Below are 72,089 nucleotides of genomic sequence, written 5' to 3' on the forward strand. Positions count from 1 at the left end.
GTTCTGCCGACATTTCTCCCACTTGAAGATTTGATTGAGAATCAAACACATCCCCACACATCCTTTCAATCTTGCCATTTCCTGCTGCTTACGTTTCCGCTAGACCACTTGAGGATCTACACCACTCAAACTTATCAATGTTCACTGGCTTTGTCATAACATCAGCTATGTTGTCCTTCGTATGGATCTTCTGCATATCCACGCTTCCTTCTTCTACTACTTCTCGTACAAAGTGAAATTGGACTCCAATGTGTTTCGTCCTGGAATGAAAGGCTGGATTCCTAGCGATGTGCAAGGCACTCTGACTGTCACAAACAAAGGAACATTCTCTTGTATGTGTCTGATTTCTTCAATAACCTTTTAATACAAATTGCCTCCTTGCAAGCTTGAGTAGCTGCCATGTATTATGTCTCTGTTGTAGATAACGCCACAACTGTCTGCAGTTTTGAAACACAGCTTATTGCTCCCCCTGCAAGTGTAAACACATAACCAGTAGTAGATTTCCTCTTATCAGGATCACCTGAATAATCTGAATCGATATAACCCCTGAGTGTAAAATATGATCCTCCATAACATAATGCAGCATTCGAGGTACGCTTAATGTATCTAAGGATCCTCTTGACAGTGCTCCAATGCTCTCGTCCAGGATTCATCATATACCGATTAACTGCTTCCACTGCTTGAGCAATGTCCGGTCTTGTACAGATCATGGCGAACATCAAACTTCCCACTGCTGATGCATATGGTACTCGAGACATCTCCATCCTCTCTGCTTCACTGCTAGGACACATCTCAGAGGATAACTTGAAATTAACAAGAAGAGGGGTAGATATTGGCTTACTATCTTGCATGTTGAAGCAGTTGCAAGACTTTCTTCAAATAATTTTTCTGCGAAAGCCAAATCTTTCTGTTACTTCTGTCTCGGTGAACTTGCATCCTAGAATCTTGTTTGCTGGTCTCAAATCCTTCATATCAAATTTCCTAGCCAACTGTGCCTTCAATCCTTGTACATGGTCTTTATTGGGACCTGCTACCAACATGTCGTCCACATACAACAGCAAAATGATATAATCATCACCAGACCTCTTGAAATAGGTACAAGGGTCTGCACTCAATCTGTTGTATCCAAGGCTCATAATATAGGAATCAAACTGTTGAGATCGTACATAGATTTGTTCAACCTGTAGACCAAGTTCTCTTTGCCTATTTTCGCAAAACCTTCTGGCCGGAGCATATAGATTTCTTCTTCAAGATCTCCATGAAGAAATGCCGTTTTTATATCTAATTGTTCTAGATGTAGGCCAAACACCGCACACAATTCCAGCACCACTCTGACTGTTGTAAGCCGAACCACAGGTGAAAATATTTCATTGAAGTCAATGCTTTCTTTCTAAGCATACCCTTTTACCACCAATCTAGCACGATACCGCTCCACTTGGTTATTGCCATCACGCTTGATCTTATAGACCCATCTGTTTCCAAGGCTTTCCCCCCTCGTGGTAGTGTAACAAGATCCCAAGTTTTATTCTTATCCAATGCCTCCAATTCTTTTTGCATTGCTATCATCCACAAGGATACATCCGAGCTTTGAGTAGCCTTCATGGAAACTCGATGGCTTATCATCCTCTGATAATAGACAATATGCAATATTGCTTTCAGTGACATAATCTGAAAGCCATCCCGGTGGTCTTCTGTCTCGAGTTGACTGCCTCACATTGGAAACCTCATACTCAACATGTTCTTGTTCTTCGTGCTCTGGTACTGCTTCACAAGAAACTTGACCTTCGTCCGTCTTATTTTCCATCTGAAAAATAGTAGTTTCTGAATTCGGTGTGCCTTTGTCTCCCTTTACTTTATCTTCTTCGAAGATAACATCCCTGCTGATGACAAGCTTGTGAACAGTAGGATCCCACAAGCGAAACCCCTTAACTTCATCAGCATAGCCCAAGAAGATACATTTTCTGGATTTCGAATCCATTTTCGATCTTTCTTGCTCATTGTACAGAACGTACACAGGACTTCTAAATGTATGCAAATGAGAATAATCTGTCGGCTTCTCGGTCCACATCTCCATTGGAGTCTTCAGATCAATCACCACTGAAGGAGAACGATTGATAATATAACAAGCGATTTTGACTGCTTCCGCCCAAAATGAATTGTTCAGACCCGCAGTCCTCAACATAGCTCTTGTTCTGTCCAACAGGTCATGTTCATCCGCTCCGCCACTCCATTTTGTTTAGGTGTATAAGCCGTCGTGAATTGTCTTTTGATGCCTTCATGTTGACAATATGCATCAAACTCATCACTGGTATATTCTCCTCCATTTTCAGTCCTCAGACACTTGATTTTATTTTCAGAGTCACGTTCAACCCGCGCTTTGAAATCTTTAAAGATTTGGAAAACATCTGATTTCTTCTTGATTGGATACACCCAACATCTAGAGAAATCATCAATAAACGAGACAAAGTATCTCCCTCCTCCTAAGGATACAACAAGTGCTTGCCAAACATCCGAATGAATGAGCTCCAATATGCTTTTACTCCTGGCAGTAGAAGTGCCAAATTTTAATATGTGTTGTTTACTGGTGACACAGTGCTCACAAAAGGGTAATGACACTTTTGTAAGTCCCGGCAGTAGCTTCCGTTATGAGAGAATTTTCAACCCTCGTTCTGACATATGCCCGAGCTTTCTATGCCATAACACCGTTAATTCTTCTCCTGAACCAATTGATGCAACAGATAGTTCTGCCTCTTTGTGTGTTTCTCCCAAAAGTATATACAGATTTGCAGCAACTTTTTCCTCTTTCATAACCACAAGCGCGCCTTTCACAATTTTCATGATTCCGTTCTCCATACGAGTTTTGCACCCGATGTCATCCAATTGCCCCAAGGACAAAAGATTTTTCAGTCAGTCCTTTCACATGTCGTACCTCTTGTATGGTGCGAACGGTGCCTATCAAACATCTTTATTTTGATAGTACTGACCCCAGCGATTTCCAAGACATGATCATTTCCCATTAATACAGATCTTCCTGAGACTGGTTCATAATGATCAAACCATTCTCTCCGAGACGTCATGTGCCACGTCGCTCCTGAATCCATAATCCATGTGTAACAAAATTTGTGCCTATCTTCTGCAACTGCTTGCCGCTTCGCTGAATAATATTTCACCACTGCCTGAAGTACTTGCCACATTTCCCTGAGAACTTTTATCGATACTCGTACACTCTTTCTTGAAGTGCCCTTTACCGCTACATTTCAAGCAGTAAATATTTTTCTTCCTACTTCTTGACTTTGATCTACATCGCCTTTGGCTCCCACCGGAGACACGGTCCATGAATCTTCCTCTTATCATCGGAAAAGCCTATGCCTGCTTCGAAGTAACCAACATGTCTTCCTTATTCTTGCGCCGGCTTTCTTCTCCAAGAACCGCAGTTAAGACATCGTCAAATTTTAGAAAGCCAATAAGAATATTGTTGGTTATGTTGATGATAAGTTGATCATATGAATCTGGTAGGCTTTGAAGTAGAAGCTCCGCACGTTCATTTTCCCCTATTTTATGTCCCATGGAAGTGAGTTGGGCAAATAGAGTATTTAATGTATTGATATGGTCGGTCATCGATGAGGATTCCGCCATCCGAAGATTATAAAGCCTTCTCTTTAGGAAAATCATGTTGTGTAGCGACTTGACATCGTACATCTTTGTCAGAGTATCCCAGATAACTTTGGCTGTTTTTATCTCAGAGATACTTGACAATACTTCGTCTGCTATAGCCAAGTGTAAATTGGCAACAGTATTATCATTTATCTCGTTCCACTTTCCATCGTCCGTTATTTCCATCGGTCTATCTCCAATAGCCGCCAAGCAATTTTTCTTTCTTAAAACAGCTTGTATCTTTATTTTCCACAACATAAAATTGCTTCCGTTGAACTTTGCTATTTCGTACCTTCCAGCCATTATGTCTACAACAATTTTTGTAGACTGGACAAAATAATCCCGCCTTAAATAAAAAATCGCAAAAAATCTTTTGTGATGTGGAAGATCAGTCTAGGCTGCAACCACAGAGCATACTCAGAATTTTAAGAAATTTTAAACCAAGGCACTGATATCACTTGTTGGTCCCACGTGCGGAATTTGAGATAATAAAACCCGAAAATAAGAATAAATTGGACACCGAGATTTACGTGGAAAACCCCTAAAAAATATTAGGGTAAAAACCACGGGTAAGATGAAAAGAATTCCACTATAATATTTTGTGGTGCACAACTCACTCACTGTGTTTCAAAAGAGAACACACACTCTCTTAATACAGGAGAAGAAACACCTCACAAATATTATAAAACTAATAGGATGTGAGAAAACTTCGAAGAAATGATAATTTGAAATGAAGGAATGAAACACCTATTTATAGTAAAATTTCGAGTGTGAAGCCGCGTATAAAACGCGTTTCGTCTGAACTTTCCTTCCATCTGCAAATTTCTTTTCGGCCATTTGGAAAAATTTAAAATGTGTTTATAAATTTGTCCCCACCTGATTTAATGTATTTGCCAACTTGTTGTTCTGTCGACATAATTCATGCCCTGCTTCTACAATTTCTTATCGATCAGCGATGTATTGCTTGAATTATCAACTAAATATTACATAAATTCTTGGAAGAAATCGAACTTGTAATTGCATGCAATTAACTACTAGTTGGCATCTCGAACTAACGACAATAATCTTCGTGATTTCGACGCCAATTTTGTAGGACCGAGTCTTTACCGCTTTACCAAAAGATATAGCTAGTGGTAATGGTACAACTCAAATCATTTAAACCGCACAGCGGCTCAAGCACCACTGTCACGCCCCGAGGCCGGGGTTAGTCGACACTGGCGTTGTCTCACAATCACATAATTGCAAAACAACAAGCCTCGTAGTAAATTGCAATAACCAGTCTTTTTCATAAAAAGTAATCGTCTTTACAAAGCGATAGAAATAAAATGCGGAAGCGAAATACATGATAATAAAATTAAAAGGCAGAATAAATTCGACTGGTCTCGAATTGGGTTTGCTCCATCACCATCCCCAAAAGTAGTCTTGCTCTTCATCCTCGATTTGTTCCTCGTTCTTATCTGAGTGGGAATGTAAGGGGTGAGTATTTTGGGAAATACTCCGTAAATGGGGGCCGATCGTGCATAACAAATATCGAGGATATACATACGAATAAATTATCGTAATTTAAATATTAAGCATGTTGAATCAAATACTAACAAAATACGAATATAGCACTGAAAATCATCTCATTTTCTATGGTTTTACTGATCAGTCCCCTATATGTTACTCCTCTAAGGGGCGAGGCCAAATGAACGGTTATTATAACTCACCGCATCAGGGTCTAAACAAAGCATATCAAAGTTCAGAGTTTCCTTTACCATTTCTAAATCAAATCATTACAGTGCATTTCAAATAATTCAACATGCTTTCAAATATTATAACTGATATCGAACAACGAATAATTCAAGGGATTTTATACCAAATGAAAACGAATAAATTATGCCGATCGAATTTTCAAAGTCATATTTAATTTATTTCGAAATATATTATGCTCACTTAAAGAGAAGTAAGTGAGCCAAATCCTTTATATAATAATTTATATATTCAAGAGTCCACTTTAAAAATAATCAAATAAGTGAACCATATTTATTAAAAGAGTATAAATACCAAGGGCCACTTAAATAAATATAAGTGTGCAATTTTATTTAGTAATATCAAAAACAAAAGAAAACAAAGGAGAAAACCCACTTACTCTCCAAAGAAGATTATCGAGAATTGATGAGTTTGTGGGAAGGTTTCGGGGCTTCGAATGGCTATTGGTTGCTGCTGTACCGAGGAAGCTTCGTAAATCTGCTACAAGAGGACTCCTACGGAAGCTTAAAAGAAAGGACAGAGATTGGCTTACTGGAAGGCTTCGGAAGTGGTGGAATCTAGACTTCAAACCGCTGTGGCAAGGCTTCGAACTTGGGGCTGAATTCCGGCTTTGATCTTGACCGAAATAGGCTGTTATCACCTTCGAAAATGGGCCGAATCTTGGTCTGGAAAATGGACAGCAATTTGTTTCGAACCGTTGCGGAATTCTCAGGATTTTGGATAGCTTGTTTGATCAAGCTTCTCGGTTATTTCTGGATCAACTTCGGGCAGCAAATGAGCTCGAAAGAATGAGCAAGAACTCGGTTGGTGCAGGGAAATTAACAATGGCAGCAACTGGACTTCGAAACGCTACTACAATGCTTCGAATTTGGCCAGGAAATTGGATCAAGAATTCTGTTTTCCGGCAGCTAAACTTTCGAATTCTTGCAGCTATGGGGAGGGAGTTTGCAAAATGATGAGGTGGGTTTACTACCTTCGGTTCTTCTTATATAGAGGCTTGAATGATCAGCTACAAAGGTAAGTTCTCATCAGTCCAAGAAAGTCGCCGATTGCTTAATCAAAGAGGTGATTGCACTTATCTCTACCGAATGAATGTGGCCTCTTCTTGATTCAAGATGCACACCCGAGAGTTAAGCTGTAATGGGGAGTGATTTTGGTTGCATGAATTTCCTCCAAGATTGGAGCCTTCCATATTGCACGGTCTTCACATTCTCCCCTCCTTATTGTAAGTTTCGTCCTTCAAAAAGGTAGGGATATTGGCCTCTTATTTTCTCTTCGAGTTCCCATGTGCCTTCTCTTTCGGTATGATTAGACCATTGTATTTTGACGTATGTAATCGTTCGTCGCCTTAGTACTTGGTCCTTGGTATCCACGATTCTAATCGGGACTTCTTTATAAGTAAGTCCTTCATTCAAGTCTCCCTCGACTAAGAGTGGTTCAGCTTCAAGGATGTGGCTTGGATCCGAAACATATCTTCTTAGTTGAGAAATATGGAAGACATTATGAATTCTAGACATATTTGGTGGGAGTGCCAATCTGTATGCAAGTGTACCAACTTTCTCCAGAATTTCAAAAGGTCCAACATATCTGAGGTTCAGTTTCCCCGGTTTGTTGAATCGAACCACACCCTTCATTGGTGCTACTTTCACGTACACTTTATCTCCCACTATAAATTCCACCTGGTCTTCTTTTCAAATCAGCCCAACTTTTCTGTCGATCTTGGGCAACTTTGAGTCTTTCTCTGATCATAGCAACTTTATCCACTGTTTCTTGGATCAGTTCAGGTCCAGTGATGGCTCTTTCCCCTACTTCGTCCCAATATAGTGGTAATCGACATTTTCTCCCATACAAAGCTTCGTACGGTGCCATTCCAATGCTGCTGTGATAACTGTTATTGTAAGCAAACTCAATTAAAGGCAAATGTTCACTCCAATTACCACTAAAGTCTAGAGCACATGCTCTCAGCATATCTTCTAAAGTTTGGATTGTCCTCTCTGTTTGACCATTGGTCTGAGGATGATAGACCGTACTGAGGGTGACCTTAGTTCCCATGGCTTGTTGAAAACTCTTCCAAAAACGAGATACAAACCTCGGGTCTCTGTCTGACAATATGCTGGCCGGAACTCCATGTAATCATATGATATTATTCATGTACAATGTGGCTAGCTTGTCCAAATTGTAGTTCATGCGGACATGTAAGAAATGCGCAGATTTTGTGAGTCTATCTACGATTACCCAGATGCCGTCATGGCTTTGTCTAGACTTTAGACTTTGGTAACCCGACCACAAAGTCCATGGAGATATCTTCCCATTTCCATTCTGGAATCTCTAGAGGTTGAAGAAGTCCTCAAGGTCTTTGGTGTTCTGCTTTGACTTGTTGGCACATAAGACATTTGGAAACAAATATCGCAACATCCTTTTTCATTTCACTCCACCAGAAATTCTTCTTCAGGTCTCTGTACATCTTGGTACTGCCAGGATGGACTGAAAATTTCGACTTATGTGCTTTAGACATTACTTCTTGCCGAAGGTTCTTGATGTTTGGTACGCACAATCGTCCTTTCATCCACAAGATCCCTTTGTTATCCGTCTCGAAATCTGGTGATTTCCCTTCTTTAGCTTGATCTTTCAGTTTCACCAAAGTGGAATCTCTATCTTGACTTATCTTGATTGTCTCTCGAAGGCATGGTTGTACTGAAAGTGATGCCAGGATCGCCTTACTCGTATTCTTTCGACTCAAAGTATCTGCTACCTTGTTGGCTTTGCCTGGGTGGTAGCTTATCGTCAAGTCATAGTCTTTCAAGAGTTTAATCCACCGTCTCTGCCTCATGTTTAACTCTTTTTGTGTGAACAAGTACTTGAGGCTTTGATGATAGGTGAATGTTTCACACCTAGCACCATATAAATAATGTCTCCAAATCTTTAGTGCAAATACCATTGCTGCTAGTTCGAGGTCATGTGTTGGGTAATTCTGTTCATACGGCTTCAATTGTCTTGACGCGTATGCAATCACAATTCCCTCTTGCATGAGCACGCATCCTAAACCGCCTTTAGATGCATCACTGTAGATGGTGAAGTCTTTGCCTTCCACAGGTAACACTAATACTGGCGTAGAGGTAAGCTTCTTCTTCAGAGTATCAAAGCTTTTCTCACAAGCTTCACTCCATTGAAATTTAGAGTTCTTCTGTGTGAGCTTGGTGAGAGGAATGTCAATTGAAGAGAATCCTTCAACAAATTTTCTGTAATAGCCCGCTAATCCTAAGAAACTTCGAATTTCTGTCACAGTCTTTGGTCTAAGCCAATCTGAGATTGTTTCTATTTTCTGAGGATCCACAGCTACCCCTGCTGCTGATATTATGTGTCCCAAGAAGGTGACACTACTTAGCCAGAATTCACATTTCTTGAATTTGGCGTAAAGTTCTTTTTCTCTCAGTATCTGAAGAGTCAGACGGAGATGTTCTTTGTGGTCTTCTTTACTTGGTGAATATATGAGAATATCGTCAATAAACACCACCACAAATTTATCAAGAAATGGTTTGAATACTCTGTTCATGAGATCCATAAATGATGCTGGAGCATTTGTTAATCCAAACGGCATTACCATGAACTCGTAATGTCCATATCTTGTTCTGAAAGCCGTCTTCGAAATATCGTCTGCCTTGACCTTCAATTGGTGATAACCTGTCCTTAGGTCGAGCTTGGAAAAGACCGTAGCTCCTTTGAGTTGATCAAACAAATCGTCTATTCTTGGAAGTGGGTACTTATTCTTGATTGTGATTTTATTCAGCTCCCTGTAGTCAATACATAATCTCATACTTCCATCTTTTTTCTTCACAAATAGGACAGGAGCTCTCCAAGGAGATACACTTGGTCGGATTTGTTTCTTATCCAACAGCTCTTGGAGTTGATCTTTCAATTCCTTCAATTCTGCTGGAGCCATTCGGTAGGGTGCTTTTGATATTGGTGCAGCATCGGGTATCAAATTGATTTCAAATTCTACTTCTCGGTCCGGAATTTCTCCAGAGAGTTCTTCAGGAAAGACATCTGGAAAGTCTTGAACTATTGGAATCTCTTCTAATGCAAGCGTAGTTTCTTCATTTACCTCATTTATCATTGCTAGGTAAACTTCTTCTCCACTTTTCATGGCTCTCCAAGTCTGAGAAGCTGATAGGAGGGACTTCTGTTTCTTGACTTTGCCATGGTAAATGACATCTCCTTGGTTTGGAGCTTGAAGTTTGACATTCTTCATTCGGCAATCTACTAATGCATGATTTTTGGATAACCAATCCATTCCTAGAATGACGTCGAACTCCACCATGTTCAGTTGTATCAATTCCGCTTGGAATAGGTGCTCATTGATACAGATTTTACACTTTCGGTGCACTCTATGTGTTTCGATGGTCTTACTAGTAGGAGTCGCTACTCTAAAGGGTTCAACTAGTATTTCAGGTGTAAGCCCTAGTTTCTTAGTGAACCTTTTAGATATAAATGAATGAGTAGCACCACTGTCAAACAACACATAAGCTGGCATTTCATTGATAAAAATGGTACCTGCCACGACATCATTTGCATCATCTGCTTCTTCTTGAGTTATTGCAAACACACGAGCGTTGGGCTTATTCTCCTTTGGCTTGTTGGGGTTAGCATCAACATTTGGCTTGGTCCCTTTCTTTAATGGCTCGGGACAATTAGCGATTCGATGCCCTAATTTCCCACAATTGAAACATGCCCCAGTCTGTCTGTGGCATTCCCCAAAATGACGACTATTACATTTGGAACACATCTTTAGTTCTTGGTAGGTTGGGTGGGACGAAGCACCTTGGAATGACCCATTGGACTGATTGGGTCTCTTGAATGGTTGTTTCCCGTGAGATGACTGTCCAGTAAGAAGGTCGCTTATTCTTGTTTTCGTCCTCCCGACGCTTGATGTCTGTCTCCGCTCTTATTGCTGCTCCCATTAAATCAGCAAAGCTTGTAGGTTGGTAAACAGCTAAGAATGACTGAACGGCTGCTCAATCCTTTCTTGTATCTGTGCATCTTCAGAACTTCATCTGCCATGATTGTCGGGGCATAGGTTCCAAGGTCATTGAATCGGGAGGTGTAATCTACCACTGACATGTTTAGAGTTTGCGAGAAGTTTTCAAACTCACTCAACTTCTGCAATCTGACCTCGGCGGGAAAGTACTGCTTGAGGAATGCGTCTCGAAAGCGCTGCCATGTGATTGGTCCGGCAGCTGTCATGGCTGGAGAGACTGTTTCCCACCACTTACTTGCTTTGCCTTCAAGGAAAGGTACTATCACATCCACTCTGAGTGCATTGGGTAACTCGAGCAGTCGCATCTGTGTTTCCACGCTTTTCAGCCAGTTTTGTCCTAGCTCGGGATCTGCGTCCCCTTGAAATGTTGGGCACCTATTTTTGCGGAGGGACTCGTAATGGAACTTGATCCCGCCCTGTGGTGGAGGTGGGGGTTGCTGATTAGCATTGGGGTTTCCCAAGCCCTGAATAGTTGTTGCCATCTATGATGGCTATAGCCATCAAATCTGCTTGGCTCAGGCCCACTCTGGGAGGTGGTGGCGGTGGGTTTCCGTCAGGATTTGGATTTCCATTATTGTCGTTGCGGTTGTTGGCGTACCACGGGTTGCGATTGGCTCGTGGAGGTCTTTCGGCCATTTCCTACAAGCATACAAGTTTCTAAGATATTTGTTGCACGAAATGATAGAATTCATTGCATAATTTGTGCGAAAATAAATTGACGTCAACAAGTAATCAAAATAACAGCCTTTATTGATTTCTCAAATAAACGTAAACAACTGAATGGAAATTTACTGGAATGGAAAATAGCAATAACGGAAAAGAAATAGTTCTAACAGTAGCAATAGGCTAACACACTCTAGCCTAAAACCTCTCCGTCTCCTATTGCCTCCACTGGCACTGGCACTAGTTCTTCAGGTTCTGGTTCTTCCTCCTCATCCACCAGTAATTGCGCCACTTGTTGCTGGAGCTCGTTCTTTTCCTCTATGAGATGGGTCATCTCGCTCTTTAGTCCCATTATCTCCGCTTCTGCTTGGTTCAGAAGCTGGCGACCGTGCTGCACCTGATTCCTGAGGGGATCTACCTGCTTGATCAGGCGGGCGCTAACGTCTGAGAGATTGATCATGGCTGCACAAGACTCTCTCAATCTCTGCTCGTTCATAGCACCCTTTTGCTTCTCCTCCTGCAACTCAGTGGTATAGCGCTCTATGTCTTTGCGAAGCCTTCCCTCCCGGTAATGGCTCGTCTCGATGTCCTCTCTTAGTGCAATGTTGTCGCCCCTCAATTGCTCGCATTGATAGATAGCCTTGCCCAGTCGCTCACTATATTCGTCCTTGGCCGAAGCCAGCTCCTCACATTCTTGTACTTGTGCTGCTAGCTGGGCCCTAAGGCGCTTGATCACACGGCTCTGGTAGTTGAGGGCAAGCTCTTTCATGCGGAGAGCAGCTTGAGCTCGAGTGCGGGGTCGAGGGTTAGGCCTAGGGGCTGATGGAGCCATTCCTGAATAACGAGAGGAAATGTTTAACAGATTCCAAGGTAGCAAGTATCGGAAAAGCGGTCAAGGAACATTTTGTTTATACGAAACAAGGAATAATTTCCAAGGATTCTAAAGAATGAATCATAAGGATATTGATGACAAAGTTGGTTAAACATGATTAAGCTTCTGCCAAAATTTGACTTAGTCAAATTTCCTATGGCAATCTCCCATCCGGATTATGAACCTGGTGTGCTCTGATACCACTTAAATGTCATGTCCCGAGGCCGGGGTTAGTCGACACTGGCGTTGTCTCACAATCACATAATTGCAAAACAACAAGCCTCGTAGTAAATTGCAATAACCAGTCTTTTTCATAAAAAGTAATCGTCTTTACAAAGCGATAGAAATAAAATGCGGAAGCGAAATACATGATAATAAAATTAAAAGGCAGAATAAATTCGACTGGTCTCGAATTGGGTTTGCTCCATCACCATCCCCAAAAGTAGTCTTGCTCCTCATCCTCGATTTGTTCCTCGTTCTTATCTGAGTGGGAATGTAAGGGGTGAGTATTTTGGGAAATACTCTGTAAATGGGGGCCGATCGTGCATAACAAATATCGAGGATATACATACGAATAAATTATCGTAATTTAAATATTAAGCATGTTGAATCAAATACTAACAAAATACGAATATAGCACTGAAAATCATCTCATTTTCTATGGTTTTACTGATCAGTCCCCTATATGTTACTCCTCTAAGAGGCGAGGCCAAAGGAACGGTTATTATAACCCACCGCATCAGGGTCTAAACAAAGCATATCAAAGTTCAGAATTTCCTTTACCATTTCTAAATCAAATCATTACAGTGCATTTCAAATAATTCAACATGCTTTCAAATATTATAACTGATATCGAACAACGAATAATTCAAGGGATTTTATACCAAATGAAAACGAATAAATTATGCCGATCGAATTTTCAAAGTCATATTTAATTTATTTCGAAATATATTATGCTCACTTAAAGAGAAAGTAAGTGAGCCAAATCCTTTATATAATAATTTATATATTCAAGAGTCCACTTTAAAAATAATCAAATAAGTGAACCATATTTATTAAAAGAGTATAAATACCAAGGGCCACTTAAATAAATATAAGTGTGCAATTTTATTTAGTAATATCAGAAACAAAAGAAAACAAAGGAGAAAACCCACTTACTCTCCAAAGAAGATTATCGAGAATTGATGAGTTTGTGGGAAGGTTTCGGGGCTTCGAATGGCTATTGGTTGCTGCTGTACCGAGGAAGCTTCGTAAATCTGCTACAAGAGGACTCCTACGGAAGCTTAAAAGAAAGGACAGAGATTGGCTTACTGGAAGGCTTCGGAAGTGGTGGAATCTAGACTTCAAACCGCTGTGGCAAGGCTTCGAACTTGGGGCTGAATTCCGGCTTTGATCTTGACCGAAATAGGCTGTTATCACCTTCGAAAATGGGCCGAATCTTGGTCTGGAAAATGGACAGCAATTTGTTTCGAACCGTTGCGGAATTCTCAGGATTTTGGATAGCTTGTTTGATCAAGCTTCTCGGTTATTTCTGGATCAACTTCGGGCAGCAAATGAGCTCGAAAGAATGAGCAAGAACTCGGTTGGTGCAGGGAAATTAACAATGGCAGCAACTGGACTTCGAAACGCTACTACAATGCTTCGAATTTGGCCAGGAAATTGGATCAAGAATTCTGTTTTCCGGCAGCTAAACTTACGAATTCTTGCAGCTATGGGGAGGGAGTTTGCAAAATGATGAGGTGGGTTTACTACCTTCGGTTCTTCTTATATAGAGGCTTGAATGATCAGCTACAAAGGTAAGTTCTCATCACTCCAAGAAAGTCGCCGATTGCTTAATCAAAGAGGTGATTGCACTTATCTCTCCCGAATGAATGTGGCCTCTTCTTGATTCAAGATGCACACCCGAGAGTTAAGCTGTAATGGGGAGTGATTTTGGTTGCATGAATTTCCTCCAAGATTGGAGCCTTCCATATTGCACGGTCTTCACAACCACGGTTCCATCGCTCTACCAAACATGGATAATTATTGCGCCCAACAATCTTCCTCCCAATAATTGCACTCCTTGCAATCAATAGGAATCGAACCCGTGACCTTGGCTCTGATACCAATTGTAGGACCGAGTGCTTACCGCTTTACTAAAAGCTATAGCTAGTGGTAATGGTACAACTCAAATCATTTAAACAGCACAGCAGCTCAAGCACCACGGTTCGAATCGCTCTATCAAGCAGGGACTATTATTGCACTCAACAAATTTGCTCAAGTTTTGATTGCGGCGGTCGCCCAAGGGCCATTCTCTTAGCTCTTCGTTGATGATTTGGCATGAATTCTTGAATTGCTTGATGTCCATATGGACTGATTTTGTCATGATATCAGGATGCAGGAATATTTCACAGCTATGTTCATGATGAAAGTTATCTCGGTTCGGTTTTATAATTATATTGATGTAAAAGAAGAAAAGAGAGTGTTTGTTTTTTAATCTTATTTTTCGAATACTACCATTTAATTCCTCTAAAAAAGAATTGATGTAGTCTTATTTCTTAGTAACTGAACTTGCTCTTAGTCGTGTTAAAATTCTGTGTGCAGTGATGCTGACGGGCTCATTAGTTTATGTGATTATGTATACATTTCCTGAGTATTTTTTCACTTTTCTTGTTGCTGGGGAGTCTCCATTTTGCACTTTTGAAGGTAATTATCCAGCACTCTTGTCACGCCCCGGGACCGGGGTTATGAAACCGACGTTGTTTAACAACCACACGATCGAAAAACAACCAGCCTCGTAGTACAGTATAAACCAAAACCAGTTTATTTTCATAAATTTTCTAAAATTTCACTGTCTTTACAACTCGATAAAATAGAAACATGCGAAATCGTTTACAATAAATAAACAACGAATTGACGAACTAATTAAAATTCTCGATTTCAACAGTCCCAAAATTGGTCTTGTTCCTCTTCCTCGACCTGTTCTTCTGATTTATCTGGGGAGTGTAGAGTAAGGGAAGTGAGGTCGTCACTCAGTAAGCAGGTGGCCGTTCGAGCACAACATGAAAATATTTTCCCAATTTTTGAAAATAACACATAAACATATCATACTTTTCATAACATATCATCATATTCATATTATAACGGCACTGCGATTTTTTCATCTTCTATGGTTTACTGATATCAGTCACTAATTTTTAATCCTCTAAGAGGACGAGGCCATAAAACGGTTCTATCTCAACGTGAAGGGCTATATGTTGGGATCCCACCCATTTTCAGTGAATCCTCACAGTGCCAACACGGAAACGTACCAAAATCGCACAAAAAACGTAGAAACAGAATGACGGTGCTCGATCAAATTTTTCGAAAACTAGAAAACACATAACCGAAATTAAGGATTTAAAAAAAGCTTACTTACCTTAGACTAGAAGAAAACATGAAGATTCGAAAATCATAGAAGAATCGTGCAACTGACACTTCGAAAACGCAGTAGCACATCGCCCGAAAAAATCAGTCGTCTTGAAAAAATTCTTTGCACCTTATTGCACTGTTGGATCGGGTTCAAAATTTTACAGTATGTTCATAAGTATCTCAAATAATTTATGAATGGTGGAGATCGGGTTTGGAAGTCGTTTTGACCTGCTTATGGACAAAAAATCGTAGGTATATTGTTCTCGCCTAGAATTTGAGCAGTTTTTTTTACAAAGACTATAAACAAAAAACTCCGTTGGATTTGTCTGAAATTTGTATATATTGTTCAGAACATATGAATGCATATTCTGAACAGTGAAGATCGGATACCGAGTACCCGAGCGAGAGAAACAAATTTCTGAACTTGGACAGAATTTTGGTGACTCGTGCAAACTTTTGGAGAGAAAATTTCGAGTATATGGAGAGAAAACTCAAAAATTGAGGTGTGAAATTTGAATGGGAGGGTCCTCCTATTTATATGGGTGAGGTGAAATCTTACCATAACCTAATTGATATTGTTTCCAAAATTTGGAGATGCTCATTCCATAAATTTCGAGATACTTCTTTCATAAATATTGATATGCTTCCTTGTTGAGAAAAACTGTCTTGTATGTAATATTTCCTTCCAAATTTAATTGATATCCAGCCTGATTTCGAAATTAATACATGATTTGTACTGAATTTTGAATTTCATGTATTTATTGGCTTGAAATTTCAGTACCATGTATTATTTAATATTTCGAATTTATTATAACTCGAAAATAAATTCTTATACATGTCTATATTTAATTAAATAATTTACCTGCCCAAAAATTTGGGTTCTCACAACTCTGTTCTCAGTCTTTGTTTGCTATACGTAGTACTAAATCTAAATGATGAAACGAGAGTATTTCTGTTTAATCTTTGTAACAAAACAGACATTTTAATCCAATAAGCAATCATGTATTCATGAAGGAACTCTATGTTTTTGAAATTATTCCTTCTCTTGTTCTTTCACTACAACAAAAATGGCTTTTCGCAACGCGCTAATTCTCTTTCCGCGGCGCACATTGCACGCTGCGAAGTTACAAGCTGTTGAAAGTTCAAGATTATGCGCAGTGTGCATGTGCACGCTGTTAATACTATTATCAATTAACAGCGTGCATATGTACTCCGTTAATACAACTATCCGCAGCGAGCAATGTGCGTCGTTAATTTTCAAAAATAATCTAAATATTAGCGACGGTTTTTGACCAAACCGTCGCTAATTAGCGACGGTTACAAACCGAAGATAACGTTGCTAAAGTAGCGACTGTTTATAATCCGTCGCTAAATTAACGACGGTGTGTAAATTTAGCGACGGTTTAAAACCCATCGCAACATTTCGCGGCAGTTTAAAAACCGTCGCTAAAGTTTGCGTAAAAATAAAAAAAAAATTACTTTTATAATTTAATAAATTTTAAAAAAAACTACAATACAACTATGATAAATTGACTGATGATCTTAATTAACACTTAAAAAATTAACCAAAAATTGAAAAAAAAAATCGAAATTAAAATCGTGTAAGAAAGAAAAATTTTAAGTGTTGTGAGATGGTGTGGAGGAAAGTGGAAATCGGATATTTATAGACAATTTGTGACTATTAGCGACGATTTTGCATTAAACCATCGCTACTAGCGACGGTTTATATATAACAGTCGCTGATTTACGACTATTAGCGACTGTTTAATAAAAACCGTCGCTAAAAGCGAGGGTGTTTGCTTAAACCGTCGCCGATTTATGTAGAAACCGTCGCATATTTAAATTAGCGACGGTATTACATAAACTGTCGCTAATTTAAAAATTCATACACATTTTCCGCAACGTGCTTTTAATGCACGCCGTGAATGAATAGGATATTAACAGCGGACATTAGTGCACGCTGCGGATAGTATATAATATTACTTTCCGCAGCATTCTTTTACTGCGCGCCGTTAATGTCGCTAATTTAAAAATTCGCACACATTTTCCGCAGCATGCTTTTAATGCACGCCGTGAATGGATAGGATATTAACAGTGCACATTATTGCACGCTGCGGATAGTAAATAATATTACATTTCGCAGCGTGCTTGTAATGCGCGCCGTTAATGTATTAACGGCGCGCATTACAAACACGCTGCAGAAAATAGATAATATTTACAATACACATAAATACACGCTGCAGATATTACTTTCCGCATCGTGATTTTAATGCACGCCGTTATTTCTGTCAAGTGCAACAATATTAACAGCGCACATATTGATGCACGTCGTTAAAAGTACTATTCGCAGCATGCCTTTAATGCACGCTGTTGATGATGTGCTGCGGAAAATCATTTTTCTTGTAGTGTTTTTAAATCAGCCTAGCTCAAAGACCGTAAGCAAACTAGCACACCCAATGCTCCCCTTATGGTAAGCTGCAACATCCATGCAACCATCATAATCAACACCATAGGAATCCTATGCTCCACAATCATCATCATCCAAGCCGTCAATTCCCAAAAGTTTGGCCACTATGCATGTGAAGATCAATTCATGTGACTCGAATTGGGGATAGGGATATGGATCCCGATCCTCTCTTTGATGGGATTGATAATTGCAAAATGGCAAAACATGATCATGAAGTTATTTATTTAGCATTGCTGTGCATGATGCTAGTTGCAATGCTATGCCTGACGGGGATTTTAACATTCGTGACAAAAAACGATGATGTCGTAGGAGGAGAATCGAAGAATAAATATTATTTGGAGAGCTACTTGACGTATGATTAGGTTCAAGAATTGTATGGTCGAAAAGAATGTTTGTAAAACACGTCTTTATAATGAGGATACATGGGAGCATCCCATCGAGGTAATTTTATTCCAACATTGAATCAAATGTTTCACTATTTAGGTATACGAAGGAAGTTTCTGCCTCATCGTACACGCAACATGATTTTTTTAATCACATTTCGTATTTAACTTCGTTCGTGTAGTAAGAATCCCCTTACAAATAATCAAAAACTTATTTTACTCACGAATGAGGACTCCCTTACAAATAATCAAGAACTTATTTTACTCACGAATGAGTCCTCATTCTTGTGTTCCTTTCATGCAATATCATTCAGGTCGGTTGTTGCAACCCACCAACCCTGAAGTTGTGGATACGTGAGGAAAATTAAGACGACGTGGGTAATACGTATACCACAAACAGGCAACGCTTCCTACGACATAGATTGTCTGAATCGGGTCGGCAACAGTTACGATTTTTGCTTGCATTGCGATTCGTGCAAGGCTGCTGTTCGCGTAATTTTTATTTCAGAGACCTTGTCTGCTTCCACTACATTATTGTTCTTCTCGGATGCATTTCTTTCTAACTATGCAACGAAAGACAAAGGGTCGAATTTTCTTGAAAATAATCCGGTGAGTCGAATCCATGACCATATCGACATGGCTATAGGACAGTCCCCTTTTTGTAGTTGTTTATGTAACAAGGGTGGAATATGGTTCTTCCAATTTTGTCCCATGAGTCGAACACACGAGAATCAAAGCGAGAACGGGATATCCTCAACGTTCAGCTGGGTTAATCAGACCTTGAGGTGTTTTAGTCTAATTTCATTCTTCGTTTAGCAGTGTCTTAATGTCGCTCTTTTTCCTTGTTTTGGAGAAAAAATAGAGTGTGCCACAAGTTATATATGTAGTTTTGTGGTTGAAGTCATAACTCGACTCAATATTTCAAAAAAGTTTTAATGTATCGACCTAATTAATTTCTTGGGTATATATGAATTGAAATATTCATGCGTAAGCTGCACATCTACTTGTTTATTTATGTTTGAGAAACAAATATGCTTTAAATTCACTTCATTTGAATGGACCCGACTTAGAGCTAAATATTTAGAATAAATTCATTTATAATAGATTTGAAATCCATCACTTTTGTTATTTTGTTTCGTTAATAAATCACGTGTTGAATCAATAGAAATCATTTTCGAAATTCATTCACCAAATTAAATCCTAATCTTTCACTCCAAATGTATTACATACTCATATCAAAATCAATAATATTCAATATACATTCGTTACTCGTGTGTAAAATAAAGTACCTAATTAACATTATTTCAAGAACATCGTCCAACTGAAAAATCTTAGTATTAATAAATTTAAGTATTTTCCTACACGAGATCAAAATCTATTTGGCTTGTACTCAAGTGATCATGAACATGGACAATAAGATAGTTATTTTTATATAAATGCTTCATATATAATAATAATTAGTAATTAAACTATTTCAAAATTAGGATACTTGAAACTTAAAGGAGAAGAACCCTTAAATTTTCAAATATAAAAACGACTAATTAACAAAAGGCATGCATCAAAGGCCATGCATGCTATGTTACAAAATATGGAGCCGAAAGCCCTAAGTTGGCCAAATATGGTGACCAAACCCTAGACAACATACGAAGCATAAAGTACAAGCATGTCTAAACTTATAGATACATAGTACTTAACATAATATCACACTAGCAAGCTCCTTATCACGGCTGCTTCGGCACTCTCACCGTCCGTCGATTCCAAGAGCTCGGCTAATCGGCCGCTCAGATTATCCACCTCTCGGTGCAAGTTCCTAATGTAGTTACATGTCTCCTGCAATATCTTTGCAGCTGAAACCTGCACACATTTATTTTCATGCGAATGAAACATATAAATTCAAATTTTAATTACTTACCAATGAGTTCTTGCGTGTAAATCCAGACCCCATTTGTAAAATTATATGTGTTTTTGTAATATTTCATGTAACATAACATATTAAATGAAAAATAATAATTGAAGGAAATTGTAAAACATTAGAGCCCCACAAAGACAAAATAATAACGTGAATTGAATGAGTTTTGTTGGCTTGTGGGAATGCATGAGCAGCAAGATCCGATACATATCACCTCAAAAGAAAACGAAAGACCATACAAAAAATAAAATAATACAAATTGCTCATGCATGAAACACAAATTTCACTAAATACAGAAAATTATATTTTCATTTCTTCCCATATATAATTTGCATTATTTTTTAGTCCGAAAATAAAAATTTTGTAAGTTTCAAAAAGAACATTGAAAAACTACATATAATTTTTTTTTTTGGTTCTAGTTAAATTCTAAACGAATGAAATATGAGATATACACTAATATCAAGTGAAGTGTTGAAACAAGTATAACATGAAAGAATTAACAGTTACAGACCTTGTCGGATCGCCGATGGCGTATCTCAGGTAAAAGCTGTTGCAGTTTGTAGACCAGATCGGCCATCTGATCGTCACTTATCCTGGTAACTCCCGACTGCCTTGAACGTGATCTTCTGCTAGACATCGTGATCAGTTAAATATTTTACCGGGTTTGGTCGATTTACGGAATTTTTCTTAATCTTTTACTAGAATTTTCGACGTTCTAAAGAAAAACCCTGAATTCTCAATAAGTAAATTAGATAATGATAAGTGTTTTGAGATAGGTTATGGAGAAACAGATAAGGAACCCATGGACATGAGCAGTTTTATCAGAGAAAGAAGTGTGAATTGAAGGTGATGAAGACAATTGCATGGGAGTAAGAAATGGGCCTTTTAAATAGAGTTTCAAGTGTGTCTCTGTGTGAAAGAGGGGAAGAAATATGAATTATGAATTTATGATCATGTCCGAATTGTAAAAAAAAATTGGATTTGGATGTTTACAAAATAGAGACAATTATGTAACCTCAAGATCAAGAACATAAATACATAGTCAATTTTATGTCTTAAAAGAATTAACAAAAGCAATGTTAATTGATCAAGAAATTCTCTTTATCTTATGTTACAAGGAATAATACCAAACTCGTTATGTAAGTTGATCTATTTTTTTCAAATTTTGATTCTTTAGGCAGTCAAAAATGGTATCAGTGTGATACTAACCATATGCGATGCAACATCAGTATTATATATCCGATATCATATCGAGTATATATGTATGTATAACCCGGCCACACTCATGTCGTCCTCTTCTCGAAGTGTTCCCCAAACTGTTAAACTAGGGTTAAGAGTTGAATTGGTTGAACCGAAATTTGCTCGTTTATTACCCAACTTTGAGGGACCTCTATGTGTCAGCCGAAGCACACAATCCCACGTTACACACACACAATAAATATATATATATATATATATATATATATATATATATTATTATTATTAATTGAGTGATGTACACATACTACGAAATATATATATAAAAAATTTATGTGTTGAGACTCATATTAAGCCATCGAATTTTAGACATATATACACAATTTATGTATATATTTGTTCATTAAAGCCAGTGTACACGTAAATAAATGTATTAAAAACTTCGGAAGCCTTAAGAAACTAGTCTACTTGTCCTTTTTATGTCGGGTTTAGTCGACAAGACAAGAAGTATATGTACACTAAAAGAAAAAATCGAGCTTATATATGAAAATTTTAATTTTAGCAATAATTTTGGAAAAAAACATGGATTTTTAACTAATATTTAGAATTTAAGGAGATTTTGTATATAATTTAATCATTATTTTACTATGCTCTTTATCAGGTATTGGTATGAACAGATGAAAATTCAATGATATATGATTGGATTGAAGTATTTATAATTAATGTCCTTGAATAAATGCATTATGAAACCAAATTCGATGGATACAATAGAGATGGGATCGAATTTGTCATTTGAATATCAGAACCCGAGGATTTGATGAAAGGTTTTATTTGCAAGGGAAATTGCAATTTTGATAATGTATCTTGGGTTTTTTTTTTCGATTTTGATTATTATGTTATCAAATTTAAATTTTAGTCGTACATCTTTTGATAATTTGTAATTTTAATCATTTTTCATTGAGAGTGTTGATTTGACATTATACACGCCAGAATCATGTTAAGATTATCTTACTGCCGCATCAGCGCTACATCAAAGAAGATGACTAAAATTTTTTAAAAATAGAGATTTTGTAATAAAACTGAAATTTGATAATAAATATTGCCAAAATTGCAAAGAGCCAAATATACAAGACATTTTTTTCCTTGTTCGTAATAATTAAGGAAATGTTTATTTCATTTGCGGGACAAAATGAAAAAAAAATGAATATTTTTTTAATGAACTATATATTCTAATGAAATTTGGATAAGATTACTTTTAAGAGGTATATAAAATTTTAATATATTCCTAGTCAAGCTGAGCATATTGAACTCTTCGTTTTAAAATTTATTTAATATACCCTGCAATTGGAAGCTTTTTTCTTTTTGTTAAAGAAACAATTGGAAGCTATTTTTTAAAAAATTGCATATGTATCTAATTTTGATAAATCTTTTTGTTATGTTAAACATACATGAGTGAGAATAGCACTGATATAAGTGACTCTTGAGAAATCCTCGTGCATCAAGATGCTAAGTACGTTTCGCCGCTTGATTAATTTGATGGACTAGGTTCAGATCTTAAACAGTAGAAAATATATAAGACTAATATCTAAGGGATGTGAGACAACATCAGCAGATAGACACATATCTTCCCGGACTTATGGACCTAACAACCCACTCCATTTACACTCAAGTAAGTGTACTCTGCGTTGCCACGAGTATGAGGAAATAAAGTTGTGCATTGTCTAACTGTAATAGTTTTTTGCCTGATGATAAAGAGCTCGATCATTAACATTTTTATTAAAAAGATAAGAAAATTACGCGAAATGTCTCAAATGTACAAAACCTTGGATTTAAAATAATTACTTGACACTAGTGTATCCTAAAAATGAAGTTATTTTCCTAAAAAATATTCTACAACATCAGTTTGAGTAGAGAGGCTCATTTAACTTTAAACAAAAAAAGCTAATTAATTAATGGGCATGATTTTTTTATATCATGCTTAATCGACATAAAATCATTTTAAAATTAATGAAGACTTATCTCCGGTCAACTATATATGATTAAATTGATGGGTTTATGTAATTAGTTGAGGAAAAATAGTTGAACTTGATTATATTAACTTAGTTTATGCTTTTTTCCACCAAAATGGCATGCAAATACTGTGTAATTTGAAACCATTCAATATATACCTGCAAAATATATAAAAAATTTCGTGGTTGGAAGCCAATTTCATATGACAACAAAATAATGAACAAAATTTCCTATGTTCTAACTTTTTGAGTTATTAAAATTTTCGAAAGTCGATGAAATTTATTACAATGTTAAATGTGTTATATAATGGAGCCAGCCTCTTGTCACATTATGTCTCTTCTATGAACTGATATGTCGTCAAGGAGCTTGACAAAGCTGCTCAAATTTTCCTTCGGCTTTTGCCATGCATTCAAATTTCACTTGTGGGTAATTATATTCACGCTTATGTCGATCTCGAAACGGAATTATGATTCAATTTTATACATCGATCCCTACTTATATTCGGACATCGATGTCGTATTCAAAAACTTTGATGAATGATATTCGGAGTACATCATGTCTTGTTTAAAACATTTTGCAAAAGGATGAATGTGATCTATATATATATATATATATATAAATATATATATATACACATATTCCGTTAGATGGTGTAATGTCTTATTGTTATATCAAAAGTTATAACTAGTAGTAATAGTTTAAGCCACACCCCTCTGATAAGAAACAACAAATTAGCATGCCACGGGAAAATTCGACGAGCTATCAGTTTTGAGCTTGACTTAGCCCAAATCTTTGTAAACTCTTGACATGCAATAATACTATTACTAGCTAGGTTCACTAACTCAATTTCTCAAGCTTATTTTGCAAAAGGAAATAGCAGTACATGTATACCAGAACAATCTCAAGAATGTTATATTATCAGTGTTTTAAAAAGTAGTGGGTGGTAGTCGAGCGGTCACCCACCGCCAAGCACTTAGACACTTAAACGGCCACTTAAGCGGATTTTATTTTTACTTAAATATCTAATTCTTCTTGTTTATAGGCGTTGGATGGCCGCCTAAACTGTGAGAAATCGCATTCCAGAAGTAGCTAGCATTTAGCAGAAGCTAATATTTCAGAAGATGATATTTTTCCAACAGACAGAATCCAGCAGCAGAAGAGTTCAGTAGCGCGAGATTGCAGCAGACAACTACTGATTCTGCTTATGACTTGTAACTGAAGCATTTATCATGGAATAAAGGCTGTAATGGCACATAATGACATATTATGGCCATTAATGGGATGCTAACAGTCAGATTTTGGCCTATAAATAACACCCTCAAGTCTCTGAATTTGTGTTACACAAATCTTGAGATTATTACTTAAATTTTCGAGCTAAGAGAGTGCCATGTTCGAGCTGTAAAATCCAGTAGCGAGAGCAACCAGATTTCCAGTAGACTTCAACCGAAACTCTGATTCTGATTCTGGCCTCACCCCTTAGAGGAGAGAACATATAGGGGACTGATATCAGTTTAGCCATGAAATTCACTAACGTGCTCAGTTCTTACTAATTATGATTTCTGTTCTGAAACATTTGATTTCTGAATTTGCGCAAAGAGTTAAGCAAACTTTACAATGATTTCTGTTCTGAAAATAAGAGTTTTCTATATATTCTTGTATTACTGTTTCTGTTGAAAACGATTTCGAAAACTGGGAGTTATTCCCGCCCCTGCTTACTGAGTGACAACCATATCACTCACCCACCAAACTCATCTCAGATAAGAACGAGGAAGAAAAGTTAGAAGAAAAATAGCAGATTCAATTATGGGGCTGGTGAAGAAGACTGTTGTTTATCAGTTCTAGTTTATGTTTATTCCGCTGTATTTGTTAAGACTTTGTTATATTTGGTTTTACATTTCCGCTGTAAAACATTTGGCATTTCCGCTGTATCGGACATTGAAATATTCATTATTTATGAATAAAAATACTGATTTCTGAATTCTGTACTTCTGAGGCTTGTTGTTTTCGAATGTAAATTTGAGAGCAACGCCGATGTCAACCAACCCCCGTCCTGGGGCGTGACATAAACGAATATTTTTATCTAAATATCTAATTTTTCTTGTTTATCTTCATATTTTTTTTATAATTCCTCTATATTGTATGCAAACTCAAAATCAATTACATATTCTTTCTAAAGATATAATTTGAGCGAAAAATGTTGAAACAATTTTTTTAGAAAATAAAAAAAATGTATATTACATTATACGACCGTCTAAGCGGATTTCGAGCTGCCTTGACGATGACTAGCAGCTTAGGCTGAGTTAATAGTGCTAAGAGACATCGCTTTATAAAAATCGGGGTGGTGAGCGAGACACCCAACGCCTAGATGGTCATAGACAGTGCTTTTAAAACACTTCACATTGCCAAATATTTTCAAAATCTTTTTACTTCACTCTTTATAATTTTTAATAGAACCGCCATATTAATTACCACATTTCACAAGCCCTTCCCCAATTCAAGTCAAACTAAACCACTAGAGATATTAAATGTCCATACCTTGTAGTTGTGAATTCAATACCTGACTGCTACCCGTCCTTTAACTTTTGTGGCAATTTGTTATTTGTAGTAAAAATAAATTTATCCAGGCTGGAATGCTGACATAGCTTCAAACATTACTGGCGTATTCAGGCCGGAATGCTGACATAGCGTCAGACATTACTGGCGTATCTAACAACATCATCTCAGTATTCCAACGGAAAAAAAAGACTATTAAAACTTAGTTTACTAAGACCAAATTTTGACTAAATATTAACTAATTAGATGACCTAATAATTAAGATCTACATAGAACAACCCATGTTGCTGTAATAACTACAAACGTTATATTACCCTAACATGGACACATACAACCACAGACACAAACACACACACAAAACACACAGAGACTTATAACACACATGGAGTCAGTTATCAGTTATATCATCTTCGAAACCATGTGGTGTGTTCATTCTGCTCCCTCTCTTCTCAGCACATACAAAATGTTTATCAGACCACAGCATTTAATGACTACATTTCAGGTTCAACGGGGACTCGTCTAACCACGAAGATGCTGTCGTCCAAGTATCTCGATATGTCTGTCGAATCTGGTTTTCGGGTCAAACTAAAAATGATAGTTCGTGGTAACGATATAACTTTACTGATAATCTTTCGATATTTTAAATAGTTTAATATCAAAACCCCCCACATTTATAACCTCTGAATCGACAAAAATATGTTGGCAATGGTTAAAAGGATAATCGTTTGTCGGTCACATGCCAGCAAGAGAGGGAAGCAATAATATTGACTATGACGCCCGAAATTAACTTAATAAGCGTTGTGATTGGAGGCTTGAGTAGCCAAGACCTTTACAAATGTTTCTTGTTAATTTGAACGAAAATATTCAAAAAATAAAAATAAATAAAGATTATCATTTTGTGTGGCTGTAATTTTTCCTGTTTGATTTGATAAGAAGAGTTTTGTTTTTGTTGCTCCCTGCATAATATATATATATATATAGTGTTAGTGTGTAAAAGTTTTGAAAAAGGCTATAATTTGATGGCAAAAACTTGTGTGAAACAGTCTCACAGGTCGTATTTTGTGAGACGGATCTCTTATTTGGGTCATCCATGAAAAAATATTACTTTTTATGTTAATTAAGAGTATTATTTTTTCTTGTGAATATCAAAAGGGTTGACCCGTCTCACAGATAAAGCTGATTCGTGAGACTGTCTCACAAGAGACTTACTCTAATTTGATAAAGATTTTCTAAAAGTACAATAAACTAAATAAAAAGCTCAAACTATGACTTTGATATCAATTATAGAAATATGAGAACTAACGAGTTCACGGTGTGTTTTGCACAATGAAGATAAGGTATTTAGATTTAATATATACATCTTGAATTATTATATCTCTACAAGAATAAATACTTATGATGACATTTATGAATGTCATCATATTCAATATTTAGTAACATTTAAGTTTTAGTGACACCTCCAACAAATGTCATCTATTCCAATGTCGTCTTAAACTTACTGACATTTTTTAATGTCATTATAAGATGTTAATGACAACTTCATACGTGTTACTAATTATTCATATAATGACAATTTTAAATGTCAGGAAAACTCATGTTTAAATACATTTATAGATGCCTTGTTATTATAGTAATAATGACAAATTTATATGTCAGTTAAAATCATTTATAATGACAACTAAAAGTGTCGTGTATGTTATTTATAGTGACAATAACAAATATGGGAATATTTGGGTTGGATAAATATAGGAGGAGGGAAAATTAGATAAAATAAATGTGAGAATAAAAAAACATATTAGATTAGTTATCCTGACATTTTTAATTGATGTCATTTTTTATATGGGGGGAGACAATTATTTTCCCTCCTCCAATATTTATCTAACCCAAATATTCTCACACTTATTTATAGTGAAATTTTTTAGTTTTTTAACGATTTTTTACGATGTGGGAAAAATAATTTTTTCCCTCTATATAAAAGATGACATCAATTAAAAATGTCATGATAACTAATCTAATATGTTTTTTTATTTTAAATATTATTAATTTTTTACAAGTGTCATTATTAAGTATTTGTAACAACATTTAATTAAAAGTGTCTACAAAAAAGTGTCACAATAGCCATTTATTATTGTAGTGTATCAATTTTAAGATCAAACGTTCGTGACAGAACCGCTAATCTTGATTGTGATTCACATAAAGAAACGACCCCCAAATGTTTTTAAATGAGCAAGGCTAGAGGATCTCGAGGATTGGGTCTACCTTGTCGTTACGGGAGATAGGTGCAAATCAATCCAAGTTGCAAAACAAAGTGCCGCTGCTTTTAGGAACAAGAAATTTGATTTCTTAACAATTTGTTCCAAATAATCAAATACGTAACAAACAAATCATTTGGAGTTTGTGTAAACCATACATTTCAAAAGCAAACATATATATATTTATTTGGAGTTTGTGTAAACCATACATTTCAAAAGTAAACATATATATATATATATATATATATATATATATATAAGCTTCTTATTGATACGTGGCTTCAAAATTATGGTGCTAAAAAACAATGACAATATTTTGCATTATTTTTAAATGGATAAAAATCGATTGGATTGGAACCAACAGAGGGTGGACACGTGTAGTTTTAAGGAAAATTGTGAGAAACATAAGAGGTAATCAATTTATGAAATAGAAATATAATTAACTTAATTTGTTTCCCTTTTTTTTTTTTTTGGTTATTACACATTTGGCAAACAAAAAACAAATCTTGGTTTGTTTTCTGCAGTTGCTTATGGTATTTTAACATTTAAAATTATTTTAGAGTTTTGGTCATGAGGACCTTCACATGGATTGCTAGAAAATTCTTTATTTACTCACTTGTTTGGAAAGCCTTCAATCCTAAATTAAATTCACGAAAATTTACTATCAAAAGGTTTATATATATAAGTTTTTGAAATTAATTATTTTAACCCATCAATTTAAATATATATTGTCACGCCCCGAGACCGGGGTTAGTCGACAGCGACGTTGTTCAACAGTCACATAATCGCCAAACAACAAGCCTCGTCGTTCAGTATAAACCAAAATCAGTCTATTTCATAATTAACTCAAAATAATCTTGTCTTACAGCGATAAATTTCAAAATGAAATAAAATGTGCGGAAGCGTTGTACAACTTGAATCAAGACTTAGGAAGAACATAAGCGAGAAATCTTCATATCCCGAAACTTCATCACCAACCCCAAAGTATGTCTTATTCATCCTCGTTTACTTGATCTTCGTTCTTATCTTGGAAGAGATGTAAGGGGTGAGTGTTTTGGGAAACACTCATGAGCAAGTGGAGGCCGATCGATTACCACAAATACATATAAATATAATTTAAAACACATATTGCAAACTGATTTTCAAAACGTAGTATCTCATATCAGATCAAAATCGGAATCGAAATGCGAAACAAAGATTATCAGACAATTCAGAACAGAACGAATCAGAACAAACGAAAACACTGTTATTCATCTCGTTTTCCATGGTCAAATTGTCCCCCATATGTTAGTCCTCTAAGAGGTGAGGCCAAAACACAGTTTTATACCCACTGATGGGGGCCATACAGAACACAGTTTATACCCACTGATGGGGGCCAGAACACAATTTTATACCCACTGATGGGGGCCATATAGAATTTACAATCGTCGTTTCATATCCCACTCGAATCATAACAGTACAACACAGAATCAGATGTAACAAACAACACTTATCAAGATTTTTGAATGAATTCAGCAAAATCAAAGAACATCGGAAATAGAAGGAACATATCGTTCATCGATCGAGATTGTATGAAATGTATAATAGCATTTTTCGAAAATTTTTTGACACACATACAAGCATGTCATGAAATACTTATACAAAGTTTAAATTATAAAGAAATATATAGCAAAAGCCCACTTACTCTTGGTTCAAATGTACGATTCGAACTTAACCGATACTTGGGTAAAACTTGGGTCGAATACGGGCAGCACCTCGGTAACGATTTGGGCAGCACTTTGACAGCAATACAATGGTCGAATGTAGCCTCTTCTCTTTTCTTGAATTAGTCGAGACTTATGAGTGATTTGGGGGGATTTTTGGTGTTATTTTACACTAAACCAGAGCTTCTATATATAGGCCTCCAATGATAAGGTGAAAGATCACTCCATTAAATGTCATTTATCTCACCTTAAATGTCATTATTCATGGTCATTAATCTCCTCTTAATGACACATATTAATGACCATTAATCTCATATTTAAAAGACATATTCATGGTCATTAACCTCCTCTTAATTATCATTATTTTGCTCTTAATATAGGTGGTTTAATGGTTAATTTATTGTGGTTTAAATTAGTAATTAAAATGATGATAAATGGTCAATAATGAGGAAAATGATTATTCAAATTTCCAATATTATGGTTGCATGGAACTCGAAAACGTTGTGCCAAAATGAGCTGAAATTTTCTATGATATATACTGGTCTTCCCCTTGCAAGATTTTGGGTCTTTACATCCCTCTCTCCTTATTAGAAGTTTCGTCATCGAAACTTGAGTTAAGTCAGTGTAGATGATATGAAATGATTGATAAATTCGAAATTTAAATTCATGTTGAATGATCCATGGCTTGAGTTCAATGGATTCAAGGAAAAATTTAAACTTGAATCCTATAATACGAATGGTAGATTTCAAAACACAAGTAGTGAGATGTAAAAACAAAAATATGGACGAGAGTGTCCTTATTCAAAAAAAAAACATGTGAGAGCTTAATATACTCAGTAACATTTCCGTCTCATATCTCCTCATTAGCCTCTTCTCCTTGTGCATTTAGTGGTTGTTGCATATGCTCGAGTGCAATTTGTTGGTTGACGATTTCTGCACTCAAGTTTTGGTTGCTGAGCTCAAATTGTTGCACATAGTTTCTCATTTCATGACGATACGCATTGAACTCTAGTTCAAGTTGGTCACAAAACCATTTCTTAGCGTGATAGTGGTTGCACCAAGCTTCGGAGGTGGCAATCATTTGTTGACCATACTTTTGTGACTCTTGTAACTCTTCTTTGTAATCTTTGAGTTGCTTTTCCGCAAATTTCTTGTCGAAAGTGAGTTGTCACACTTCTACTTGAAGGTGATCCCTAGCTTTCTTCAACTCCTCTTTGTCATGAAGTAAACTCGTAATGGTACCCCTAAGTTGCTCGATTTCGTGCTCGAGGTTGCTAAAGGTCTTGGCTTGGGTCATCATTTTCGATCAAAAAGTTGAGCAATCTTTGTTCATGACTAGCTTGAGGGATGGCTCGAAAATATGAGATGATTGTGAGTCTTGGTGTGACTTTCTTCATTCATGATAAAGTGTTTATATAGATACTTTAGAGAAGATATCTGGTAACCTTTTTAAGGTCATTAATTTAATTTTTAATTGTTATAATTAGTACTTAATTGGATGCTAAATTTTGGGTCAATGAATGTTTTTACATTTCTAAAATAAGAAGCATTTATTCACATGCCAAATATGAGATGGAATTTTCGAAAATATGGCTAAGATGGATTCAAATTTTTTTTATTTTTTTTATTGGTGAATGTGAAGACTAAATTATAGCGTTTAAGGTAACTTTCAAAATTTATAGATCGATAATGACGTTGCAAAAATTGAAGGTAGGTGAATGATGATGCTTGAATAAAAGAAGCATGATTGAATGAAGAATTTTCGAACAATATATGAAAATTCTAAAATATGGTAAGGATTGTATAGGAACAAGTAGATGAATAAATAAAATTTTAGAAAAGAGACACGATATATAATCCACCAAAGAAATGTATTATATATTTAGTTCTTAATAGATAATTAACAGCTTACAAATGAGGAAACAAAAAAATTGAGAAGTGAATTGTTCCTTTGTTCAAGAAGAATTTATATAAATTAAATTATAGATTGTAGACACAAAGATGAAACGGTCCAATCAATTGCACTAATATTTATTATGTTATGAATTTTATCAAACAAGAATTTAATAATAGTTTAAGACCATTTTTAAACAAATGAATTTTTGTTATTTGACATTAAAAATAGAATTGAGAATGATGTTTCAAATCAAGAACATATATTTTCAAGTTAATAACATATATTTATATATGTACATATATTTACTTAAAATCCTAAATATAATTTGTTAACTCTATTAAAAATTTAGTCATGAGTATCACCTTATCACTTAATTGTCTATCTAACTTAAACCCGAAAATTCAGGACTTATAACTTTCTATTGATGATTTAATACAGATACTAGTCCCAAAATTAATCTAACTTAAATCCGAAAATAAAAATATCAAATTTTCTATTGGCCATTTAATATAAAGACTAGTCTCAAAATCGATTTCATATAAATCCCAAAAATCATATCTTAATTTTTTTCCCGACCATGTGATTTAAACACTAGTTGTCAATCATTATTATTATTATTATTATTATTATTATTATTATTTTGTATTCGGACCCTTGCACTAATATAAAGTTATTAAAAGTCAAACTACGACCCAATATTGTCAAATTGACTTAAATCTCAATAATAATATTCTAGAAGGTTGAAATTCCAATCGTCCGATCCACATAAACACTAATTCTCATTTTTTTTTATTTCTCAAACTAAATCCTACTTCCCCATCAAATACTATAAGATTTTTTTTTAACATACTTATGCATATGGATAACAATTTCGGTGCAGAATCAATGGAATATTCAAAAAGAAAAATCAAAATATTTTCATATGAATTAAAAATAATTCATCAGGATCAAGGAACAATGGAAGAATTGGATTTCGATTTTCCTATGCGGAGTTATAAGCTCTACGAGAATTTTCAAAAATGGCAAAAACTGAGCGTGGTTACGAGGGGCGTACGAAGCCATTTCCTGAAAAACAATGGAAAGCTTACATAATGATAAGGTCGTGAATAAACATCAAACGGTAAATTTTAGAGTCATTTATTCGAGATTTGATTCAAAAATGGTTCAAAGATGGAAATTCGAGAACTGGCGTATGGTTTGAAGATTATACATCGGGGCCAGTCCAGAATAATTAATGGAATCGAATTCTTGAGTTTCCTATGGGAAGTCACAATTTTCAAATAAAAGATTGGGGTGGATATGAATGATTAAGTTTTTGCCAAAATCTAACTTCGTCAAATTTTGTCTATTGAAATCTCCAGCCGAATTATGAACCTGACGGCTCTGATACCACTTAAATATCACGCCCCGAGATCGGGGGTTAGTCGACACCGGCGTTGTTCAACAATCACATAATCGTCAAACAATAAGCCTCGTAGTTCAGTATAAACCAAAAACAGTCTATTTCATAATTAACTCAAAATAATCTTGTCTTACAGCGATAAATTCCAAAATGAAATAAAATGTACTGAAGCGTTGTACAACTTGAATCAAGACTTAGGAAGAACATAAGCGAGAAATCTTCATATTCCGAAACTTCGTCACCAACCCGAAAACATGTCTTATTCATCATCGTTTACTTGATCTTCGTTCTTATCTGGGGAGAGATGTAAGGGGTAAGTGTTTTGGGAAACACTCAGCAAGTGGAGGCCGATCGATTGCCACAAATACATATAAATATAATTTAAATCCCATATTGCAAACTGATTTTCAAAACGTAGTATCTCATATCAGATCAAAATCGGAATCGAAATGCGAAACAAAGATTATCAGACAATTCAGAACAAAACGAATCAGAACAAACGAAAACAATGTTATTCATCTCGTTTTCTATGGTCAAATTGTCCCTCATATGTTAGTCCTCTAAGGGGTGAGGTCAAAATACAGTTTTATACCCACTGATGGGGACCATACAGAACACAGTTTTATACCCACTGATGGGGGCCAGAACACAGTTTTTTACCCACTGATGGGGGCCATACAGAATTTACAATCGTCGTTCCATATCCCACTCGAATCATAAGAGTGCAACATAGAATCAGATGTAACAAACAACACTTATCAGGATTTTTGAATGAATTCAGCGGAATCAAAGAACATCAGAAATAGAATAAACATATCGTTCATCGATCGAGATTGTATGAAATGTATAATAGCATTTTTCGAAAATGGTTTGACACACATACAAGCATGTCATGAAATACTTATACAAAGTTTAAATTACAAAGAAATACATAGCAAAAGCCCACTTACTTTTGGTTCAAATGTATGATTCGAACTTAACCGATACATGGGTAAAACTTGGGTCGAACACGGGCAGCACCTCGGTAACGATTTGGGCAGCACTTTGACAGCAATACAATGGCCGAATGTAGCATCTTCTCTTTTCTTGAAGTAGTCGAGACTTATGAGTGATTTGGGGAGATTTTTGGTGTGATTTTACACTAAACCAGAGCATCTATATATAGGCCTCCAAGGGTAAGGTGAAGGGTCACTCCATTGTCATTTATCTCACCTTAAATGTCATTATTCATGGTCATTAACCTCCTCTTAATGACACCTATTCATGACCATTAACCTCATATTTAAAATGCATATTCATGGTCATTAACCTCCTCTTAATTATCATTATTTTGCTCTTAATATAGGTGGTTTAATGATTGATTTATTGTGCTTTAAATTAGTAATTAAAATGGTGATAAATAGTCAATAACGAGCGAAAATGATTATTCAAATTTCCAAGATTATGGTTGCATGGAACTCAAAAACGTTGTGCCAAAATGAGCTGAAATTTTCTATGACATATACCGGTCTTCCCGTTGCAAGATTTCTGGTCTTTACATATATATTTAAATTGATGGGTTAAAATAATTAATTTCAAAAAATATATATATAAATTTAAATTGATGGGTTAAATTAATTAATTTCAAAAACTTACCGAGATTTTCTCGTCCAGAATAACATAGGAAGTTAAAAAATAAATAAATAAATAAAGGGGGCTATTTGAAGAAAAGTATGACATAGGTTTTCTTAAATAATATATAATTCTAAATTTTAAATGATTTATAAAACATTATAGATCTTATTGCAATTGAAAAATTGAATTGTTATAGAACTGTGATTGTATATTACTATCAGAACGTAGGCTTGTGTATGAATAGCATGGGTCAAAAAATTGTATCACGTTGGTTATTTTAACTCTGAGATTTAATATAGTTTTACTGGAAAAAATCGCAAACTGTTAAAAATAAAACTTTACGGTAAAAAGTAAAAATATCAAACTCACAAAATATATTAAACTACACACTTTTATAATTTTCTCCACTCAATTGTGTTCTTCTTCACAAATTGAGAGATATATTTATAGAATTTCTTTGGAAATAATCAAAAAATAAATACATCATTACATACATCATCACACACTAATTTTCAATATTTACAAATCTTATTTTTATCATTCAATAATTTCAACTCTTTATTTTCAACACAATTCTTTATTTTCAACACAAAATAGACTTTTAACTACTTATTACGAACATAATATTTTACAACTTATAGATTCCTATTTACGGCCCTAAACAAATTGAGTTGGTTCGCAAATTTTTCAATCTGACTCGATAAATATTCGATTTGTATTCCGAGTTATTGAACTGAAACATGTTCGAATTTTATTCGAACCGAACTTGAGTCAAAATTATTTTATTCGATAACTATGAAGCTTTAATATTATATTAATATAATATAATTATATATAGCTCGAATTATCTTCGAACTGAAGTTGAGTCAAAATTATTTTATTCGATAATTCGTAAACTTTGAAGTTTTATTAATACTATATATATATATATATATATATATATATTGGAACAATAGTTAGAATAATTCACGAATATGATCGAATTTTTCGAAACAAAATCAAGCAAAAATATTTAGAATTTTCGAGCTTATAACAGAATTCGAGCCTAAAATTTTCCTAATACAACTTATAAGAGCTTATTGTCCTTCTGGTTTTGACCAAATGATTCGTGTATTTTCAAACTTTTTCTTTTTTTAAAAAAAAAAGTGGCAAGCACGCGTTTCTTATTCACATGAAAGATAGAAATGCAAGTCAATGATGAAGTAGTTCTACTTTTAACCCTCTCTGTCTCATTGACAGCAAATGAAACCTAGAAAAAACGATGTAATTTTTAAGGAACCACGCATACTTTCGATACAATGGTAGAATTCATCAACATGCCAGAAGAGCTGTAGAGAACAAGGGCGACATCTGCCGAGATCGAGTACCAAAATAGATGCAAGAAATCAAGATAGAATCTGGTTATTGATTATGTCAATTTTGAAAAAAAAAATGAAATATTTATATAACCGAAAAATATTATGAAATTTTTTTTGTTTTATTTTTTAAAAAATCTAAACGATTTAAAGTGATATTTTTTGTTTTAAATTAATTTTAAAACCGATTCAAATCATAATGATCGAACTAAAATTGATCCAAATCAACGGTTTGATTTGTTGAGAAATTTTTAAAGCAAAAAGTAGTGGTTGGAAGCCTTCTTCTGAATATCAGAGCCAGGTTTCGATCCTGGGACCTGTGGGTTATGGGCCCACCACGCTTCCGCTGCGCCACTCTGATTTATTGAGAAATGACTCGAAAATACTTTATATGAATAAATACTTACCGTAGTATATTAAGCCGGCCGCTGTCTTTCGTGGAAAAAGTCAAAGAACAAAGTCCAATAATTTTGAACCTTCTCGAAATCAAGATATTTTATAAAAAAATTGTTAAAAATCCAATCGTATTTGGAATCCCGTTTCGATTCTCACTTTTCCAGCGAACCCATTTTATGCCAATTACTTGATCCAGGCTGTGTCTGGATCTAGGGTTCTTTTTCTGATTTTCTTTTTCTTCTTTTTTTCTCTTATCCTCCAATATAGATAACAGACGAATTCATAATCCAACACGAATCCGGCATTCTGTTTTTTAAAATCAAAATCCCACTTGTAATCTCTCCCGGGAAGGCAGAATTTCGAATTGGGTATGGAGATTATAAAGGTTTGGGACGTTTCGGATGAGATATTGGGCACGTTTGTACCGATAATTGTGTACTGGGTTTATTCAGGAATTTATATTACGCTAGGATTCCTCGATAATTACAGGCTGCACACGAGGAAAGATGAAGATGAGAAGAATTTGGCGTCCAAGAAAGATGTGTTCAAAGGGGTCCTTCTTCAGCAGGCTGTTCAGGCAGTTGTGGCCACCGTTCTCTTTGCCGTGAGTTGTTCTTTATTTTCTTGAATTGGTTCGAGTATTATGTTGATGCATGGATGTAGTTGAGTTTTGAGCATGTAGAAATTTATTTGGGCTCGTTACTCTGAATTGAATTGATTATTTTATGTTTAATAAGTATGGTTTACACCAGGTATTGATAAATAGATGCATGTGTATTTATGTATGTACAGTTTGTTGAGGTTTACTTCATGAAAGTGCTGTTTATGATCGTAAATAACTGTTATTATGGCGGTTCTATGGTTTGTAAAGTGCTCATTGTATGTAATTGTTTGAAAAATGGATGGATTTCCTTTTTGGTATTATCTAATTTTGCATCCTTGTCGTTTGTGAGTTGGATTAGTGACGCCCTGGAAAAATTGGCATTATGTATTGTCATTTGTTTCTTCTTAGCATTATATATACGAGTTGGATCAGTGGCGCCCTGAAAAAATTGTCATTATATATTGTTTCTTCTTGATATATTCTTCAGATACCAAATCAAAACAGGAGGTGTCCTGAGACGTCACATTTATTAAGAAAGTTTTTCCCACGTTTTTGTTTGTGTTTCGTTGTTTTCTGACTATTTTAATGTTCATCATCCTGTCTTATTTGATGTTAGGGCTAAAACAAACCTTGTTATTTGATTTCCAAATATGTAATTTAGGTTTCAGCTGTTATCCATATCTTGACGTATTTACTGGTCGTTATATGGATCATGGGGCATGGATAAGTGTCTTAGTTCTCAGATTTTGTCTTTGACATCTTTGATTTTGGAAAATGAGGTTTTCGAGAACTCCCAGTCTGATGGAGGAAAATAAGGTTTTTGAGAACTCCCTGTCTGCCAATCTTTTATGGTAATATGAAGTGTGCTAAAGGCCTAAAGCTTAAAGTCGTTCGTGAGAAGGAGACAGACGAGCTGGTCTGAAAGCAGTGGGATTAGAGCCGTATTGATAAAAACTAACTTTCCAAGCCGTTTCTGCTTCGTTTACATCCTAATATGGGAGTGTTGATGGAAACCAAGTATCAGTGCATTCCTATTCTATTGAATAGAGGAGTGGTGCTAATTGACTTCTTGCCTTTTTTAGTTGCTTCTCTCGTGAGGACTCAAAACCTTCAAATTTCCCCTTTTTCATCGCAGGGTAGCGCACAGTTGTTTAAGGGTTGATCAACTAGACTTTGTCCATTTAGGGCATAGATATCATTTAGTCTCGCCTTAAGAGTTGGATTCACGTTCCCATGGCAGTAACCATTTTTTATTTTTTCCTCAACCATGATATGTTAGGAAAAAAAGATGGCACAAAACTTCATCACTCCAAACCTGGAACTTAGGAACCAGAATATATACTTCCATAGTTCCATTCATCAATCCAGTAAATATTCTGATGTACATATGAATTTCTTTAATCACGTGCTAGCGTCGAGAATAGTGACAGATTGCGTCCAAGTTGATTATGAGTTTGGTGCTCTGTATGACAGTTGCATGAAACATTAGTGAAAAGTTAAGCTGTGTAGTGGATTCCATAGCAAATGTTTCGGTGGAAATATTGACTGGTTACAATTTAAATGGATGAAAATAATCTAAAGCATTTCTATTCATTTATTTGACTGAGCTGGTCTCTATGGAGGTTTGTATATTTAGACACATACTGGAGGGTGGTTCCTGCCAGGAAATGTTTTTGCGATGTCTTGAATTTTCTATATCTTCGCTTTTGAAGCAATAATTTTCCAGTTATGTTCCATGTCTTGAGCTTTTCTAGCTCAACTACATGTATTATTCTTTCGCTCTGTATTTCTAAATAGTATCTATGTTTGTCATGTAGGTTACTGGAAGTGACAATGAAGCTGCGCAAGCTCAACATGCCTCCCTCATTGTTCTTGCCCGACAGTTTTTTGTCGCTATGGTGGTATTAGATACCTGGCAATATTTCATGCATCGTTACATGCACCACAACAAGTTCTTGTACCGGCATATCCATTCTCAACATCACCGGCTTGTTGTCCCGTACGCTTTTGGAGCTTTGTACAACCACCCTTTGGAGGGTCTTCTTCTTGACACAATCGGTGGAGCTTTATCATTCCTGGTCTCAGGCATGTCTCCTCGAGCTTCCATCTTCTTCTTTTCGTTTGCTACCATCAAAACAGTTGATGATCACTGTGGGCTATGGCTACCCGGAAATCTATTCCACATTTTCTTTAGAAACAACTCCGCCTATCATGATATTCACCACCAGTTATATGGCAACAAGTATAACTTTTCGCAGCCATTCTTTGTCACGTGGGATAGGATTCTCGGCACTTACATGCCTTATTCACTCGTGAAGAGATCTTCTGGGGGTTTTGAAGCTCAGCCCTTAAAAGTTGGCAAGGAAAACTAACAAAGATAAGCCACTGCCGGCCACTGGTGTGTATCGGTATAGGTTTTTGTCTCATTTTTAGCATATTCGATGATTGGATGTTTTATGATTTTGTGCATATCTATACATCTTACACGACATCTGATGTATTGTATTCCGCCTTTTTTCCGTTGAAATGTTTGAAATAAATGATCGAGGTGGAAAGCTTTTCTTGGAGACAGCTAGACTCTGCGCCACACGATGACCGTCTGTTAAATTCCAACTTTAGTTTTACCAGTTGTAAACTTTAATTTGAATCTTGAATGTGACTATAGTTTCGATACGGTTCTGTCTGATGTAAGGCTACCTTTTTCAGAGTATATAGCAGATTAAGTTCATCAATGAGAAAATGTGTTTCCCACAAGACATGGTCCTTTTACTTGGTATCACCTTACAAATGTACGATGAAATATTGTATTTGGATTGAGATTGAGATATTTGAAATAATAGATTTCAAATCCATTTGATTGTTTCGATGAAGGGAATTTCAGTTTGTTGCTTCGTTAACTTGTGTAAATATAACGGTATGTATATTTTGTAGAAGACATGGATTAACCTCGAATGTTTCTTTTTTGGGTTTAATTCAGTGGGGCTGAACACAGATGGTCGTCGTCTTCTTCGTAGAGGCCCACTCGTAGACTATAGCTTTGTCTTGATTAAAGACAAAACGGGGTAAGTCCACAATGAAATCTTGGGATTTAATTAAATCGATTCACTTCAATAATTGATTTTCAAGCTGACCCCCCATTGTATTGAAATCTGGAACAAGCCTTCTAAAAATATCTTGTAGTTTTGTGTATTTGAATCTTCTTTTTCCCTTTGGGAAAAGGCGTCTTGAATCTTGCAATTGGACAACTTCCGAGTTTGTGGTCCGAAAACATTGTGATCTTTGAGCAGTGTTCTAAAAGATGATGTCTTAGTGTCGTCCAAGATCGCTTAGGCGGCGTCTGGTCATTGGGCAGTAGTTCACCGTCCTGATTTTCAGAAGTCGTCAATATATATAATTTTTTTAAAAAATATTGTTTGACGTATTTTTCAATCAATTTGTTCCGTATAAAGAGGAAGAATTGTTATTGATTTTAGTCTGAATTCAATAGAGATGAATTATTGGAGAAATAAGAAGATAAACAAAAAAAACATATATATTTGGAGAAAAAAACCGTGTAGACGACCGCCTAAGCACTTAGGTTGCAGACGATGAGCGGGCGTATGCCTATTGTTCACCGTTTTTAAAAACACTGTGTGGGAGATGCAATTGGAGTAGTGGTGGAACTACCACTTAATCGAACAATAATCACATACTATGGCAAAATAATTTACACACACCTTTCAAATGTTTCCCATTGTCCCCGTTATTTTTTAAGAAAGAAAAACTCGACAAAATTAGAAATTAAAACAATAACTTTAATACAAAATCCCAAAACATAATTAGATTTCACACAAATACTTATAAAGAAAATTATTTTATATTAAAAGCACATATCCCGAGGCTTCCCATATACATATACGGTTCGTGGGTTAAAGTTGAGTGAACTCTCTCTTCGTTTTTATACAGTGAAAAGATGATGTATTTTCTATCTACATCTAATCTAATCTGAACTACCCAGACATAGAAGTGTTAAAATCAGACACGATTCACCGACTTGACACAGTTCAATCCGAAAAAAATCAGGTTTGGGGTTGGGGTTTTCGGGTTCGAGTCAGATCGGGTTGGACCCGATAGCTGACTCGAAAAAAATGATCGGATTGGGTTGGGTTATATTGGGAGAAAATATACAAGGAATTTAGGCATCGAAATTTCTACAATATTTATGCCTAAATATGTTGATGCTTAGATCCTAGGAGGCTTACAAGATTGATTGGAAGTAAATCATCAAATTTTGCTCCAAAATCGTTGGATCTAGCCACCTTACCTATGAGATTAAGGAATTAACTCTCAATTTGGTAGCTAAATAAACCTTGCTTGGGATGTAATTCCTGGGGTCAACCGTAAGATTTGGAGGCCATTTATGGAAGTGATTTGACTACTTTGTTTAGCATCATCCTTTCCCCTGTAAATACCGCATCAAGCCTAGCCATTCTCTACACCACAATTTCGAAATCCTTGATGCATAGTTTCGAGAATTCCAGCAGCTTGTCCTAGACAAAACTCTGCACAAAAATCGTCTCAAATTTAGCCTAAAAATCGAGCCGAAGTGCCGCCCGAGTGAAGAACAAAGAACGATCCACTTCACGAAGCCGAGCACCTACGCTTTTAGCAATTAAAAACACGGTAAGTGGGCTGTTTTAAAGTTACATTTTCGAATTATGCATGTGTTCGGTTTTCAAAAATAGTCGAGTACAAATTTCGTTTTTTTTTCTTGTGTTAGTTGTCACACGGTTTTAAACACTGTGAGGAGTCAACTGTATATGGATGAGAATCCCAACCATGACGTACCCTTACGCGGTGGGGGATATAACCGCTATACGGCCTCGTCCCCTTAGAAGAGTAAAAATTAGGGACTGATATCAGTAAACCATAGAAAGTAGATGAATCTCAGTGCTGGTCAATGTTATGCATGTGCTATGAATTATGTTTGCAAGTCATGGGTTAAATGTTTAAATTTTGAAATTATGCATGTTGTATTATTATGCTCGATTCGCCCTCACTTGCTGAGTATTCCCAAAATACTCACCCTCTTACAACATTTCCCAGAGAAATCCGAGGAGGAACTCGAGGAGGAGGAATCGGAACACTTTTGGGCCTGGTGATGTGCAAGACCAATAATAAATTAAATTTCGAATTTTATGATTAAATAAATTGTAAGATGTTTCCGCATTATTTACTGTTTCGTTTTGAGTTGTAAGATAATGTTATTTCGTTTGAATTATGATTTATAAACTGGTTTCGGTTTACACTGTGCTACAAATGCTTGTTCTTTCGATTGTGTGATTGTTAAACAACGTCGGTATCAATCTCGAGTCTCGGAGCGTGACATGGACACCTCCACATTTCTCCCGTATAAGTGCTTTCTCCATCGTCTAACTCGGCCGCCCACGGCTCCTTACTAACTTAGTTGTTGCACTGATATTTGTTCATCTGTTTATTTATTTTATTTTTAATTGTAATTTTATCATAATTATAAAGGGCCAATCAAGAAATTTTAGTGGTGCGATGGAGTAAAATAAATTATATATTGTCAACCAACCTTTTTTTTTTTGGGGGGAGAGATTCCAGCAACTTTCCCCATACTTATTATCTTCCTTTTTTCTGCATAAATGAATTTATTACAGTTGATGTGTTGCTGCTGGTCTTGAGCTTCTCATGCCATGAGGCGTTGTGTCCTGTTGTGCGGAAGCGAGGGGTCCATTTCATTAATAATAAGATGGATCGGTACATATATATCTACAGCTACAGTGCAAAGGTCGTTATAGCAGTCGAGTGCGTGTACTATGTGTTTGTAGAAAATTATTAGTTCAAAGATGATTTTTTTTCTTTTTTGGAAAATGATTTTTTTCGGTCTAATTTTGCTCTATTAAGTTTTGATTTTAGAATATTTTGGCATAATTGTTGACGTAACATCTGACAATCAGCAGTTTTCGATATCATGTTAGACATTTTTCTATGAAATGTCGACGTTTTCACATGTCACATCAGCAATTGAACAAAAATAAGTGAAAATTAAAAGTTAACGTAGGAAAACCAAATTTTGAAAACGTAGTAGACTGAAATCCAAAATTGAACAAATTAGTTAAAAAAAATATGTTTTCTTATTAACTTTCACAAAAATAATGTTCTAACAAATTCATATTTATATGTATAGAATTTCTAACTCATTTAAAAATCTTGATTAATTTGTCTGAAATAATTTTACCAAGTGAGGTCAAGTTCAGTTTATCCTATTTTGAAGTCGTAAACTCGTAAAGCAAGATCTCAGTAGAAAATGAAATTTTAATAGTACTTTATAATATAACTATTATAATAGTTATAATATTAAATTTAATTAGTTAGATTTTTAAAATAACCTAGAAATTGCATTCTCTTCTTTTCTTGATCGTTCTTGGTAGTCAGAATTTAGAGGAAAAGAATACTAAAGTTCGACTCAAATTAGTTTATTCACGTGACAGAATCATATGGAATTGGAACCGAACGTGCTCAAGTTGGAACAGGAAATTTTAGAATTGTGATTTGGCCTATGATAAGCCATATAGATGCTGCTAAAAGATTAGTACTAAAAGGAAACTTGCCATTTTAATCATGTTTTTTGATTTTTTTTTTTTTATTTTAGTCGTATATGTTATCAAATTTTAGTTCGAAATATGCTTCTTCTTTTTTTGTTTATTAACATGTCTAATTTTGGGTTCTGATCTATAAAGTTTTAAAATTTGATTTTTGGTATTTTGTTTATTTTTAAACTTTTGACTATTTTGTTTCAATTAATGATGTGACATCTGACAAACTATTAATTTTCAACAGCATGTCGAGTGTGATATTATAATTTTTCGATGTCACATCAACAATTAAATCAAAATAACATTATATTAAAAATTATTGCAACAAAACCAAACTATAAAAAATTAGTAAATCAAAACTCAAAATTTAACAAATAATTGGACAAAAAAATCATTTTTCTTTTCAATCATTTATCTTCGAATTTTAGTTCCCTTTTTCCCAGGAACACGTATCGATATGTGAACATTGTGGACATCATATGTCATGACTAAAAACAAAAATTGTACACTGAAATTGAAATTTGACGATATATATTATATTAAACAAAAACTTGCAATTTTCCCATTATTATACAATATCATTGTTGCTATTTTAACAATTGATTAAACAAACAGCATAGACAAATATAAACATTTTACATGATGTATAAAAGATTTTTTGCATCTCCAGATTGTGATCGACATAACTTTTGCCCGTCAAATGATGGCTGCCTGATTTTGGCGCTGAAACCCACCTCCTTATTCTCCCCGTTAAATCTTGAAACTGGAGATTTTTGCAATGATCTCGCATTGGAATATGCCTTTGTATTAGGTTTATGCACATTTTCTGCCACTCTAACAGCTTTCTGATTCTTACACCCCGACAGAAAACTGGATCCAACTTTCGGCATAACAACGTTGGCCGATGAATTTTTCATTTTCTTGCTGATTTTATGAGTCGTACTGATGGTGGATTTCGCATCATCCGAATCCGACAGGGCGGAAAAGTCCGCCGCACTGGTGGTGATCACGCTCCACTCGACGCTTGCTTCGCTTGGTGCGTAATCGTTTTGGCCAGAAGGGGAATCTGATCCTTGCCTGGAAAGAATAAGGCCGTTATTTTTGGGCATGCTCTCGATTTCAAACGTCTCCGAACTCGCATCACGGTGATCGCTTTCAGGAAGAGTTTCATCGAAGTCTATTGCTCCGGAAATTGGAGGGATTTTTATCTGGTTCTCAACTCTACCTGGAGAAGTCGCATTCCATGCAAACATGTTAATTTTTTTCTCCAGGCCCCTAGAGTATATCCTGTCATCGAGTTCCCGAGAACCAAACACTTCCAGGGATTTCCTCTTGTTATTACCTTCTTCGTCATGATTTCCTGGATTCGGGTTGAAAACAGGGAAGCTGAAATGGCTATCTGAGTTCAACCTGAATCCAGGCTCATCAGATTTTACAAAATTACGCCCTGATTCCGAGTTCTTCACGCCCTGATCCCTGATTTTCTCTTCTGTTCTTGAATTCCAATTTTCCACCACACAATCACGAATATCATTAGAATCCTTGCCAATGCAAGAACAGCTAATAATATCAAGAAAAGTAATCCTCTTGTTCATCTTTCCAGGCTGCTGGTTTCTTGAAACACAGTGCATCAGCCTGCTCCGGCTATTGCAACTCGATTTACAGCTCGACTCGGAACGTGTGCTCGGGAAAGACGTCCACCGTCGAGTTTTCACAGAGAGAAATTCGAACGGGTCATCTTTCTTGCCCTGATTAACATAGGGTAGTTCTTTCTTCACGATTTTACAAGTTTGATTCGTCCCTTCATTGAAGTATTTATGGGCATCGAATACATCGATTTCTTTGTCTTCTGCCTTCTTTCTTCCTGATAACGTAAGCACGTAGTTTTCCTCGTTTTCATTCAAGTACGAGGAGAAGGAAGCACCCCTTCTGGCATTGCTGCCGTTGGAAGGAGTTAGGGTTATTACAGGAATTGCCATTCTTGTGATTCGATGCAAGAAACGAAAAACAGAAGAGATTCTGTAAGAAAAATGGCAGAAAAAATGAAACCAAAAAAATGAGAAAAATTTGCAGATATTTTGTGAATTGTAGGGTTTGAAAGACAAGTCGAGGTTTGGTCTGAGTTCTTGATCAGTATAAGGAAGGGAAATTAAATAGGAACAGGAGAAGGAAGGGTGCCTGAATAAATGGAGAGGGGCCCTTTAATTTGATGGGATCTTGAAGAAAATCCAAATTCATGGATATAAATCAAGAAATAGACAATATAGATGATTGGTGTGTGATACTGTGCATACAAAATATATATATACTTGTAAAAGCATTTTCAATTATGGATTCAAATTATTTTCAAAATCTTTCATTATAGTAAAACTAGGTGTGATAAATATAAAACTTTTTGATGTGGCTCGAAAAATATTGAAAACGAATTAGTAATATTTATCAGATTCTAATCAAAATCGAACATGTTTGACCTTTTTTATAGTCAAACCCGAGCTCAAATTATTTTGATCGATAATTAGCGATCCATTGGCGAACTTTACTGTTTTATTTATATAATAGAATTTTGTATTAAATAAATATATTTCGAATCTTTCAAGTATTAATTTTCGAGCAAGTTCGAATAGTTCACAAGCATATTTGAATTTTTCTAGTCGAACTCGAGCTTCAGTTCAAACCGGATATGATAAAAAAAAATTAAACTATTCAAACTTTGATTCGAGCTTGAATATATCTAATTAGGTCGTGTTGAAATTTTTCCGAGCAATGTGATCCATTTTAAAATATTTTAAATCCTTTTTACGCTGCAGATTTAAGTAAATCATTATTTTTTTATAATTAAACGTAATTTAGGTTACCGAGCCTCACATTACTCTTACATTTTTTCATATTCGACTCAGTTTAATTCGTATACAACCATGTGATTGCACGATTAAAAATATAATTTTATTCCTCTTCAATAATAAAAGTATCATTTATTTAGTTCCTTCCCCAAATACAAGTGTTCTCCTTTTTCATTTCTCCCAATATGTTGGACATGTTAGAAGAGTAATTGAAACATGATATTTAGGTTGTTGTATAATTTAAATATTATAGTTACACCGTTACCACCAGCTATAGCTTTTAATAAAACAGCAAACGTTCAGTCCAATAATTGAATAGAGCCTGGCGTTTGGGCTTATGTACGGTTTTAAAGATTATACTTGCATCATTGTAGTAGCTATAACTTTTGATTAAACTGCAAATACGCGATACTACGTATGCATATGTAGTATCACTAGGTGAATAATGAAAAATTCAAGATTGAACTCAATCAAGTATCTTAACATTGTAATATAGTCGATATACATATTTCGAGTCCGAGTGATCATATGAACTTGTTGAGAAACAATAGCAGAAGAGAGATCGAAGATAGTGTTTGAATTGTTATATATTTTAAAATATTGAAGTTACGACGTTAAGATAACCATAACTTTAGATATAATAAGAGTCGTTGGATTTTAAATTTAGCTGTGGTAGATGCACTTGATTGTGTGTCCCATGTTACATTATCAATCCTGCCATGCACATAATTAAAACAACACAGTCCCTTTTGCAACCATGTGAAGAATGTATTAGTTTATTCAGAAAATCCACAGCATTACAGCCAATGTCTGCCTGAATTTATAGCATGTTTTATCCTGTTGACTCCCAATAATGCAGTTTCTCATGCCTTTTGTCGGCAAATATTTCACTTGTGAACAAAATATGTGTATTTTCACACTTTCAATCAATCCGATCTGGTTGGAGATAATATTTTTAATTATTTTATTTGTGTCGAGAATTTTTTTGTATATATATATATATATATTAAGTATTTTTTAAAAATAATCTAGAGCATATATAAAAATAATTCAATAATTATTTAATTTAGATAATTTTATGTTATTTTTAAAATTTATAATGTTTTATAATAATTTTTTAATAAATAAATAAAATTTATAGTGTGTTATTTTGTGACCCATGCAAGTAAATTAAATTTAATGTAAAATTTTAGTTTTATAATATATTTTTGGGTGAATTATGTAGAGTACTTTTTTTGTTGAAAGATAAAATTTGAATTTTTATTTTTTTAAAAAATATTATAAATAATAATTGTATTTTGGAAAAGAATTGTTTTGGGAAAGAATATTTGGTATATTTTCCGAAGACAAAAAGTAATTAGTACGACTCTACAAGGAACTCAAGCTTTATAATATACTAATATCTTGGTGCACGCATAATTAGAATATTTGTCATTGATCATGCATATTTTTAATTTAAAATATGATTGATATCTAAAAATTGGATAGATATCTTATGAGACGATTTCACAAATCTTTATCTGTGAGATGGGTGAATACTACCGATATTCACAATAAAAAGTAATATTTTTAGCATAAGAAGTAATACTTTCTCATGGATAACCCAAATAAATATATGTCTCACAAAATACGACTCGTGAGACTGTCTCACACAAGTTTTTGTCCTAAAAATTTAACCATATAGATAGATCAATACTTTTATAAATTTAAAATATTATTTAAAGTAGATACAATACGTTACACCAAAAATACCAAAATTAGTTGTCTAAAGCTCTCATACAGGTATAAAATATTTTAGATGCGTGTGTGTGTGAATCATACACACACTGAATGCATATAAATGATTTTTTTTGTGTACAATATGATTTTATATCAAGTAATTTTGAATGAAAAAAATTATAGATTGTACTAAAATTAAGAATATTAAAGATGAATTTTTATAATATTTTCTAATAATTAATTAAAATAATTATTTGCTATTTTTGAACTTGACAAAAACTTGTGTGAGACGGTCTCGCGGATCGTATTTTGTGAGACGGATCTCTTATTTGGTCATCAATGAAAAAGTATTACTTTTTATGCTAAGAGTATTACCTTTTATTGTGAATATCGGTAGGGTTGACCCGTCTCACAGATAAAGATTCGTGAGACCGTCTCACAAGAGACCTACTCTTTGAACTTTATAATAATTTTTAATTTTTAAATTAGGGGTAATATGGTTAATAATCACGACATCAATTCAAAGTGGTTATTCTACACCTCGTAACTATTACATCATATATTAAATTAATTTCCCCCCTATTTAAATGTAATTGAGTTTTTACTTTATTCTTCCCATAAAAATAATAATACCATGGGAACGTGTATTTTGAGAAAGAAAAATTTGTATATCACGAAAACGAAAATTAGTTACTATATGGTTCTCTTGATTTATCAATTACTAAAAATAATTAGGTTTTTTGTCAGAACTTTAATCTATTCAATTTAATCAATTGGCATAAATTATAATGAGCAGGTCTTTTTGTGAGACGGTCTCACGAATCTTTATCTGTGAGACGGGTCAACACTACCGATATTCACAATAAAAAGTAATACTCTTAGCATAGACATGTGAGACCGTCTCACACAAGTTTTTGTCAATGATAATTATTGAGACCAAATAATTTATATAGACTATGAAAGGATTGCTGATTTGTTCTACTAATTATCATATATATACTATATATTAAGCCATAACCCCATATTGGTATGACCAAATTATATCGAAATCATATTACTATTTATATTAATCACTATTTAATAATTTTAAATTATACAAACACATAATACGTACATATTAGTATAATGAAAGACGGTTCAAGTCATTCTCATTCATCCATTTAAAAGCATGGTTCCCAATAAAATACAAAAACATAGAAGCCCAACTGCTAATGCTATGATAGACCTGATTGAGACTAATTCCTAAATTTTTAGACAATATTGATACCGAGGATCACATGACATCTCCACAATTAATATTTTTGAACCCGAAAATGAAAGCCATTTTGGTCCTATGTTTTCTTCCTGTTTGTACTTAAAGGAACAACACATTGCACCAGATCAACAAGCATAAATGAGATTTTCTTGGATTCTAAAAGGATTAGTAAACAGGGTATCATGGCTATGGTTTCTTGGATTCTAAAAGGTTACAAAAGAGGGTATCATGGCTATGGTTTCTTGGATTCTAAAAGGTTACAAAATAGGTGTGAAGACCATGCACTGTGGAAGTGCACCAATTGTGGAGGAACTCATACAGCCAAAATCACTCCATTTCAGCATAAATCTCGAGTGAACACCTTGAACCAAAAAGTGGCCACATTCATCCGGGAGAGGTTAGTGCAATCACCCATTGATTAAGCCATCAGCGTCATTCGTGGAGCCATCAACGCAGCGTCATTCGTAGAGCGACTTCAGAGCTTACCTTGTAGCAGATTATTCGTGCCTATAAAAAGGAAGGCTCCTCATTCGAAACTTGCACATCCAAATTCTCGAAATCCTCTCTAGCAGCACCGTATTCTCGAAGCTCTTCGCCCTCTAGTAACAAAGCTCTGCCGCAATCTCACCGTTCACGTTTACGTTTCCTTGAGCAGTCAGAATACGGTAAGTGGGCTTTTGCTATATATCTTTCTTTGTAAGTGGGTTCTTGATACTATTTTATTTGGCACACTTATTTCTTTTTAAGTGGGCATAATATGTTTCGAAAATAAATTAAACATGACTTTGAAAATTCGGTCGGCGTGATATATTCATTTCCATTTGGTATTGAAATCCCTTGAATTGTTCTTTGTTCGATATCAGTTAAATATGTGAAAGCATGTTTGAATTTTTTTGAAATGCACTGTAATGACTCGATTTAGAAATGGTAAAGGAAATTCCGAACTTTGATATACTTTGTTTAGGCCCTGATGCGGTGGGTTATAATAACCGTTCCTTTGGCCTCGCCCCTTAGAGGAGTAACATATAGGGGACTGATCAGTAAAAACCATAGAAAATGAGATGATTTTCAGTGCTATATTCGTATTTGTGTTAGTATTTGATTCAACATGCTTAATATTGAAATTTTGATAATTTGTTGGACCGACGTACCGTAGAATTGGCTGAAGCTCGTCACGCACGGGTAAGAGATAAGGAGAGAATGGAAGAGTCCTGGAAGGTGGTCATGCAATTGTCAGAAAATAACCAAAGGCTATCAAAGGAGATAGACGAAAGGAAGGCAAGAGAAAAGGCACTCATCCAGAAGGATCAAGCAAACTGCGCGCGTGCAAAGAATGAGTTGGACAACGCGATAGGGAAGATTCTGACTCATAGGGAACAGATTGCTGAATTAGAATCGGAGAATCAAGACCTGCAGATGCAGCTGGCAGAGTTTTTAGACCCGGATGTGCCGGAGGAGGATTCCGAGGAGGAAGAAGCCCCACCTGACGTAGCCGTGGGGAATGGAGAGATAGCAGATTAGAATATTTTAGTGAACCATTTTTAGTTTATTTCCGTTGTTGCTATTCCAGTAAATCCCCATTCAGTTGTTTATGTTTATTTGAGAAATCAATAAAAGTGTTATTTCGATTACTTGTTGGCGTCAATTTATTTTCGCACAAATTATTCAATGAATTCTATCAGTTTGTGCAACAAATATCTTAGAAACTTGTACGCTTGTAGGAGATGGCCGGAAGACCTCCCCGAAACAATCGCAACCCGCGATACGCAAACGTTAACAACCGCAACAACAATGAGGAAGATCCGAATGCTGACGGCAATCCACCTCCCAGAGTGGGCCTGAGCCAAGTAGATTTAATGGCTATAGCCACCATAGTGGCAACAACTATCCAGGGTTTGGGAAACCCCAATGGTAACGGTAATCAGCAGCCACAACCACCACCGGCACAGAATGGGATCAAGTATCATTATGAGTCCCTTCGTAAGAACCGTTGCCCAGTGTTCAAGGGAGACGCCGACCCTGAGAGTAGCCAGAGTTGGTTGAAAAGCGTGGAAACCCAACTGCGACTGCTAGAGATACCTGAGGCACTTAAGGTAGAGGTGATAGTGCCATTCCTGGAGGATAAGGCAAGCAAGTGGTGGAAAACCGTCTCACCTACCCTGACAGCCGCCGGAGCAATCACTTGGCAACAATTCAGAGATGTCTTTCTCAAACAGTATTTCTCAGCAGAAGTCAGACTTCAGAAACTGAGCGAGTTTGAGAACTTCTCGCAAACTCTAGACATATCAGTGGTAGATTACACCTCCCAATTCAATGACCTTGGAACTTATGCCCCGAAAATCATGGCAGATGAAGTTCTAAAGATGCACAGATACAAGAAGGGTTTGATCAGCCGTATCCAGTCATCCTTAGCAGTTTACCAACCTACAAGCTTTGTTGATTTAATGAAGAGCTGAGACGGATATCAAGCGTCGGGAGAACGAGAACAAGAATAAGCGACCTCTTACTGGACAGTCATCTCAGGGGAAGCCACCATTCAAGAGACCGAATCAGTCCAGTGGACCCTTCAAAGGTGCTTCGTCCCACCCAACTTACCAAGAACCAAAGATGTGCCCCAAATGTAATAATCGTCATTCTGGAGAATGCCACCGACAGACGGGAGCATGTTTCAATTGTGGGAAATTAGGGCATCGAATTGCTAACTGCCCCGAGGCATTGAAGAGAAGTACCAAGCCTAATGCTGATGCTAACCTCAACAAGCCAAGGGAGAATAAGCCCAACGCTCGTGTGTTTGCAATAACCCAAGAAGAAGAATATGATGCAAACGATGTCGTGGCAGGTACCATTTTTGTCAATGAAATGCCAACTTATGTGTTATTTGATAGTGGTGCTACTCATTCATTTATATCTAAGAGGTTCACTAATAAACTAGGGATTACGCCTGAATTACTAGTTGAACCATTTAGAGTAGCGACTCCTACTAGTAAGACAGTCGAAACACATAGAGTGCACCGAAAGTGTAAAATCTGTATCAATGAGCACCTATTCCAAGCAGAATTGATACAACTGAACATGGTGGAGTTCGATATCATCTTAGGAATGGATTGGTTAGCAAGAAACAATGCGATGGTAGATTGCAAGGGAAAGAGTGTTAGGCTCCGAACCCCGAACCAAAAAGAGGTCGTGTATCATGGCAAATCCAAGGAACGGAAGTCACTTCTTTCCGCATCCCAAGCATGGAAAGCCATGAAATCTGGAGCAGATATCTATCTAGCAACGGTTAACGCAGTAAAGGAAGAAATTGAACTTAAACCGGGGGACATCCCTATCGTGCGAGATTTCCCAGACGTCTTTCCAGAGGAACTACCAGGGACAGTCCCGGATCGAGAAATTGAGTTCGAAATCAATTTAGTGCCCGAAGCGGCACCCATCTCCAAGGCACCGTACAGAATGGCACCAGCTGAACTTAAGGAGCTAAAGGAACAACTTCAAGAATTGCTAGACAAAAAGCAGATTCGACCAAGTGCGTCTCCATGGGGAGCTCCAGTACTTTTTGTCAAAAAGAAAGATGAGAGCATGAGACTGTGCATTGACTATAGGGAATTGAATAAGATCACTATCAAGAACAAGTACCCTCTTCCGAGAATAGATGACCTGTTCGATCAGCTTAAGGGAGCCACAATATTTTCCAAATTGGATTTGAGAACGGGCTACCACCAATTGAAGGTCAGGGCTGAAGACATCCCAAAGACGGCCTTTCGGACAAGGTATGGACACTACGAATTCACGGTGATGCCTTTAGGTCTGACAAACGCACCAGCAGCCTTTATGGACCTAATGAACAGAGTATTCAAGCCGTTCCTGGATCGGTTCATAGTGGTATTCATTGATGACATCCTTGTCTACTCTCCTAGCAAAGAAGATCACGAAGAGCATCTCCGCCTCACTCTACAAACCTTAAGGGAGAAAGAACTCTATGCCAAGTTCAAGAAATGCGAATTCTGGCTAAACAGTGTATCCTTTTTAGGGCATGTGATATCGGAAGCAGGAGTATCAGTGGATCCAAAGAAAGTGGAGTCAATTCTAGATTGGTCGAAACCGAGAAACGCCACAGACATTAGAAGCTTTCTTGGATTGGCAGGCTATTACAGGAAATTCGTTGAAGGATTCTCTTCCATAGCCGTACCATTAACAAGGCTTACTCAAAAGAATTCTAAATTCATTTGGGATGACAACTGCGAGAAAAGTTTTCAGACGTTTAAAGAAAAGCTCGCGTCTACACCAGTGTTAGTCTTGCCCACTGAAGATAAGGATTTCACCATCTACAGTGACGCATCGAAGGAAGGGTTGGGATGTATACTCATGCAAGAAGGAAGAGTGATTGCCTATGCATCAAGGCAGTTGAAGCCGCATGAACGAAATTATCCCACTCACGACCTCGAACTGGCAGCAGTCGTCTTTGCTTTGAAGATATGGAGACATTATCTCTATGGCTCCAAGTGCGAAATCTTCACGGACCACCAGAGCCTCAAATACTTGTTCACCCAAAAGGAATTAAATATGAGACAAAGGCGATGGATTGAGCTGTTGAAGGATTATGACTTGACCATAAGCTACCATCCAGGTAAGGCAAACAAAGTAGCTGATGCTTTGAGTCGGAAGAATATGAGTAAGGTTACCTTAGCTGCACTCTCCGCTCAACCATGTCTGCGAGAAATCGTCAAGTTGAACTAGGATTGAGACCCAGTTCTAGTAAAACTTAAGGAACAAGCTAAGGAAGCAAAGTCTCAAGATACTCAGATCGACGACAAAGGAGTCTTTTGGATGAAAGGATGATTGTGTGTACCAGACATAGATAACATTCGACAAGAAGTAATGTCAGAAGCACATAAGTCGAAATTTTCAGTCCATCCTGGCAGTACCAAGATGTACAGAGACTTAAAGAAGAATTTCTGGTGGAGTGGAATGAAAAAGGATGTTGCGATATTTGTTTCCAAATGTCTTGTGTGCCAACAGGTCAAAGCAGAGCACCAAAGACCTGGAGGACTTCTTCAACCTCTAGAAATTCCAGAATGGAAATGGGAAAATATCTCCATGGACTTTGTGGTTGGGTTACCAAAGTCTAGACAAAGCCATGATGGCATCTGGGTAATCGTAGATAGACTCACAAAATCTGCGTATTTCTTACCAGTCCGCATGAACTATAATTTGGACAAGCTAGCCACATTGTACATGAATAACATCGTACGATTACATGGGGTTCCAGCCAGCATCTTGTCAGACAGAGACCCGAGGTTTGTATCTCGTTTTTGGAAGAGTTTTCAACAAGCCATGGGAACTAAGGTCACCCTCAGTACGGCCTACCACCCTCAGACCGATGGTCAAACAGAGAGGACAATTCAAACTTTAGAAGACATGCTGAGAGCGTGTGCCCTAGACTTTAGCGGTAATTGGAGTGAACATTTGCCTTTGATTGAGTTTGCTTACAATAACAGTTTTCACAGCAGCATCGGAATGGCGCCGTATGAAGCTCTGTATGGGCGAAAATGTCGGTCAACACTATATTGGGATGAAGTAGGAGAAAAGGCCATCACTGGACCCGAATTGATCCAAGAAACAGTGGATAAAATCACTATAATCTAGGAGAGACTTAAAGTGGCACAAGACCGACAGAAAAGTTGGGCTAATTTGAAAAGAAGACCGGTGGAATTCATAGCGGGAGATAAAGCATACTTGAAAGTATCACCAATAAAAAGTGTGGTTCGATTCAACAAACCCGGGAAACTGAACCCTAGATATGTTGGACCTTTTGAAATTCTAGGGAAAGTGGGTACACTTGCATACAGATTGGCACTCCCACCGAGTATGTCTAGAATCCATAATGTTTTCCATGTGTCACAACTAAGAAGATATGTTTCGGATCCAAGCCACATCCTCGAAGCTGAACCACTCCTAATCGAGGGAGACTTGAATGAAGGCCTTACTTATAAGGAAGTCCCGATCAGAATTGTGGATGCCAAAGACCAAGTGCTAAGACGACGAACGATTCCATACGTCAAAGTACAATGGTCCAATCACACCGAAAGAGAAGCCATTTGGGAACTCGAAGAGAAAATGAGAAACCATTACCCTTACCTTTTCGAAGGACAAGATAATCCAAGTTTCGAGGACGAAACTTACATTAAGGAGGGGAGAATGTGAAGACCATGCACTATGGAAGTGCACCAATTGTGGAGGAACTCATACAGCCAAAATCACTCCATTTCAGCATAAATCTCGAGTGAACACCTTGAACCAAAAAGTGGCCACATTCATCCGGGAGAGGTTAGTGCAATCACCCATTGATTAAGCCATCAGCGTCATTCGTGGAGCCATCAACGCAGCGTCATTCGTGGAGCGACTTCAGAGCTTACCTTGTAGCAGATTATTCGTGCCTATAAAAAGGAAGGCTCCTCATTCGAAACTTGCACATCCAAATTCTCGAAATCCTCTCTAGCAGCACCGTATTCTCGAAGCTCTTCGCCCTCTAGTAACAAAGCTCTGCCGCAATCTCACCGTTCACATTTACGTTTCCTTGAGCAGTCAGAATACGGTAAGTGGGCTTTTGCTATATATCTTTCTTTGTAAGTGGGTTCTTGATACTATTTTATTTGGCACACTTATTTCTTTTTAAGTGGGCATAATATGTTTCGAAAATAAATTAAACATGACTTTGAAAATTCGGTCGGCGTGATATATTCATTTCCATTTGGTATTGAAATCCCTTGAATTGTTCTTTGTTCGATATCAGTTAAATATGTGAAAGCATGTTTGAATTTTTTTGAAATGCACTGTAATGACTCGATTTAGAAATGGTAAAGGAAATTCCGAATTTTGATATACTTTTTTTAGGCCCTGATGCAGTGGGTTATAATAACCGTTCCTTTGGCCTCGCCCCTTAGAGGAGTAACATATAGGGGACTGATCAGTAAAAACCATAGAAAATGAGATGATTTTCAGTGCTATATTCGTATTTGTGTTAGTATTTGATTCAACATGCTTAATATTGAAATTTTGATAATTTATTCATATGTATATCCTCGATAATGGTCATGCGCGATCGGCCCCCATTTACTAAGTATTTCTCCAAAATACTCACCCCTTACTTTTCCACCCAGATAAGAATGAGAATCAAATTGAGGATGAGGAGCAAGACTACTTTTGGGGATGGTGATGAAGCAGTCTAATTCGGGACCCGTCGATTATTCTGTCTTATGATTTCAGTATCGTGTATTTACGCTTCCGCATGTTTCTATTTCTTTTGAGTTGTAAAGACAGTGAACTTTTGGGAAGTTTATGATAATAAACTGGTTTCGGTTTATGATGTACTACGAGGCTAGTTGTTTTTCGATCGTGTGGTTGTTAAACAACGCCGGTGTCATAACCCGGTCTCGGGGCGTGACAATATGGTATCATGGCTTGGTTCGGAAGAATCGAACTCGCTATCAGGTGGACTTTTCGCGGGTCAGATTCATGTACGGAGTTAATAGAGCTTTAGTTGAACTCGAACAAGTTCGAGAACTTCAAGCCTGATTCAAGTCGAAACCCTGCGGAATGGGCTTTATGTGAAGCATGAATATATCAAATACAAACTCAGTATGTAATATTAGTACTATGCATGACTCGTTTCACACCGACAATGAACCACAAAAAAACTAACTGCAGCTGGAAATCAATAAATAGTACTAATATTACAAGAGCTCGACTAAAAACAACGTACAGAACTATTCGTCAATGGTTAAATATGCTAATCTGCCCAACTAAAAGTCCCCCGTCCCAGCGTCCAATATTCATTTTGATTATGTACAAGAAATCAAAGCATCACAAGCTTGGAATGAATCGTGTCATTTCTGCAAATAATGACTCCGTCGGCTCTTATTGTGTAGACGTGGAATTGCCTCAATATTGTTCAACAGTGATACCTCATAAGGATCTGGGTCATCTTTAACCCGGTTTATTAATTGGGAAGCCCAGATCAGAGCCAGCTTCCCGGGCATTCCACTTCTTCCCGGGCAATCATCATAGCCCGGGCTCTCATACAAGTAACCGGGTACTCTATTACCCGGGCCACCTCGAAACTTGCACCATACTCGAGTGTGATTGGTACAGGCAGTCTAATCTGTCAGAACAACTTGGGCTTGGAGTGTCCTAGAAGTCATCAGAAGCTACAAGTATGGGCAGCCGACTTGCCATACTTAGTAGGTGGCACAAGAATCGAGATACATACCCCATTTTCTACTACAAATAGCAGGTATTAATGTCATTTAAACATTTTCTGAAATCTTTGAACTCCTAAGCATTACACATATTTTCTCTCAAATATTGCTTGTGTTCATCTTCAACCTGCTGACTTTAGCATCAGAGTAGTCACGCCGGATACCCCTCCGGCGCCCATTCACGAGTTCTTTTCATTGTTTGCAGGTGCTATCACAGCCATTATCCTCACTCAAAATTCCCAAACATTATAAATTGTTGATCTGATCCGTTGGAGCTTCTTACCCGGCTCACCCATTTCAGCGAGATCACATAATTGGCGCCGTCTGTGGGAAATTGAGCTCAAGACGTAGATATGGTTTCCATTCAAAAATAAGCTCAACTTTGCTTGGCCAATATATAAGTCCGACCAGCTCGGCATTCAGATTTTATCTAGGGATTTTCATATGGGTTCGAAGCTCAGCAGTTATTCCGGATTGGCGTGGAATAATATTTGCTATGCACTCAGTAGCATACAGCTATATTAGTCACCTACTTTAGCTCAATCAGAGAAGTTTCACTCTACCGGAAATGAATTCGGATTCAATATTTCCAGGTTAGTAATTTGATTTTTAATAAAACTAATATAGCAACAGGAGCAGAAAGGTTAAAAGTCCGGGAGATTTGAGACCCCGGCACCATATATCTAAAGTCCGGGAGGTACGAGGCCCCGACACATTATCTTAAGCCCGGGAGGTATGAGGCCCCGGCACATTATCTTAAGTCCGGGAGGTACGAGGCCCTAGCACATTCTCTTAAGCCCGGGAAGTACGAGGTCCCGGCACATTATCTAAAGTCCGGGAGGTACGAGGTCCCGGCACATTCTTGAAAGTCCGAGAGGTATGAGGCCCCGGCACATTATCTTAAGTCCGGGAGGTATGAGGCTCCGGCACATCTCTTAAGCCCGGGAGGTATGAGGTCCCCGCACATTATCTAGAGTCGGGGAGGTACGAGGCCCCGGCACATTCTAAAAGTCCGGGAGATATGAGGCCCCGGCACATTATCTTAAGCCCGGGAGGTACGAGACCCCGGCACATTATCTTAAGTCCGGGAGACACGAGGCCTCGGCACATTATCTAAGCCCAGGGTTCTCAAACCTGGCTCGGGGCTCCGTACCTCGACCATTCCCAAGTCCCGGGACATGCTCCCCGACCCAAGGCTCCGCACCTTAGTTATTTATAAGCCCAGGGTTCTCAAACCTCGCTCGGGGCTCCGCACCTCGACCATTCCCAAGTCCCGAGACATGCTCCCCAACCCAAGGCCCCGCACTTTGGTTATTCATAAGCCCAGGGCACTACACCGTGGCTCGGGGCTCCGCACCTCGACTATTCCCAAATCCCGGGACATGCTACCCGGCCCAAGGCTCCGCACCTTAGTTATTTATAAGCCCAGGGTTCTCAAACCTGGCTCGGGGCTCCGCACCTCGACCATTCCCAAGTCCCGGGATATGCTCCCCGGCCCAAGGCTCCGCACCTTGGTTATTCATAAGCCCAGGGCACTACACCCTGGCTCGGGGCTCCGCACCTCGACCATTCCCAAGTCCCGGGACATGCTCCCTGGCTCAAGGGTCCGCACCTTGGTTATTCATAAGCCTAGGGCACTAAACCTTGCTCAGTGCTCCGCACCTCGACCGTTCCCAAGTCCCGGGACATGCTCCCCGACCCAAGGCTCCGTACCTTGGTTCTTAAAGGCCCAGGGCACTAAATCTTGGCTCGAGGCTCCGCACCTCGACCATTTCCATGTCCCGGGACATGCTCCCCAGCCCAAGGCTCCGTACCTTGGTTCTTAAAAGCATATGGCACTACATCCTGGCTCGTGGAACCAAACCTCGACCATTCCCAAGTCCCGGGACATGCTCCCCAGCCCAAGGCTCCGCACCTTGGTTATTCATAAGCCCAGGGCACTACACCCTGACTCAAGGCTCCGCACCTCGACCATTCCCAAGTCCCGGGACATGCTCCCCGGCCCAAGGCTCCGCACCTTGGTTATTCATAAGCCCAGGGCACTACACCCTGGTTCGAGGCTCCGCACCTCGACCATTCCCAAGTCCCGGGACATGCTCCCCGGCCCAAGGCTTCGTACCTTGGTTCTTAAAAGCCCAGGGCCACCCTGGCTCGGGGCTCCGCACCTCGACCATTCCCAAGTCCTGGGACATGCTCCCCGGCCCAAGGCTCCGTACCTTGGTTCTTAAAAGCACAGGAAACTACACCATGGCTCGGGGCTCCGCACCTCGACCATTCCCAAGTCCCAGGACATGCTCCCCGGTCCAAGGCTCCATACCTTGGTTCTTAAAAGTTCAGGGCACTACTCCCTGGCTCGGGGCTCCGCACCTCGACCATTCTCAAGTCCCGGGACATGTTCCCCTGCCCAAGGCTCCGTACCTTGGTTCTTAAAAGCCCAGGGCACTACACTCTGGCTCGGGGCTCCGCACCACGACCATTCCCAAGTCCCGGGACATGCTCCCCGGCCCAAGGCTTCGTACCTTGGTTCTTAAAAGCCCAGGGCACTACACCCGGACTCGGGAAACCACATTTCGACCATTCCCAAGTCCCGGGACATGCTCCCCGGCCCAAGGCTCCGTACCTTGGTTCTTAAAAGCCCAGGGCACTACACCCTGGCTTGGGGAACCAAACCTAGATCATTCCCAAGTCCCGGGACATGCTCCCCAGCCCAAGGCTCCGCACCTTGGTTATTCATAAGGCTAGGGCACTACACCCTGGCTCGAGGCTCCGCACCTCGACCATTCCAAGTCCCGGGACATGCTCCCCGGCCCAAGGCTCCGCACCTTGGTTATTCATAAGCCCAGGGCACTACACCCTGGCTCGAGGCTCCGCACCTCGACCATTCCAAGTCCCGGGACATGCTCCCAGGCCCAAGGCTCCGCACCTTGGTTATTCATAAGCTCAGGGCACTACACCCTAGCTCGGGGCTTCGCACCTCGACCATTCCCAAGTCCCGGGACATGCTCCCCGGCCCAAGGCTCCGCACCTTGATTATTCATAAGCCCAGGGCACTACACCCTAGCTCGGGGCTCCGCATCTCGACCATTCCCAAGTCCCGGGACATGCTCCCTGGCCCAAGGCTCCGTACCTTGGTTCTTAAAAGCCCAGGGAACTACACCCTGGCTTGGGGCTCCGCACCTCGACCATTTCCAAGTCCCGGGACATGCTCCCTGGCCCAAGGATTCGTACCTTGGTTCTTAAAAGCCCAGTGCACTACACCCTGGCTCGGGCTCCACACCTCGACCATTCCCAACTCCCGGAACATGCTCCCCGACCCAAGGCTCCGTACCTTGGTTCTTAAAAGCCCAGGGCACTACACCCTGGCTCGGGGCTCCGCACCTCGACCATTCCCAAGTCCCGGGACATGCTCCCCGGCCCAAGGCTCCGCACCTTGGTTATTCATAAGCCCAGGGCACTACACCCTCGCTCGGGGCTCCGCATCTCGACCATTCTCAAGTCCCGGGACATGCTCCCTGGCCCAAGGCTCCGTACCTTGGTTCTTAAAAGCCCAGGGCACTACACCCTGGCTTGGGGCTCCGCACCTCGACCATTCCCAAGTCCCGGGACATGCTCCCCGGCCCAAGGCTCCGTACCTTGGTTCTTAAAAGCCCAGGGCACTACACCCTGGCTCGGGGCTCCACACCTCGACCATTCCTAAGTCCCGGAACATGCTCCCCGGCCCAAGGCTCCGTACCTTGGTTCTTAAAAGCCCAGGGCACTACACCCTGGCTCGGGGAACCACACCTCGACCATTCCCAAGTCTCGGGACATGTTTCCCGGCCCAAGGCTCCGTACCTTGGTTCTTAAAAGCCCAGTGCACTACACCCTGGCTCAGGGCTCCGCACCTCGACCATTCCCAAGTCCCGGGACATGCTCCCCGGCCCAAGGCTCCGCACCTTGTTATTGATAAGTGCAGGGCACTACACCCTGGCTCCGGGCACCATACCTCGACCTATCTAAATCCCGAGATTTGCTTTCTTGCCCGATTTTCTCATTTTGGTTATACGCACCAATGTTTTATATCCGCGTTTAAGTTTGCTTACATCTGGGTCACTTACAGATTATGAGGCATTTTATTCATTATAAGGATCAAGATCCCGGGTACTCATTTGAAGTTATCGGTTAAATCGCAACACTTACAAAATTTCCTGATTATTTTGTACACAAGCAATTATGTTACTCGGGTCTTTGAAGATTTATCAGGATGTGCAAAAATGATAAAGGGAAAATGAAGATTTCATTAAAAAAAGAAGGCCCGAAGGCCGAGGAATTACAAGTAAAAGCAGGAAAAAGAAGAAAAACGTAAGTACAAATCCTATTCTATGTCCGGTTGCTAGGACCCTGGCTGATCTTCTTCATCCTCGGAGTCTTCTTTCTCCTCCTCCCCGGCCTTTGGAAGTGATGCAATGGCTAGCCTAAAGTCTGGGAAGTTAGACTTATCCTTAGACAAGAGCCCGGCCTCTTCAAATTGTTGGCGATATTTGTTGAAACCAGTCTTGAAAAGAGGATAAGCCCGATCCTCAACTGCTGCCTTGAATTCAGGGGAGATGAGGAAGGAGGTCTGAAGTTGCTCCCTCTTTCACTCAGTCTAACGCCCCGAAAATTTAAAGGTCCACGCGAACCACATGCATTTGAATTATTAAATTCTCCTGTATTTGAATTAAATGTTTTAATTGCATAAATTAATTATGTTGTGCTTGTTGACATATTTAAAATTATACTTTTCTACAATGTTGCATTAAAAATATATTTTTAAAGGTTATTCGAGTTGCGATCGAGGAACGGAGACCGATGGCTGAAAAATAGAAAATATTTTTATTAAATAATTATTTTTAATTATTTAAAATATGATTGTGGGTTTTTCTTATTTTTGAAAATATGGGGTTTTGAGATAATTTAATACACCGGGACGTAAATTTTATCGGTGTTTGATTTTCAACAAAAATACAAACGCATTGGCAACCCGGCGAATAAATTCACAAACTTTATTAGACAAAACTATTTTTAAAATTCTAATTAAGCACCAATGGGCCTAAATTACCTACTTAATGGGCTAAAGCCTAATTAGTGATTAATTAGACTATAAAATATGTTAAACCCCACCCTTAAACCTACAACTACACTCCCCCTTCCCCAACAAATTCAGAATTCTTTTCCTCCCAATTTCTACACGGCACACACATCACAAAATTAAGAGAAAAGTTTGAAGGTTCTTCAAGGAAATTCAAGCCATGATCGTTCGTCGCCGTTCTTCGCAAATCGTCAACGTTTTTATCGTGCGATTAATACGCAAAGGCACGCCATATTCTCCTTTTACTCATCATCACACCATATTACATAATTGTTTATGAAATTGCATGAAAATAAGCCACACAATTCACAATTTTCGCAACTATTCACATGCATGTGTTTAACTCTTGTTTGTGGATTCAAAATCATGTTTATATGATATTTAAGGGGCTGCCATGAATTAGGATATGAATAAGCATGTATTTCAACAAGTTTAAAGGTCTAGAATAGCACACAAAGGCAACTAATCGCTGCACAAAAACAGAAACAGTAAGCTGGAAACACTTCTCACGATTTGGGGCGTCATGGATTGGTTTATGGGTTAGGTGTTGCATGGCCTAGCTTGGGCCACACCTGGGTCTCGGTTTGGGTCAGGGGAAGAGTCCTAGCCACGCTAGGACTCGAGACCATGGGTTGAGGAGGAGTCCTTATCAAGGAGGACTCCACCCGAGAGCTTCTATGGGCAGCGCAGGGGGATCGGCGTGTGCAGGGAGGAGGGGCTCGTCCAGGGGGCTTGGGCTGGGTTAGGTTAGGTCCTTTGGGTCCTAGAGGGATGCTTGAGGGGCTGGTTCAAGGGCTGGTCCGTTGGTTAGGTGGCTAAGCAAGAAAACAAGAGCCCTTGCCAAGTGGGTCTTCTCGGCTGTGTTTCTGCAGCTATTTTGTGGTTTCGGTTTTAGGGGCTTGGGTCGTTCCAGGGCCTGGGGCAGTGGTTATGGTAGTGCCTTAGGGTCCTAGTTTGAGTCTTGTGGTGGTGGTTCATGGGCTGGATGGTCGGGTAGAGCGCTGGAACCAGAAACGCGAAAGCTGCACAGAAGTTGGCCTCACATGAGGGGCTGTCACGTTTCTGATTTTTTGGAACTTAGGCGCTGGTTCTGAGTAATATGGGGCTTAACCAAGGTCTTAATTTGTGTCTAAGGGTAACGTCTAGGGCCTGGTTCGGGTCCGGTTGGAGTCGGTTTAAGCATGAAGTTGTTAGAAGCATGTATGTCTCGTTTGCTCAATGGTAGTCTAGGCGGGTTTGGGGCTGTTTCGGCAGCTCATGTGTTGCTTCGGTTTTGGAGCTTAGGGTCAGGTACAATGGGTTCTAATGGTCCAGGAGGGTGCCTAGGTGGGTTGGCTTGGGTTTGGCTTGAGGTGGCTCGGGCGTGGCTCGAGTAAATTAGGAGATGGCTCGGTGTGTTCGATAAGGTGTCAAAAACGAAAATTAAAGAACTAAAATTGAATCCATGGGTCCACGGATGTGGCTCATGACTTGGAAGGGTAGAATAAATCATAAAAAGGTTATGTTAAAAATTTGAGATCAAACTAACGAGTTTTGGATTTATTCGGAATTTAATCGCCGCACGAAACGCTAATTAACGAGTTAATTGAAACGCCTAGTTTTAAGCTTAATAAAATTATGAAAAATTAGATTTAAGCTTAAATAATTATTATAAGTCTAAGTTTTTAATTTGGGAATTTTATATTAAGGTTTGGTTTAATTCGGGATTAAAACGCATCAATACGTTACATTTAAATAATAAATTAAAAGTACTTGATTTAAGCTAAATAAAAATATGAGAAAATTCATGTAAGCTTAAATAATTATTTGGGACATGTTATCAGTAAATGAAATTAAGAAAAAGTAAAAAACGTGAAATTTTACGTCCAGGGGTAAAACGGTCTTTTTACACCTAAAAATTAGTAAACGTCATGGCAGTGTCCTGAATGCTGTTTTATATGCTAATATGATTATTTTCAATGATTATGGATGTTTATATGTTCATATGTCAATCTTAAATGTTTATGGATTTTTAAGATAATATGTTTGATGTTTTATGATTTAATATGATTAAAACGTTTATTTTAAATATTTATGATTTAAATGTTTATTTTAAACGTTTACGATGTTAAAATATTTATATTAAAATGTTCATCGATGTTTATGATTTTTAATATGTTAAGTTATGATTTTTAAATGTCTATGATTTTTATGATTTAAATATGGGCATTTAAAAAACATGTTGCATGCTTGGTTTCAAAATAAAAATGATATTATATGAATTTTTTTATTAAATGATGATAACATGTTGAAGTACGTGAAGGGATTGTGACTACTACAATATGTTGGAAATATCGTGAGGGTTATGGTCCCAGTGGGAGCCCGACGATCGTGTTTCCGTTGATACGAATACGAATATGATGAATATGATTGGAGATGTCGTGAGGGGAGAAGGCCCCAGAGGGAGCCCATTTATGGGAAAAGGCTCCAGAGGGAGCCCCGACGATCGTATTTCCAATGCCATGATATGTTAATACGTAGGCCAGGGCCCAGTTGACCGGTGAGAGTGTTGCTGGTGTCCCCCGCCGCTCAGTACTGTGGTTACATGTAGATGGATACATCGCCCAATACGTTTAAGAATATGAGTCACAATCACGATCTGAATTCAACAAACACGAACATGAACATGAATACGAATATGAATATGGATACGAATATGGATATGAATATGAATATGTTTATGTGATATGTTTATGTTTATATGAAAACGTTTTTATGAAAATGTTTTTATGCATCATGAAAATGTTTACGAAAATGTTTATGTTTATGCATCTTCATGAAAATGATATTTTAAGTACAAGTATTTTTCACTGTTATATGTTAACTGTATTACGTATTATTCGTTGTCAAGAATATGACGTGTTGAGTCTTTAGACTCACTAGGTGTGATTGATGCAGGTGATATTGATTATGAATATGATAATGGAGGTTTTGATGATTGATCTGACTGGACTGAAGGTGCACATAACCCGAGGACCTAACGCTAGTTTTCCGCACTATTTATGATTTATGATTTTGAGTTATGTTAAAGATATTTTTTCGACGTTTTATTTGTGAGTGGTTTTTGAGAGGTTATAGTATGGGCTATACTTTTCAAATGTTAGATGGTTGATTTATTTTAAAATGATGTCAAAAATATTTTATGTAATTTTTGATGGTTCGGCCGATGCTAAGGGAGGTTTAAAAAAAAAATTCCTAGTACTTTTTAAGAAAACGAATAGCAGACGTTTCACTCAGCCTCAGCCAGGGCCTCCTCCGCGGCATCCGCCCGGGACGTCTGCTCAGTCATACCCTCTGCCAGGGATTTATTCTTGCCTTCAAGAAACGAGACGTGTTCTTGAAGGGATTTCTCCCGGGCAAGGCTTTCTTGTAAATCATCCCGGGCTACATCGAGGGAGGCGTGAAGGGCAGCCTTTTCTTCTTCATGGAGTCCTTTCAGCCGGGCAATCTCTCCATGGAGGCGATCATGGATCTATCTGGAAGCCCGGACTTGGGGAGCCTGCCGAGTAGCTATGGCAGCTACCTCCTCGAAGGCTGATATCAGCATTTGCATGCACTGTTTTGTAAGAAAGAAGTTAGAAACAAACAAGCAAAAGAAAAGGAAAGAGGGGTAAGGAAACTTACTGATAAAAGCCTGTTAGAGCCATCGAGGAACCGAGGACCCAGAGTGGAGCTCTTCAGAAAAGCCTCCTCGGCAGGAATCAGCATATGCCTAACAAGATTCACCCCGAGTGTCGTAGCCCCTGCTGTGAAGATGCTGGCCCGAGTAGGCTGCTCGGATAGGGGGGGCTCTTGGAGTGGCTCCTGAAGGGCCTGTTGGAGGGGAGGGGTGTTGGATTGGTTTGCCCGAAGGAACCTTGGCCTCCTGCATGATCATCTTCAACCAGAATCAACTCTGGGCTTGTGGTAGCCTTTCGTTTCCTCTGCCGAAGGGGGATATGATCTTCTTCATCCTCCGGGGAGCCAGGCACCTCCCATTCTGGCTCAGTATTTGCCCGGGCTAATTCCTTCTCCCGGGCCGCCGCCTCCTCGGCTGCTTGTTTCCTCTTTTCAGCAGCAGTTTTCCGTGCTGCCAGTTTCTTCTCCTTGGCTAGCCGCTCAGCCTCCCACTTTTTTGCGAAAGCTTCTTGCATCTTGTCTTCATTTATTAAAAAACAAAGGTTATTACAAAAGATAAACATAAGTAAAGAGAAGGAAAAGACAATATAAGGAAAAGAAAGTTACCGGGCTGAGAGCCCGAGCCATCTGCCTCATCAATCGCCCGATCTATGGGGTCTTCAGCCCGAGCACTCAACCCATAGGTAACCAGATTCTCCTGGGAGATAAGGGTAGAGGAGGTGTATCTTTTGCCCTCTACCAAGTCTTGGCTTCGGATATAAAACTCCTCAAATTTGTAGGCCCGGGGAAGGGTGGGTTGTTGAGGAAGGGAAGTAAGAAACTATGTTAAACAGGAGAGAGTACCCGAAAGTCGAATATAAAAGAATCTTCCCTTCCACCCCTTCTGGGAAGAAGGGATGTCATCAAGGAACCGGGCATTTAACCGGGCAGTGAGGGGAAGGCATTATCTCCCAGTCTACAAACGAAAAAATAGTGGAGAATAAGGGGAGTGATAAAGAGATTATTCATTTTGAAAAGAATATAGGCCGAGGCCATAATGCGGAAGGAATTCGGATGGAACTGGTTAATGGGCACGCCAAAGAATTCAGCAACCTCGATATAAAACGGAAGGGAGGGGAAAACGAAGACCATTTCTGACTTGGTCCCGAAAGAAAATGGTGTACCCGGGAGGAGGGTTATTGGCTCTATCGGAAGGACCGGGAATCAGAATGGAAAAAGCAGAAGGGATAGACCCCAGAACCCGGAGCTCCTCGTCCGCCCCCGAGCGCAAAGTGCTGCTCACTGAGGAGAACCAAGGAATTCTCGGGGCCTCAATAGAATGATGGTCAGAAGCACGGGCTTTGCCCTTACCCTTGTCCTTCTTCAGGACCCGGGAAGTGCCCGAGGAAGAAGGTTTAGTTTGGTGGGCTGCATGCTTTTTAGAAGTTTGAGCAAAACGATGGCGAGGAAGGAGAAGGGGGGGAGTCGGAGCGCATCGCGGTGGACTCATACCCAGATGAGCCTCGCGCATTGGCTCCTTAGGTGGAAGAAGTAGATTTAGACATGGATTAGAGAAAAGTGACTTACGAGTTTTTGAAGGGACCAGTTGCAATGGCACAAGGTCGCTGGAGATGGAGGAGTTTACGCGCCGGAAAAGCTGAGAGGAAAATTTGCAAGAGCTTCGTCGCAAATTTGAATTTGAAATTAATTTTTGAAAAAAAAGGAGGGCTAATATATATATGCGATGAGGGGAGATCTCAGTCGCTAATCTAGATACACGTGGACGATCAAGATGTACCTCGTAAATTGTACCGGGCATATGAAAGGACGTGCACGAATATCAATGTGTCAGACTTATCGGATCCTCGGAATATGAAACGATTTTCGGCGGTATAAATGCTAAAGCATGGGTAATAATGACACCCTTTTGGACTACCCGAGAATACTAAATGACACTATATTTAAAGCCCGGGAGATATGAGATCCCGGCACCATTTATTAAGCCCGGAAGATATGAGGCCCCGGCACCATTTTTTAAGCCCAGGAGAAATAAGGTCCTGGCGCCTTATTCAAAACCCGGGTTGTATCAGACCCCGATACCCCATTTCATCTATGGGACATTTGAAGCCTCCGATGCTCTTACACACGCTAAATTATGTTTCAACAAAAGTACAAGTATGACTGATCGGGACAGCGAGTCAAGCTCTAGCCCGACTATTTTAGGGATGGGTGGTGATACCCCCATAAGGATCCGGGTTGTCTTTAACCCGGTTTATTAATTGGGAAGCCCATATCAGAGCCAGCTTCCCGGGCATTCCACTTCTTCCCGGGCAATCATCATAGCCCGGGCTCTCATACAAGTAACCGGGTACTCTATTACCCGGGCCACCTCGAAACTTGCACCATACTCGAGTTTGATTGATACAGGCAGTCTAATCTGTCAGAACAACTTGGGCTTGGAGTGTCCTAGAAGTCATCAGAAGCTACAAGTATGGGCAGCCGACTTGCCATACTTAGTAAGTGGCACAAGAATCGAGCTACCTACCCCATTTTCTACTACAAATAGCAGGTATTAATGTCATTTAAACATTTTCTGAAATCTTTGAACTCCTAAGCATTACACATATTTTCTCTCAAATATTGTTTGTGTTCATCTTCAACCTGCTGACTTTAGCATCGGAGTGGCTACGCCGGATACCTCTCCGGCGCCCATTCACGAGTTCTTTTCATTGTTCGCAGGTAGCTATCACAGCCATTATCCTCACTCAAAATTCCCAAACATTATAAATTGTTGATCTGATCCGTTGGAGCTTCTTACCCGGCTCACCCATTTCAGCGAGATCACATCAAACAGCAACAAGTATTTTTTCTGGAACAAGGAAGCCATCATCTTGAAATCCCATCTCATATTTCCAGTCATCTTCTTCACCTCGACAAGTGCATCAACTTCATCTCGTAATACAACCGCACATTCTGGACGTATATATCGATTTTTTGAACCAGTTTATCAGATGATAACGAACTAACTCCAGATTCCATTTGGAATGGATTTTCATCTCGTGAAAACCCTCACCGCATGGTTTCGAAAAACACCATCAACTATTCTTCTTCCTCGTTAGAATATGTCAACTTGCATTTTTGTATGATTTTGATTAATTTTAATACATATGGCTTCTCGAGGGCACGGAGAAGGGATAGATTTGGTAAATTTGAAGTTGGATTCTTCTTTGCATGCAATCCAAAACAGGACAAATACGCAGTATATTCATACATCAAAACATCAAATTCTAACGAAAATTAGCAGACTCGGAGCTAAGAAAGGCGCAACACTAGAATTACATAAAAGAAATCAAATAAGTTCAGATGCAAGAGGGAAAACCACAAAATCTTTTGAATTTTCGACAAACTGAAGAAAAAAAAACAAGTGACTCTTTCGAGAATTCAAAGAAAATACAAATATTAGTGAAGCTTTAAAGCCTCACAATACAATTCCATGATTCCTTGAGCGATTGTAATCCAAAACTAGTTCAGAATTCGGCTGGAACTTCAGCTTTTAGAAGAAAGCTTGTCCTTGGCTTTTTGTATCTTCAAAACTTTCTTCACGATCTTTTGTTCTTCAACCAAGAAAGCTCTAATGATCCTATATCAAGGCATAGATGATTGATGTTAGTATTTACCAGAAACAAACATTGAAAACGAAGCTGAATTGAGAAACATTGAAAATGAAGCTGAATTGATAAAAATAATAATGAACCTTTCCCGGACGGCACTACCAGACAACACGCCGCCATAAGGACGGTTGACAGTCCTCCGGTTTCGGGATAATCTAGACCTCTTGTACTCCGCAGGTCTTAAATGAGGAATCTGCGATATGACAAACAGTAGAGTACTTGCTGATCCGTAGATTTTAGCAACCAAAGCTTAAGATTTAAAATATGAAAACTCAATAGTGATAACTAATTTTCCAGGTATACATAATAGGATCACAAGACAATGGTAACCACCACAGCCTCACAACACATAATACCACAATGTCTATTTGAAACTACTTGAAAAAACTTCCCATTCTATCTTCATCAACAGAGCAGAACAGCATAAATGTCAAGGATTCTTATCAATCAAGTTTCTCTGAAAATATCACATGCCAATGGCCTATCATCACCAACTTAAACATGAGTGCGTTCACTACCACGATACATAATGCATGAATAGCCCTTGTCATACTCATTGAAAGCCCAAATAGCACTTGCCTAAGCTCAAAACTCAACAAGGTTCAGCTCACGTGTCCAAAAGTATGCTTTTTGATGACGAGAGTCCCTTAACCCAGAAGTCCCAACATTAACGAATATTACAGGTTATATGTAATTAATAGTTTTATATTCTGATTCTACCCTATTCTTCTCACTTCAAATGTGCATCGCTTTGCACATAGGGTCTAAGTTTATGATACTCATGCACCTAAGTAGGCATTCACTTCTAATAACTATGGTCTAGGTGCACTCAAATGACATTGAAATTCAAGTATAAACAGAGTAATCTCTAATAGCATTAAGTGTTTCATTTCTGTTCCATTCTCTCAGTTACTCCTATAAAATATATAATTTTTTTGCTGCCATATATTTTATCAATGAACACTGACAGGAAGAAAGATTGTATTCCCATTTCTCAAACATTGAGAAATAAGCATATATGAGGGCATCATGCATCATGAGATGCGTGCATTCCCTGCATCCACCAACACTTTCTACAACACCGCACAAGAATCGTTGAACAATCAAACAGCCTACACAAATGGGTATTCAGATATTCCAGCTGATACAAACCCCATACGAATTCATAAAAACCTTGGTTGAAACACACGGATTAGTTAAGCTAACATCACATGGAACAAAACAACCGATTCATTTAACTAAAGGCCCATTGAAACACACAGATTACTTGGAAAATAGAGAAATACCCCTTGGATTCTTTTTCCAGTAACAGGGCATTTAGGGCCACTCGCCCTCTTCTTAGTAGTCTGGTACACTAGCTTCCCACCTGTATTCACACAAATCACAAACAATCCATCAACAAAACACGCAATCGACCTACAGAATGCAAAGAATTCAGAAATCGTGACATCAGATTAACAAGAAAAAAAGATCAAATCCATCAAATTACTGCAAAATCACTCCTCCTCCTTCAAGCTCAAGGTTCCAAAATTACCGGGGGTTTTCACGACGCGGTGCTGATTGGACTTGGTGGCATAGCTGTGCCGCTTCCTGTAGGTGAGACGCTGCACCATTTTCACCTCCTTCGGATCTTCGGATTATGGGACTCCGAGGCGAAGAGGGTACTCTTCTGAGCAAGTAGGGTTATTTAAATGTAGGGGGACTGGATTGAAACCCTAGCATGTACGGCTGAGATCTTTCCTTTTTCTTTGGGTATAATTCCACGGCTGGGATTCGCAAAGCAGTTGGACTCGCTAATCTTTATTTTCAAATATAAAAGAATTGGGCCAAGACAATATGGACGAGCAATTTAATTCAATCGTTTATTTCTCTACATTAATTGAAATGACCAATA

General features: G+C 38.0%; 4 protein-coding genes across 4 annotated transcripts; 1 reads left to right on the top strand and 3 right to left on the bottom strand.

Moving 5' to 3' along the window:
- Positions 1-19,739: 19,739 nt before the first annotated feature.
- On the bottom strand, positions 19,740-20,958 carry LOC142522869 (transcription factor PRE6-like). Its single transcript, XM_075626442.1, has 2 exons — positions 20,636-20,958; positions 19,740-20,069 (listed from the first exon to the last, which is right to left on the bottom strand). Exons 1-2 carry the CDS (start codon positions 20,759-20,761, stop codon positions 19,917-19,919), a joined length of 279 nt encoding a protein of 92 aa, XP_075482557.1. The 5' UTR covers positions 20,762-20,958; the 3' UTR covers positions 19,740-19,916.
- A 15,650-nt stretch (positions 20,959-36,608) lies between these two features.
- Positions 36,609-39,971, top strand: LOC142522387 (sphinganine C4-monooxygenase 1-like). Its single transcript, XM_075625754.1, has 2 exons — positions 36,609-37,107; positions 38,925-39,971. The coding sequence occupies exons 1-2, from the start codon at positions 36,874-36,876 to the stop codon at positions 39,477-39,479; spliced, it is 789 nt and encodes a 262-aa protein (XP_075481869.1). The 5' UTR covers positions 36,609-36,873; the 3' UTR covers positions 39,480-39,971.
- A 4,373-nt stretch (positions 39,972-44,344) lies between these two features.
- On the bottom strand, positions 44,345-45,688 carry LOC142521987 (protein PHYTOCHROME KINASE SUBSTRATE 1-like). Its single transcript, XM_075625162.1, has one exon. It carries the CDS (start codon positions 45,686-45,688, stop codon positions 44,345-44,347), a length of 1,344 nt encoding a protein of 447 aa, XP_075481277.1.
- Positions 45,689-69,837: 24,149 nt separating this feature from the next.
- Positions 69,838-71,934, bottom strand: LOC142522589 (large ribosomal subunit protein eL34-like). Its single transcript, XM_075626074.1, has 4 exons — positions 71,730-71,934; positions 71,482-71,561; positions 70,279-70,388; positions 69,838-70,164 (listed from the first exon to the last, which is right to left on the bottom strand). Exons 1-4 carry the CDS (start codon positions 71,806-71,808, stop codon positions 70,071-70,073), a joined length of 363 nt encoding a protein of 120 aa, XP_075482189.1. The 5' UTR covers positions 71,809-71,934; the 3' UTR covers positions 69,838-70,070.
- Positions 71,935-72,089: the final 155 nt, after the last annotated feature.

The sequence above is a fragment of the Primulina tabacum genome, chromosome 13 (genome assembly GCF_025594145.1).
Source record: "Primulina tabacum isolate GXHZ01 chromosome 13, ASM2559414v2, whole genome shotgun sequence".
Lineage (NCBI taxonomy): Eukaryota > Viridiplantae > Streptophyta > Magnoliopsida > Lamiales > Gesneriaceae > Primulina > Primulina tabacum.

Coding starts and splice junctions, on each gene's coding strand:
- LOC142522869 (XM_075626442.1), bottom strand. CDS start 20,761: ATGTCTAGCAGAAGATCACGTTCAAGGCAGTCGGGAGTTACCAGGATA. Junction 20,070..20,635: donor GCCATCGGCGATCCGACAAG/GTCTGTAACTGT, acceptor AAATGTGTGCAG/GTTTCAGCTGCAAAGATATT.
- LOC142522387 (XM_075625754.1), top strand. CDS start 36,874: ATGGAGATTATAAAGGTTTGGGACGTTTCGGATGAGATATTGGGCACG. Junction 37,108..38,924: donor TGGCCACCGTTCTCTTTGCC/GTGAGTTGTTCT, acceptor TTTGTCATGTAG/GTTACTGGAAGTGACAATGA.
- LOC142521987 (XM_075625162.1), bottom strand. CDS start 45,688: ATGGCAATTCCTGTAATAACCCTAACTCCTTCCAACGGCAGCAATGCC.
- LOC142522589 (XM_075626074.1), bottom strand. CDS start 71,808: ATGGTGCAGCGTCTCACCTACAGGAAGCGGCACAGCTATGCCACCAAG. Junction 71,562..71,729: donor CCGCGTCGTGAAAACCCCCG/GTAATTTTGGAA, acceptor GTGTGAATACAG/GTGGGAAGCTAGTGTACCAG. Junction 70,165..70,278: donor GGTAGTGCCGTCCGGGAAAG/GTTCATTATTAT, acceptor GCCTTGATATAG/GATCATTAGAGCTTTCTTGG.